We start from the raw sequence: 72,089 nt of genomic DNA on the forward strand, positions 1-72,089 counted from the left end.
GAAATGGCGCAGCAGACTCGATGGGCCAAATGGCCTAATTCTATTTCTTGTGGTCTTATGGGCTAGCAAAGCTTGCAGCAGGTTCTGGACCTTCTAGGAAAATGGTCTGAAAAGTGGCAGATGGAATTTAATACAAACAAGAGGTGTCGCACTTTAGGAGGAGAAACCACAGTAGGACATACACGGTGAACAGTAGGGTACTGATGAGTGCAGTAGGACGAAACGACCTGGGAATACAGATAAATAATTCCTTGAAATGGTGTCACAGGCAGATAGAGTTATAAAGAGAGCTTTAGGCATATTGCCCTTCATAAATCAGTGTACTGAGTACAGGAGTTAGGAAGTTATGCTGAAGTTGTATAAGACATTGAATGTCCAAATTTGTGGTGTTGTGTGCAGCTCCATTCACTTGCCCACAGGAAGGATATCAATATGATCGAAAGAGAAAATTTGCAAGGCTGTTGCCGGGACTTGAGAATCTGAGTTAAAATACATTAGGACCTTACTCGTTGGAATCTAGGAAAATGAGAGGAGATTTGATAGAGATATACAAATTTGAGTGGTATAGATCGGGTTTTTGTAAGCACACTTTTTCCAGAGGCTAGGTGTGACTAAAAATAGAGGTCATAGGTTAAGAGCGAAAAGTGAAATGTTTTAAAGGGAACCTGAGGGGAAATTCTTCCTTTAGAAAGTGCTGCAAGTAATGGATGTGAGTTCTATTGTAACATTTAAGAGAAGTTTGGATAAGTACATGGATGGGAGGGGTACGGAGGGCTATGATCCAGGTACAGGTCGATGAGACTAGGAAGAATAACAGATCGGCATGGACTAGGTGAACTGAGGGACCTGTTATTGTGTTGTGGCTTTTATGACTCTTGACTCTATGACCCCAGCTTTCAAACTTTTCCCCAAACTAAATTCAGTACATTTGCAGTGTTATTGTTGGAGGTGGTCCAATGTTTGTCAGCTGAATGCAGATACATTATAACAAGTGTCAGCCACCAAATGCAAAACTCTGTCAGAACATGTCACCTTAACTAAAACTTTCCATTTCTAATTCAAACCACACTAGAAAACACTATCCATTAGTGAACCTTATGATTAACACTCCCTCTGGTCCACTATTCCTCTCCTAAATAGCGACATCATTGTTCAGTGTCTGGTTTTCACTTACTATAATCCCTCTGGACAGTCTGCAGCACTCTTAAGTGTCCTTTTAGACACTGTTTCTCAATTACCATATGTGTGGTAAAATGCAACAATCCCACTCTTGTTAATGGAAATAATGAAATCCATATATAAAATCAATGTTTTGAAATCACCCTGCTGGATAAAGCGGTGGGTGTTTAACATATTCATCCAGACATTGTCTGTGCTTTTAAAGCAAATATTACCCAACTTGTCCTGAGTGGTTAAAATCTTTGCTAAAATATCAGTGGAAAGAATTTCAGATAAGCATATCAATAATTTATCATTTAGCAAAATTAATAGAACTAGAGACCTCCCCACACTCTCCAAATTAAATGCTACTAATGTTAATTGTAGGGCACTGCATAATATAGATCCTTTCTGAGACCCTGCTTTAATGTCACTGTGTTAAAAATACAATAGCATTGATAAATCTACAACTTATGAATTTTATTAAAATATATTTATTACTGCATCCTCCACCTAGGTAGCCAGCAATAAGTTATCTTACAATCTTAAACTGGCTATATAACTCAGGAGATAAGTTTAGCATTCTATTTGCCTCTTATGTTTTATGATGATCAATCTACACCCAGGAAAGATTTTAATAAATTATGATTAATATTTATTGACCTGGCTTAGTTTTTAGTACAATCAATTTGATAGCAAGAGCATATCGATATATTTGGACTGTTCTAGAATGTGGTTAAAATATATACAGAGCGGTCTAAAGAGATCTGGGAGCCGACTTTAATTAGGGAACAGAAGTAAATACAAAAGAAATAGATACAAAAAAGTGTTACTCATTTAATCTGATATAAAATAGTAAAAACCATTGAGAGGGTCACTAGGGTCTCTCTCCCTCCTATTTGTGAAATTTACAAGGAATATTGCAGACGAAGAGCCCAAAGCCCAAAGGATCCTTACCACCCATCCACAATCTCTTTGACCCACAACTGTCAGGAAGGAGGTATAGAAGCATTAGGACTAGGATTCCAGATTGGATAATAGCTTCTTCACTCAGGTCGTGAGACTAATGAAAGCTCTCCCACCACCAAGGTCTTGTCACTAGGACAGTGAACTACTTACTGATTACTGTCTCCTGTTTACTTGTGCAGCATGCTACGTGCATTTTGAATTATAGTTTATGAACTTATTTGTGGTAATATTTTGACTTATGTGTTGTGTGTAATCTATGGTTTATGGGTACACCATGGTCCGAAGAAACGTTGTTTCATTTGGTTGTATATATGTACAGTTAGATGTCAATAAACTTGAATTTTAACTTGAACCTGAACTTCTATACCTAATTGAAATTCTAACTTGAATCATTTTGCTGTGTTGTTCTCTAATTCTCTGTTTTTGAGACAAAAAAATAATTTATTACAAATAAATCAGCTAAGATTGCAAATTTAAAGTAATACTGAGGCACCGAGTGTTTAGATCAAATATACATCGGTGTTTATACATAGACAAACAATTATAAGTTCAAGGAAAGCTAAGGAATTTCTTCATTGGAGAAATTATTCAATTTAAAAATAAGTGGAGATCTGACTTTAGATGTGATCACTAACTACAACCTATATTAATTACTTGAGTATCTGTTCTCCACATTATACATTTACTTTAGTATAGCTAAAACTCATTGACTAGAAAGCAACCTCCTGATATTAATATGAACTGAACACAGGGATTAGTTCATTAAAAAAATAAACACCTGGTGGGTAATCAGGGTGCAATGTACCCAAATGCAATTGCATGTTTAGTTTTCAGATGGCAGGCTGTCTTAATTTTTAACTAGCAGCAGGATAATATGCCTGCCAATTTACATGATGCTGAAGATCTAAATTAATTAAATAAAAGAACAGGTCTGATAGTGCTATTTTCATCCTAAAATTGGAAAGCCAGAGGGCAGTTGAAAAATTTTAGATTTTATCTGTATTATGTCTCGACTTTAAAGGCACATCAAAAGCTGACCAAGAAATGGCAGTATATCCATTGTCATGTGACCTGTTCAATGTTTTCATAAACATTATAAATTATTATAAATTGCTATGATTGCAAATTGCACATTTAGATGGAGACATAACATAAAGATTTTTACTCCTCATGCATGTGAAGGATGTAAGAAATAAAGTCGATTCAATTCATGTCAGATGGTATTGGAAGCAGTATTGTCAGTGAGACTATTTCAACAACCTCACATATCATGCACCTTTTTTGAACTTGGGGTCAAAATCAGTTATTCTTTTTTCCAGAATTTGTAGCCTTTCCAAGTCTGGGGTCATTCATTTGCATGAAATGCCAGATTAAAAGCCTGTGTAAGTTAAACAAAGAAGTTTCATTTAAACCTTGCCTTTCTTCCTCGATTTTGTGAGAACCTATAACTCATATCCTCCCAAGCTTTGTGTTATCTATTCACGACAATGATTTCAGCTTGATTGTGACTTTATGGATCTGTGACACTTACAGCATATGGGGCAGCATGGTGGCACAATGATCAGTGTAACACTATTACAGTACAGTACCAGCACCTCGGGTTCAATTCCACCACTGTCTGTAAGGAGCTTGTACATTCTCCCCGTGACCAAGTGCGCTTCCAACGGTTGCTCTGGTTTCCTCCCACTTTTCAAAAGATATACAGTTTATAAGGTTAATTGGTTGTGTGGATTTAACGGGTGGTGCTGGTTCTTTGGACTGGAAGGGCCTGTTACCTTGAAATTCCATGTTGAAATTCTAAGGTGACATGAAACAAGTTTTTCGGATGGTCCACTATAGTTACAATTGAAGACACATTGACATCTCATGGCATTTTCTCACTGAGCAGAATAAGGAGCAGATACTAATATGAAGCACAGATCCCGAAATTCCTGAGTGACAGTGTGAGTGGAGCAGAACAGAAATCCTACCTACATAGACAGCAATCTGCTGCTGCTGCTGATCCCACCCCAAATCCTAACTACAGGGTCAATTGCCTTGCCAAGATCTGCTCAGTGAGATTTTAATTAATTATAAGAATTAACATTTATTGCTGGGTTTAGTTTATACTTCTGTGATTTTGATAGCAAGAGTTATCCATATTTGTGGACTGTGTGAGTATATCTGCTTAAAATATATATACAGTAGGAGGGTTTAAGAGATATGGAATGAGGTATTTGAAGTAAGTAAAAAGGAAATAGCTGTGGAAAATGTGCTACTCTGTCTTATGCATATCAGCTGATTGAAGTTCTAACTTTAATAATTTTGTTTGCATTTCCCTAATTCTCTGCTTATGAGAGAAAAAAGAAGTTTATTGTACAAATGACTCTGTTGTTCAGAGCCAAACCTCCTTCAATGCAACCAAAGTTATCCAAGTCATAGTTTGTTAAATTCCAAAAAGAAATAATGGCTGAGCTGCAGGCGGAACAGATGCAACTGCAGGAAAGTAACACTTCATTAAGTGTAGTAATTTGCAAAATTCAGTTGCTTTATTCATTTCTAAAGGCTGGTGGGGGTGCATATACATGGGAAAGAGCTTAAGCAACTCAAAAATGTCTTGTACATATAACATTTCAATCAAGATATCAATGAAATGTTCTACCTTTCATACAAAATTTTCAGTGACTTGGACATCAGGCAGTTGCTGGAAACCTGAAGTGAAAACAACTAAGTCTGGAAACACTCACCAGGTAAGGCAGCATTTTGTGAAAAAATGTATTGTTTTATATCAGAGATATACAATTTGAGTGTTTTCAATAAGAAGCTTCAATTCTTTTTCTTTTCTTCCCGCAGATTAGGCTTGGTCTTCTGAATACTTACAGCATTTTCTGTTTTAACCTAAGTTTACAGGTCTTCATTGTTCCAACCCATGGATGAATTTGATTTAGTTACCAGGACGTGCTGCAGAAATAGGTGAGTCTGGACTCTAGCGTTGAGCAGGCAGACAGAAAGCCCTGGGAATTGTCAACATGGAGATCAAAGACCCAGAGAGTAATCTCTGGCAAGGGAAGTGGTTGAGAGGGAGCTTACAGACTTAAGCATGCAGTCATCTGTTGGACAACGTGGTCTATTGTGGTAAAGATCTGACAGATTATCCACAATTTCCACAGTGTGATAATTTAGATAGGGCCTTAATGAATTGTAAAATTAGTAACCTTTTTAAGTCACTATTTTGCCTCCACTTGCTTTCAGAATTGTTAGAATTTTTGCACTTATGGTGTAAGGTGAATAGATTTCAAATGGATTTTGAACAATAAACATTTGGCAGGAAGAAGTCAGTCAGTTCATCTGTTGGGGCAAGGAGATTGTCAATGTTGCAGGATTAATGTTGGTTTTGATCCAGAACATTAACAATTCCTTCCACCTTCCCACACAACCCACAGGTGCTGCTCAAACTGATAAATTCCTCCAATAGATTGTTGCTTCAGATTCCAACATCTGCAGTCTCTTGCATCTTCAAAGTGATTTGCACTGATTAATTTGCTCTTGATTCTCTTTCTTAGCAAAACAAATAATCTAAAACACTACTCCAAGTCCTACTGAACATAATTTTATTATTTTCTTAAGCGGCTTAAAGAACAAGACCATGTGTTCCACACAGAAAATAAGCAATAGATAACTAGTTATATATTCTATGTTATCCAAATGTCTGTTACGTTGTTTGTTGTGCTGGGCAGAGTACTGTATTCCTCAGTAGCTGTGAATTAATAACTATGAATGTACACTGATCACATTGGATTCTGCATTGTATTTCATATTGAGGCATACACTGTTGAACTATGCCAAGAGTCTTGCATGCTTTGAGAGGGTCTTCCAGGTATGGAGCGAGAAACATATTGTTAACTTTCAGACTTGAAGTATCTTTAATTTACAATTTGGAGATTTAGTGTTTTATTTATTAATGCATTATTTTGTTCATTTAATTTACCTAGCAGATATTTTCAGACTTGTCCAAGATGAAATCCAATTCTTGTTCAGTAATTTTCTCAGGAAATGCTGAAAGATTGTAAAAACCTTCCCCAGCAGAGAAATAAACTGTTAAATAATACATGTATTTTTGAAGAAGAATATAAACAATGTACAAATCAAGAATTGTGAAATAAAAATTATATAAAAATCTGACAGTGGTGACAGCAATAGAGACAAAATAATGAAAAGGATAATTTAATTTAAATTTAAACAAACATTGTCTCATATTTTGCAATAAAATGCATGTACAAAGATGGGTCACAATAAATTACAGCTGCCATTGCAGAATGCCCTTGACATTTCCAATTTTACACCATCAGATTTATCATTCTTGCTGATTTAAGCAGAACCTAAAACAAATATGGATCCAAAGGCTCACATTCACAGGTAATGGCAAGTCTAATTCACTGTGCTGATCCGATTTGGAAATCTATAGGGACCTGTAATTGCTGCATAAAAGAAACAGCAAATAAAGTCCTTTTTCTTTAGTGTCAGCAGACTGTGATTATTGCATTTATTGGATTTTACTGAATGGGTTTCACATTTTGTCAAATGAGCAAGGGAAATATACCTGCCCTCTAAGGTCTGCATTAGCATTTCTGCACCATAACAGTAGATAAACCAAAGTAATTTTTCAATTCCAGGTTGAATGTAATGGGATGTCTGAAATCCCAAGCCATAGTTATTTTATGAAGTCTGACTCCTTTGATTTAAAAGTGCAGTGTTCTATTTTCTGAATCCACTTCTAAGTGTTTTGTTTTTCCACTGGTGGTACAGGGACTATTTATTTACAAATGCTTATCAAAAGATGGACATGAGCCATATGTTCCCTTCACAACCAGAATGGGCAAATTATACATGTAGAGAGACTTCAGATACAGTTCATCAGCTGTGGATTTTTGGACTAATTACGGTAACCTGATGTCATGGGAAATAGTTCAAGAGGGAGTTGAGATCTAGTGTTTCGTATAGAGAAATTGCATTTCCCTCATGCGAATATATGGACTCTGAACTCATATTCCAGAGTTATTCATTTTTAATAAAAATGAGTTATAGAATAAAAAATTTGATTCAAATAACTGACTGTAATTTTTTACTGTATTTGTTTCTTTTTTATTGGACAAATTGTAAATTACTTTCTGATTATGTGTCAGAGCTCAGTCATTTCTGGATACCAGGAACTTTTGTGCTTTAGGTTTTTCAGCATTTTCAAGAACATGAAAAAGAAAAATGCAAAATTTAAAAAACTGCAGGTTCAATTTTGTATCTTCTTTCCATGAATTATGCAAAGTCCATTTTACTCCGGGCTTCGCAACTCCCCATTCTGTTGAGGTAATGTTCTGCTAAATTCCCAAAAGCAAGTCCAGAAAATCAGTTGGTACCTTATTCTGTCTTATTCGCTTGTAACCATCGACAACTATTGTGTCTACATGTGCTTGGTTGGACCATTTGTTGCCATTCTTCAGAAGACAGAAAGCTGGTGCTCAGGCTGAATAATGAAGGGATGCCAAATTCTTAGACTACTTGTTTAAAACTGAATACATTCAGTACTAAAGAAAGCAGAGAGTCTTGTTCCTCAACATCCTGTAAAGTTGGATTTTATATTATTGGTTTTGGGACAAAATGGTCCCAATAATGGTCCCAATTGTCACACTTTGTCTACATAACAGTCACTGATCCCCAAAGAAACAAATTGCAAAATTTTCTGAAATGTATGGACTTGATAAAGAGTCATATAAATGCATGGAGCTTATTATTTTCACAGTCCTAGCAATCTCAGGATTAATTCAAGCCTTATGTAGAAAAATCCTATAATTTAAACACTGGCCCAGATAGACTGGAAAGGCAAGGTGTGAGGACAGGAGGCAAGGATCAGGCCGATTTCGCCCGCTCTCCCGTGATGTTCACTCCTCTCTCCACAGCACTGAGGCTGTGAGAATGCCCGGCTGCTGTGCCATGTGTCTGTGAACTTCGTGGTGATTTACCCTGCTAATATAATGAACTGAGACCGAGGCTTTAGGCCTACTCTAGCTACTCCAGGGATTCAGATGTATGGACTAAATTTTGTTCACAATGCTGTTGCTTGCTTCTATTGTTTGCAAGATTAGTGTTTTTTTTTTCTTTCTCTGTTCATTGGGAGTTGGTCCTTTTTTCGATTGGGTTCTTTTGGGTTTCTCGCTTTGTGGCTGTCTGTCAGCAGACAAATCTCAGGGTTGTATAATTTACACATACTTTGAATCTTTTGAACTTTGAATCCTTAATGCTTGGTCCTGTCCTCTCAGATGTTAATTTGGAAACTACTAAGAGATCATACAGCAAAGCTGCACAACTTTGTGTAAAAGAAAATCTTGATTTCAAATCTAGCTCAATTCTTTTTACTGTTATAAACTTAAAGATTAGCTTTATTTGAAACATTGAAACATACAATGAAGTGTGTTGTTTGTGTTGCAAGTGTCACCGTGCTTCTGGCACTGGCACAGCATGCCCACAGCTCACTAACCCTAATTGCATATCTTTAGAATAGGTGAGGAAACCCATGAAGTCACAGGGAGAATGTACAAACTCTTTACAGAGGGAAGTGAACCCCAATCAGTGATTGCTGGCACTAGAAAGTGACACGCTAACCGCTACACTGCCATACCGCCTCTTTTAGCCTTTTATGGTGCACTGATAATGAAAGTTATGTTACATTTTCTCAGTTTTTAAAAATAGTAAATTATTTGTCTTCTTAATCCATACATCCCTCTACAGAAGGAAGCAAGGACAATCCTTAGAACACTTTTTTGAGATTTTTCTACCTATATTATCTTTGGATATAGGATTAGGGTATACTAGATTAGCAGCTGCTGTCAAAAAAAATCAAGCATCTGTGAATAATTACAAGGATTAAAAGAAAATTGTTAGGGAGTAAGCAGAAAATGCTGGAAACACTCAAAACATCATACAGTATCTGTGGAAAGAAAAACTGATTTAACCTTTCAAGTTGAAGACCTTTTTATTTTTACTTCAGACTTCCAATATCTATAAATTTCTGATTTTCTTTTCAAGTTGTAAGAAAATGTTGTTAAGATGACAGAATGGCCAAGAAAGTGACATAAAATTTTCAGTGTAAGTATGAGGTATATATATTTCAACAAAAGATGAAAGGAGCTAAATCTATTTGAATCTGTAAAGGTGGAGGGTGTGGAAAAGCAGACAAACTTTAAGCTTTTGATATACGAAAGGGAAAATCCTCTTTATGGATTTTATGTCAAGAGATTTATAATGTAAAAATATAATGAAAACCAATATAATTTTTTTCTGAGTTCACATTTAAATAAATCTGTATTATCAATGAAATAGAGAAAGTACAACACAGATTCTGTAGGATGCTACCTAATATCAGCAATGATAGTAAAAGAACTTAAAGATTTGGAAATGTATTCATTAGAACAGTGGAAGATCATGAAGTGGTCTGAATAAAGGTTGTGAAGGAATTGGAGAGGTTAGGTGGAAGCAGGCTGTTTCTAGTGAATGTACAATCCAGGATAAGGGCACTTAGCGTACATACAGTTAATCGAAGCACATAAAAAGATAATAAATTGAAGTTGGAGCAGACCAAATGACATGGAGTGTAAGAACAACACCTTGATAGGCCAAATTGCCTGTTTTTATTTGGATTTCAATACAATTTCATGTCCTGTGCTATTTACACAATTAATTTAATCCAGATAATTGAACGGTACCCAGATTATGTACAGTACGTCATTGGATTTGCACACCTGTGATCCAAGCAGTCAAAAAGCACAAATTGTGTCAAAGAAAATAATCACCTCCAGATTATTGTGTGGAATGTTAATATCAAACTATTCATCGGACACCATGGCAGACGGACAATTTGATATTAACGTGCCACACAGCTATCTCTAATAACCTAATTTCAAGAATAAAACATAAACAGAGGTTCTAATGAATAACATTTCTGGTTATCTTCTTTAAAAATGCATCCTGTCTACTTCGTCTTTCAGATTAATTCAAAGTATATTTTTATAATTAATTTCTTGGTTATAGTGCCTCATTGTAAATTTGGATTCTGCAATTTATCACAGAAAACTCTCAGTCTGTTGTTTATATATCTAAAATTATAATCAATAATATGGAGAAATAATAAATTAAGATATTTATTATATATCTCGTTAAGGACTGATCATGCAAACTTTTGCTGAAGTTTGCATTGAGAATCCTTGAAGCTGAGGGAGTCTCAAACTTCCATCAATACACTGTGAAATCGGAAGTCTGGCAGTTACTGGTAGATTCAGAAGATGGAATCTGTCAGTATCCTCCAGGACAGAATGTGGGCCTGGTGGGATTGACCTGCAATATAGTGGTAAGCTACCTTTTGGATCATTTACAAGGGTCTGAGATCATATTGATTTCAACGGAATTTTTAGGTCAAAAGTGAAGGTACAGTATGTTAATTTTATAAAATTATTTTGCTTTGATTAATGTCTTAATGATTTGTAAGTAGAGTTTGAATTTTTCAGTTTTTATTTTTGGTTTACTTGTAAATGGGGATTTCAGTTTTATTAACTTTCAGCAAGTTTGGATATTTCAATCATTATAAAATACCATTCAACATGTCAAACTTTAGTGTCAATAAGCCATAATTAAATCAGAATTGGTAATAATATAATTCAAAATACTAAAAAAATTTGCCCAATTTCCATTCATTTTTTTTATTCTTCCAAAGTTCAAAGTAAATTTATTATCAAAGTACGTAGTACATTCAGCCAGAGACTCATTCCACCGAGATGCAATACAGAGCATCATAGGAAGTCATTCCTGCCTGTGGCCATCAAACTTTACAACTCCTCCCTTGGAGGGTCAGACACCCTGAGCCGATGGGCTGGTCCTGGACTTATTTCATAATTTACTGGCATAATTTACATATTACTATTTAACTATTTATGGTTCTATTTATTATATATGGTGCAACTGTAACGAAAAGCAATTTCCCCTGGGATCAATAAAGTATGACTACGACTATGACTATATGTTACCAAATACTACCCTGAGATTCATTTTCTTGCAGGGATTCACAGTACAACAAATAAGTACAATGGAACCAATGAAAGACTACACACAAACAAAGACTGACAAACAACCAATCTGCAAAAGAAGGTAAACCGACAAATACAAAAAGAAACCAATAATAATAATAATAATAAAACAAGTAAACGAATAATACTGAGAACATGAACTGTGGAGTCCTTAAAAGTGATTCAATAGGTTATGTTCAATGATCAGTTCAGTGTTGTGGTAAGTGAAGATGTTCACGCTGGTTTAGCAGCTTGATCATTGAAGGGTAATAGCTGTTCCTGAACCTGGTGGTATGGGATCTTGTAGGCTTTCCTGTTTTGGGGCATTGTTTTTTTTTCTATACTAGACCATGATGCAACCATTCTGGATACTCTCTACTGTGCATCTACAGAAGTTTGTCAAAGTTTTAGATGACAATAGACAATAGGTGCAGGAATAGGCCATTCGGCCCTTCAAGCCAGCACCACCATTCACAGTGATCATGGCTGATCATCAACAATCAGTACCCCATTCCTGCCTTCTCCTCATATCCCTTGACTCTGCTATCATTAAGAGCTCTATCTAACTCTTTCTTGAAGGCATCCAGAGAATTGGCCTCCACTGCCTTCTGAGGCAGAGCATTCCACAGATCCACAACTCTCTGGGTGAAAAAGTTTTTCCTCACTCTGTTCCAAATGGCCTACCCCTTATTCTCAAATTGTGGCCTCTGGTTCTGGACTGCCCCAACATTGGGAACATGTTTCCTGCCTCTAGCGTGTCCAATCCCTTAATAATATGTTTCAATCAGATCCCCTCTCATCCTTCTAAATTCCAGTGCATACAAGCCCAGTCGCTCCAATCTTTCAACATATGACAGTCCTGCCATCCCAGGAATTAACCCAGTGAACCTCCGCTGCACTCCCTCAATAGCAAGAATGTCCTTCCTCAAATTTGGAGACCAAAACTGTACACAATACACCAGGTGTGGTCTCACCAGGGCCCTGTACAACTGCAGAAGGACCTCTTTACTCCTATACTCAACTCCCCTTGTTATGAAGGCCAACATGCCATTAGCTTTCTTCACTGTCTGCTGTATCTGCATGCTTACTTTCAGTGACTGATGAACAAGGACACCAAGATCTCGTTGTACTTCCCCTTTTCCTAACTTGACACCATTCAAATAGTAATCTGCCTTCCTGTTCTTGCCACCAAAGTGGATAACCTCACATTTATCCACATTAAACTGCATCTGCCCACTCACCCAACCTGTCCAAGTCATCCTGCATTATCTCAACATCCTCCGCACATTTCACACTGCCACCCACCTTTGTGTCATCTGAAAATTTGCTGATGTTACTTTTAATCTCTTCATCTAAATCATTAATGTATATTGTAAGTAGCTGCGGTCCCAGCACCGAGCCTTGCAGTACCCCACTAGTCACTGCCTGCCATTCTGAAGGGGACCCGTTAATCCCTACTCTTTGTTTCCTGTCTGCCAACCAATTTACGATCCATGTCAGTACCCTACCCCCAATGCCATGTGCTCTAATTTTGCCCACGAATCTCCTATGTGGGACCTTATCAAAGGCTTTCTGAAAGGCTTTCATATCTGTGCAAACTTCTTTCTTTTTAAATCTTTTTATTGAGTAAGTATACAAAAAAGGTAAGCCATATAAACATTAATACAATGTTAAAGTATAATAAAATTCCAAAAGATAACAATACCAAAAAGAAAATACTACAAACAATGTAATTTAAGCATAAGAAACCAAGATAACATAATAGTATACTAGATTTTATATATATCAATGGAAAAAAAAAGAAAAAAAAAAACCCCAAAAAAAAACCCACCGTGCAACTAACTAAAAGCAAAGCAAAGCAATGGGCTAACTTGAAACCAAACAGAGTTAAACTTAAAATCACGTCCTCAATCCCGACCTCCATTAAAACAGTGAAGAAAAAACAAGAAGGGTAAATATATCTGTGCAAACTTCTAAGAAAGTAGAGGCACTGCCATGTTTTCTATAAAATTGCATTTATGTTCTGGTTGCAGGACAGATTCTTTGATATAACATCCAGGAATTTAAAGTTACTGACCCTCTCCACCTTCGATCCCCTAATTTGGGCACAGGAGTACATTCAGCCAGAGACTCATTCCACCGAGATGCAACACTGAGCGTCATAGGAAATCATTCCTGCCTGTGGCCATCAAACTTTACAACTCCTCCCTTGGAGGGTCAGACACCCTGAGCCAATAGGCTGGTCCTGGACTTACTTCCTGGCATAATTTACATATTACTATTTAACTATTTATGGTTTTATTACTATTTATTATTTATGGTGCAACTGTAATGAAAACCAGTTTCCCCCGGGATCAATAAAGTATGACTATGGCTATGACTATGACTATGATTTGCACTGGCTTATGGACCCACAAATTCTTCCTCCCGTAGTCAATAATCTGCTCTTTGGTTTAGCTGACAATCAATGAGAGGTTGTTGCTGTACCACCGCTCAACCAGATTTTCAATCTCCCTCCTATATCCAGTTGGTCACCATCTTTGATTCAGCCAACAACAGTGGTGTTAACAGCAAACTTAAATATGTCCATTTCTTTGCACCATACTCTTGTCATGACCATCTCATTCCATAAATAAATGCCATTTCTACCATCAGTTTGAAGTCTATATGCTACATTTTAAATTTTAATTCACCAATTCTACAAGTTGATAATTATTGTCACCAGAGTTTTATTAGAACAGTCAAATAAAAATCAATACCTCAAGTAGGCCTTTTAAGATTGATTTATGTATTTACTTAATATTTTTACCTTGTCTTTAATTACTTAGAATCATAGAATGATACACTACTGAAGCAGGCTGTTTGGCTATGTTGACTATCCAGTACCCATCTATACCAATCCTATTTATCAGTGTTTGGTCTGTAGCATATATGCCTGAGTGCTCTAATATTCCATGCTGTAGCTAGCACCTTGCCCCTGCTGCCACTTTCAGGGAATTTTGGACTTATACAGCAAGGTCCCTTTTTTATCGCAATACTTCTTAGGCCCCTACTATTCATTGTGCATTTCCTACGACGTGAGTGATCCCAAAATGTAATATCTCACAATTATCAGATTAAATTCCATTGCTATTGCTCTGCCCAATTTACCAGCTGGTCAATATCATGCTGTAGCCTGAGACTATCCTCTTCAATATCAATAATTTTTATGTCATCTGTAGTCTTACTAATCAAGCCTCATACATTAATATATAAGTTGCTAATGTATATAACAAACAGAATTCCAGTACCAATCCACAGGTATCTAGTCACCCTCTATCCCCTACCACCCGGCCAATTTTGTGTTGGATTCAATGGGCTCTAATACTTTGGGTCAATTGCTTCAATGACATTTGCTGCAATTGTAATTGTAATATCTAATACAATCAGCAATATCTTTAGCAGTGGCAAAACTCCAGCCCAGCTTTGCTGCCCACTAGCATGTTTCTAAAGAGGTGATTCTGCACTGTCCTCCTGAGGCTCAGACACTGTGCAGACTGCATCACTGAACTCCAGGAGGATCAACTAGGCAGGCATTCTGTAGTTTGCCCTGGTAAGTGGAAGAGTGATGATCCATCCTGCCCAGCGATTCTGGGCAAAAGACTGGATCACCTAGTACATATTGCAAAGAGATTTGATATAGCAGACATCCCACCTCTCCAGGAAGTTCCGGGAGTCTCCCGCATATTAATAGTGGCTCCTTGATGCCCGCAAATTATATACAATATCATGGAAATATATTTTTTTGAGAGAGAGAGAGAGAGAGAGAGAGAGAGAGAGAGAGAGAGCGTGAGCACACCATGGGAGAGTGTTCCAAAAAAAGAAAATATAAAACGTATGTCACCCCAGACTACACTAAAGTGTACCCCTGCCTAATAGGGGTCAAAAATAATGACTGTGTTTCTCGCTGCACTGTTTGCAACAATGACTTTTCTATTGCCCATGGTGGGTTAAGACTGTAAAAGACATGTTGAGGTGAGTTTAACAAGTGTCATTCGTTTATTAGCATAGCTAATGTTATTTAAGCTAGCAGGCTAGCTGCTAAGGAGCTGCTCTATTGCAGACATCCCACCTCTCTCAGAAGTTCCGGGAGTCTCCCGCAAATTGATGGTGCTACCTCCCTGAAATGAGTTTTTGCAGGGTGGGATGTCTGATATAGGACTGTCTAAATATCATTTTCAGAGCTTACCTGAACCTTAGGGGCCAAATCCTATCTTTATGCATCAGATCAGGATATGCACCACTTGCTGGGTGAATGTGTTCACCTGAAATTGATGTTCAGCCATTTCCATCAGTCAGCGCAAGGTATAAAATCAGATCTCTTTTACTTCTTTGGCCACAATGTCTGGCTTTCATCTGAAATCTGTATAAAGCAGCAAATGTATTAAAATAATTGATAAAAGAGAAAAAAAAACGTCCTGCAGAACTGCGAAGAACAGGAATGTGGATTCTTCTTCTTCTAAGGTTGTATTGTGGTTGGCAAACAGCCTTGAAGCGCATTACTGTCACCTTCTGAAATGGAGTGTGGGCCAGGATATCTAAATCCGATATATTTATATTTGTATCAAATTCTATGAAAAGACCAGTATACTTAAGGAACTACAGTATTTTTAAAGCAATAATCCTGTTATCCTTTCTGAAAAATACTGATGATGTTAAATTGTATTTTATTCAATGATAACTTTAAAATCAATCATCCCTTCTCTTGGTTATATCTTGAGCACCTCACCAGTAGATGTTCAACCGTCTCTTGTTAATTACAATACTCACACCTCCCATTATTGTGTTTCTTCATTAAAAACAATGTACTATTTAACCCTGTATGCCCAAACCTCAATCTCAAAATTATCACCTCCTCCCTCCTGCTCTCCCCTGCATTGCTCGACCATTACACTTCTTTCTGGGTATTATAAAGATGTCCTTTTGTCTGCTCTTCATCCCATTGTTTTCTTCTCATTTTTAAGTTTCACTTTTAATAATGCTTTTCATTTCTCCTTTATTGTAATTTATTTGAATAACCACTTCCGCTCGTCTACTTGCCTCCTTTGCTAATTTATCCGCTCTAATACCAACGTGCTGGAATCCACAGAAAACATGTAGAGTCCCATCATTTTAAGTCTAAATAAGGTTTGTATTATCTCACACATAATGTCCGGTCTTGCCTGTGAATGTAAGTGTAATGTGAATGTGAAGGTAAATGTTCAGAATCAGGTTTAATTTCACCGGCATACGTTGTGAAATTTGTTAACTTAGTGGCAGTAGTACAATGCAATACATGATAAATATAGGAGAAAAAAGCAAATAATTCAATTACAGTAAATATATATATACACACACTTAAATAGTTAAAATTTTTTAAATTTAAATAGTTAAATAGTTAAATTAAAAATAGTGCAAAAACAGAAAAAAAGGTGAGGTAGTGGTCATGGGTTCAATGTCCATTTAGAAATTGGATGGCAGAGGGGGAAAAGCTGTTCCTGAATCATTGAGTGTGTGTTTTCAGGCTTCTGTACCTCCTTCCTGACAGTAACAATGAGAAGAGGGCATGTCCTGGGTGCTCGATTCAGGCAATATTACAACTTTCATTGGTCTCACTTCCTCCACCCACTGCAAAGCTAATAGTATAGTTGTTATTTCACCTGTAATCACGGAGAAATCATCATTTATCCTCACCTGGTTTTTAATGATAAAATCAGGCACTACAAATCCTACCCCTAATCTACTATTACCATTTTTTAAGCTGGATGGAGAGCGAGGTGTCTCCCAGTGGAGGTTGGTTGTAGAGGATTCATAGCCCGTTCTTTAGTTAGAGCCTTCAGCATTTTGGGCATCGAGGGAGAGAGGAAGAGGAGAGCCATCCGCAGTACCACCGATGCAGCAGAGAGGGCCTCAAGATGGCTGTGGCTCAAAAGAGGGGAGCCATGGAGTCATAAGTAGCTAGCCATCTGGACACAAGCTGGGATCTGATCAGCCCCGGCTGGGTCACCTGGAGGAGGTTGTATGATGTTGAAAGACCCGAAACACCCGTTGATTCCAGGAACATCACTGAAGATGTGTCCAGAAGCATCAATAGATGTATGTACACAGTAAATATCCATAATATTATTATTTACATAAGATTCAATGATATTGTGATCTAAAATCACTTCTCTATTTTTCTGTCTTCTTTCAAATAGTTTAAGATCCACCTCCGGTGTTTCACACAGCCATGGAGGCACACCAGGAAAAGGCACTATAGCACTCATTGCCTTATTACTATTCCTGTCCTTTCTGTTTTTCCTTTAATAGTCCATGCAAAACTTCTGATGTTCTTTCTTTCCTTTTCTCAGCATGGATCTAAAAACTGTTTAGTTGGATGATTTTCTCCATGCTCTTGTAGGTTTACCCAATATATTAACACAATCTGTGTTTTTCTCAGTTCCAGAGGTGTCTATCCCAACTCCACCTGTATTGATGCCACTGGTGTTGTCCTTATGCCCCACTGATTAACTTTAATGCCTAACTTTGAATGATACCAAGTTTCTTGACCATACTGTGATGCTGATCCATGTTCCATACTTCCATAGTCCAATATTGACCTCATTAATTATCTGTGGTTTGCTTTGAAGGACTTCCTATCAGCTCCCCATTCCTTTCCTATTAAACACCTCATAACATTTTGCATTTTCTTACTTTTGGTTATTATTTCCTTGTGTTGACCATGTGAGTCTTTCATCAAACCAAATTCCTAAAAATTTAAAGGTATTCACACTTTCTAATTCTATAACAGTAAGTTTTAGTTTTAAGTAATACACATAAAATGCTGGAGGAACTCAGCAGGTCAGGCAACATCTATGTCTTGAATAAACAGTCAATGTTTTTTACACTATCATAACCATTAATCTAGTGTTGGGTTAAGCCATGTTTCTTGCACACATATCACATCCGGTTTCTCACCAAAATCCCTCACATAACTCTTAAATTCCTGTTCATTAGCCATTAAACTTCTAGTATTCCACTGAAGAAATTATGTCCTGCAAAAGGGTCTCGGCCTGAAACGTCGACTGTACTTTTTTTCATCGATGCTGCCTGACCCGTTGAGTTCCTCCAGCATATCTTGTGTGTGTTGCTTGGATTTCCAGCATCTGCAGATTTTCTCTTGTTTGTGAAGAATTAACATGATTAGTTTTAGTTATCTTTTAATAAACCTCAAGACTTGGATCATTCTAGCTGCACTTGCTCCCATGATAGCTCTCTCATATTCGAAAACCTCGCTGCTTTCTTCACTGCCATTTTTATCTTTTCTGTTCTAGTTTTTGCCTGCTCAAAACAATTAATAACATTTGCCACGAATGAAACTAATTTATCTGTACTAATTGCTAATGTTGAATTATTTGACTGACCTTGTCTTGTGTTTTCATTTGAACTATTTCCTTCCTTAACTCTTCTCTCATTGTTTCCTATCCTAACCGCTTCTGCATATGACATATAATGCTCATTTGTTGGACTTCCATTGCTAATTTCACATCCCCCCAGGCTATCATATGGACTCACCACAATTACTACATTTTACCAGTTCATCTTGTCTGCACTGCTCATCCATACATTCTCCTTCACATCCCTGGCTTTCTTTACACACCACCACTACATGCCAAAATTTCTGATATTATAACACCTAAGTGGTGGTGGAACATAGGCTCTTACACTAAAGCACATGAATCCAATCATTACTTTTTCTGGTAAGACTGAACCCTGAAATTTTAACATAACAGATGTGCGATCAACCTTTTCTCCAATCTTCACTGCTTTCAATTTTTTTTTATCTCAGTCACCGACCCTCCTTTAATATTTTTCTTTAGTACCTCTAAGCTTGCTCCAATCCCATTATCACCCCTTTAACACTGTTTTCCCCTAACACTCTCCTCTATAACCTCTCTTTTGCGAATATTTAATACCTTCATTGCTTTGTCCCTCTGCTCTGAATTTTTACAAACACCCAACAGTGCTCCACCATGCAGAATTTTTGCCATACTTTTGTCTCCTATTACCTTCTTCAGATTGTTAGTCAGTGCTATTGGACTCAATGCATTTACTTCACTTGCTTGCTCAAAACTCCTCTCTGTCCCTTCCTTCAAGTCAATCGTTGTTCTCTATCATCATTATCATTTCCTCAATTATTTCCATCTTTTCTACCTGTTTGTACTTTCTTACACTCCTCATAGTCCCTTACATCCTCCTTTTCCATTCCACCACAACTATCTGCCATCCTGACCCAGTCACAGTTCAGATTATGCCAAACCACCACGTCTGTCGGAAACTCGTCCACTCACCCGACAACCTTCTCATCCTAGTCAGCTCCTCATAGAATGTGGATTCTACCCCTTGGACATTCTTAAGATGGGCTGCCAATTAGCAGGAAAAACAGCCCCTCTATCAATGTGAATCCAATCACCATGGTAATTCTAGTTATAAAACATCAGGAAAATGACTTTAAAACTTTAAGCAAATTTAAAGGCCCAAGAGACCAGCTGGTGACAAGTAGGGTGGTATGAAAGCAGGAGGTTGTCAAGTTTATACCCCTTCCCAGAATCAGTAGTCAGCAGAAGTACAAAGCATCATATTTTTAACAAATGCAAACAACAATTCCAGCCTTTATTTATAAGCGATGACTTGTAAATATAAGATTTTTTTAAATGGATCTAATTAACTAGTGTTTACCAAATATCCCACCTTTACTCCAGGACAGATGACCTGAAATTGGAACCATCAGAAAGTAGGAACTGCCTCTGAAAGCAGTTATAAACATGCTAGTGAGATTACTAGCATGCCAAAGATCAGTTTCAGGCCTTCTGGATCAGAATGTGCATTATAAGACCATAAGATAAAGGAGCAGGATTAAGCCATTTGGTCCATTGAGTCTGCTCCACCATTTCAACATGGCTGATCCATTTTCCCTTTCAGCCCCAAGCTCCTGCTTTCTCCCCGTAACCCTTCATAACCTAAGTAAACAAGAATCTATCAACCTCTGTCTTAAATATACCCAATGGCATGGCACCTACAGCTGCCTGTGGCAATGAATTCCACAGATTCACCCCTCTCTGGCTAAAGAAATTCCTCATCTCCATTCTAAATGGACGTCCCACTATTCTGAGGCTATGACCTCTGGTCTTAGACTCTACCCTCATAGGAAACATCCTCTCCACATCCACTCTGTTGGGGCCTTTCAACATTTGATAGGTTTCACTGAAGTCACCTCTCATTCTCCTGAAATCCAGTGAATGCAGGCCCTGAGCCATCAAACACTCCCCATATGACAAGTTTTTCAAAACCAGAATCAGTTTTGAGAACTTCCTTTGAACCATCTTCAATGTCAGCATGTCCTTTCTTAGATAAGGGGCCAAAAACTGCTCGCAATACTCCAAGTGAGGCCTCATCAGTGCTTTATAAAGCATCAACATTACATCCTTGCTTTTATATTCTAGCCCTCTTGAAATGAATGCTAACATCACATTTGCCTTTCTCACCACCAACTCAACCTGCAAATTAACCTTTAGGGAATCCTGTACAAGGACTTCCAAGTCCCTTTGCACCTCAGATTTTTGTATTTTCTCTCCATTTAAGGAATAGTCTACCCTTTTATTTCTTCTACCAAAGTGCATGACCATACACTCCCCAACACTATTGCATCTGCACTTCTTTGCCCATTCTCCTCATCTGGCTAGGTCCTTCTGTAGCCTCTATACTTCCTCAAAACTACCTGCTGTTCCACCTGTCTCTGTATCATCTGCAAACTTTGCCATAAAGTCATTAATTCTATCATCCAGATAATTGATGTATAACGTAAAAAGAAGCAATCCCAATACCAACCCCTGTGGAACACCACTAGTTATTGGCAGCCAACCAGAAAAGGCTCCTTTTATTCCTCCTGTAAGTCAGCCACAGCTTTATCCGTGTTGGACTATTTCCTGTAATGCCATGTTAACTTGTTAAGCAGGCTCATATGTCCCACCTTGAAAAAGGCCTTCTGAAAATCCAAGTACACAACATGAACCGATCCTCCTTTTTCTATCCTGCTTGTTATCTCTTCAAAGAATTCCAACAGATTTGTCAGGCAAGATTTTCTCTGAAGGAAACTATGCTGACTACAGCCTATTTTATCATGTGCCTCCGAGTACTCAAAAACCACATCCTTATCAATCGACTCCAACATCTTCTCAACCACTGAGGTCAGTGGTTGAGAATGCCTCCACAACCTTTTCATCCACCTCTTTCAGAACACTGGGCTGTATAACATCTGGTCCAAGAGACTTACCTACCTTCAGACCTTTCAGTTTCCCAAGAACCTTCTCCCTAATAATGGCAACTTCACATACTTCATGACCCCTGACACTCAGAGAGAATGTGGATAGTGCACTCAAATTCACTACTAATCAGCGTTATTGCATGATAATCAAAGAGAAGCACATTACAAGTTGATATGGGGTTATTGTGCAAAAATAATTTTCAACGTTCCTAAATTGAAGGATACACCACAAATATGTTTGTTTGCTCAGAGTAATATAGCCATAAGAAATGAAGTTATTTTAACTACTCAGTGAATTCTATTTGGGGTATGCAAAATATATTACTGTATGGTTTTTCACTATTATGGATCTGTCTCAACCTTTGCATGGAAATTCCATGATCTAAATTTAATTTGTATGTAATTTTAAAATCATAATTTAAAAGGCATCCATTAGTCTTGCAAGACCATGGATCTGCGCCTGGAAAGTCTTCACTCTCCAGGGCGCAGGCCTGGGCAAGGTCGTATGGAAGATCAGCAGTTGCCCATGCTGCAAGTCTCCCCTCTCCACGACACCAATGTTGTCCAAGGGAAGGGCATTGGGACTCATACAACTTGGCACCAGTGTCGTCGCAGAGCAATGGGTGATTAAGTGCCTTGCTCAAGGACACAACACATTCCCTCGGCTGGGGCTCGAACTCACGACCTTCAGTTCGCTAGTCCAATGCCTTAACCACTTGGCCACGTGCCCACACAAAATCATAATTTATCTTATGCTATTTATCATGTATTTGATTATTTTTATTGTTTTCCAGAATAGGGCAGGTCTAGGTCTTTGGAATTGAAGTAACATAAAATAAAAATTAAATGTTTTTCCTTTTAGAAGGCTGATATGCATTTATAGGAACTTATGATAACTTGCAAGATTGCATAAGCAACCAGTGGTGATGTTTTGCACACAGCACACAAAACTACTAGTTATTCTAGTAGATGTACTTCTTCTTCTGAACTGTGATCACTGCCGTCTGCAACCTGTAATTTCCCTTTTAAAGATTTATTTCTGAACAGATAAATGACAGGGCATTTTGTGATCTCCTGGGATTCAGTGAACAAGACTCTCGAGAATGCAGATACGACCAGGGCAGCAGTCACTGGACATGCACACTTCATCATGGCCTGATGGTAGAAGACAAACCCATGGTCAGCTCCATTACTCTGTGCCGATAAAAGCGTCGATCAAGATTAAAATCATTGAGGATGAGAGCAGAAAATGAACAAGTGTTCAGGGCCGTCTGCCTGCATTTGAATGGTCTCCCTCTCTTCTCGCTAGTACCGTTGGGTGGGAGGTGTTGAAGTCTTGGGTCCTACACCACCAGGTCCAGGAGCAGTTGTTGCCCTCCAGCCATCGGGCTCCTGGACAGGCTTCTCTCACCTCGGCACTGAATGGGCTCTGCTGCTGTTGACTCACTTTCAGGGGCTCTGCAGTTCATGTTCCATGCATTTCTGGTTACTTTTTTTCTACTATTTGCATGATTTGAACCAGAGTTCAGCTCACTGCTCCGCTAGGTTTACTTGGTTCAGCGCTGAACTGACTCTGCAGCTGTGGCTGCAATGATCGGCATTCACCTCAGAGCTGAACTGGCTCCATGGCTACGGCCTGCAGCCGTTGGGTTCCTGGACCCGCTTCCCTTGCCTCAGAACTGAACTGTCTCCATGGCTATGGACTCATTCTCTGGGAGTCTGTGGTTTATGTTCTGTGTGTTACTTATTTACTTTTTATGTTTGCATAATTTATTCTTTTCTTTTTGCTCATTGGGTGGTTGGCAGTCTCTGTTGTGTGGGTTTTTTTTAATGGCTTCTGTTGTGTTTCTTTGTTTTCTGGCTGACTGCAAGAAAATGAATCTCAAGGTTGTATGCAGTATACATAATTTGATCATGTATTTTCAAACTTGAACTTTAAATGGCTTTTATTAATATTCTTACAATTGTTATTTTTTTTAAAAAGAGGTAGATTTGTTATACTTAGCTATTGTACATCTTGGCCTTCCATTGAAAGCTGTCTCTGCAAATTTCTCCATCTTGCTGACTTTTCACCAGTAATTAAATTTTGTCAAAAATATTTTACTTCTGTAATCCATTTTTCTGTTAAAGTTAACCATCTAATTCACTTTTCTGAAGTCCATGGGTTATGAAGAAGATCAAAATATTGGAACATTTTCTGTGTATGTATTTTTATTTAGGTTTTTGTTAGTACTGTCATAATGGGGGGTGTTGAGAGGGGACCCAAATGCACAACACAGACACTGAAGTACAAGGAACAGGACTAGGTTATGACAGGAAAGCAAGGGAAGTGGGGAAGATATGACGCTGGACAAGGCACAGGCCCTGGACGAGACTAGGACACAGGGCCTGGGCTAGGACTAGGCTAGGAAAGCGGGACCTGGACAACGAACAAGGAACTTGGAACCTGGACAAGGACTCTGAGCCAGAGACTGGACAGGAACCCGGAATCTGGGTCTTGACTCGGGCTTAGACCCCAGATCCAGGCGAGGCCATTACATGGCTACAGGACTGGATGTGGTACTTGGACGTGGCTTGGACTAGACGAGGTACTTGGACGTGGCTTGGACTAGACGAGATACTCCTGGGATGGGCAAGGCACAAGGACAGGACGAGACCCCAAAGCCTTGACTTGGTCTTGGGAGACAGGAACGCAGAACACAGAGCCTTGGTCTTGGGAGACAGGAACGCAGAACACAGAGCCAGGACCCCTCCTTGAGAACAGGACATGGGGCCAGGACTCATACACAGGAACACAGAGAGACAGTTCCCAACACAAGGTAGCAGCAATCGGCCAGACCTACCTAGTGAAGGCGTGGACACAGAGACAGTTCCAAACAACAATAGACAGTTCCTTATCCAGACACAGCAAGGCTCCAGTCTTGCTCCAGCGGTAGAACTTGACAGTGATACAGGCGAGGACGCAGGTGAGGTTGCAGACACAGGTTGCAGGTCAAGGCTGCAGAAGGAAGGGGAAGGGAAGGAAACAGTCCAGTCTAACAGCAAAGACAGCCTGGCTTACCCAACAGAGGCAAGGACAGGAAGGGACAGATCCAACTGCACTGTAACGGGAAAGACAGCCTGACTTACCCCCCCCACTGAGGCAAGGATGGGATACTGACAAGACGAACCAGCTACCACACCCGAACCCAGGGCCACTTATATTCCCAGCCCCAAGACGAGCATCAGGTGCCTATGTTTAACCCCAACTGAAACAAGGGACAGCCGGAAGACCACAGACTGGACCGTGAACCGGAACGCAGACTTCACGGACCGGACCATGACAAGTACATGATTGGTTGTTAGTTTGGATGTTATATGTTATGATTAACTTACTTGTATGTATATATATATATATATACTTGTTGTAATGGCTCCTTCAGTTTGTATTTTAATGATTAAAACTTTATAATCTTTTCTATTCCACCTTAGAGTAAAAATGATATGAAACCCATTTGCGAAATGAGTAGTTTTATTTAGCATTTTGTGATATGTTAGAGTCTAAGGGAAGGATTTTGGTTATTTATGTTAGTCAATGAGTTTTTGTTCTTTTATTGAGCAAATCATCATCATTCCTTGATGTAATAGTGGTGAGAAAACAAGTACATTTTAGTTTTGAAGTACAAGGCTAGGGAGCATAGATTTCAAGTGAGGGGGAAAGGTTTAAAAGTGATCTGAAGGACAGTGCAAAGGGTGGTGAGTGTATGGAACAAGGTGCCAGAAGAAGTGGTTGAAGCAGGTACAATATTATCACTTTAGAACCACTTGGAGGGGCAGGAATTAGAGGAGGGGTTCCCAACCTGGGGTCCATGGACACCTTGATTAAAGGTATTGGTCCATGGCATAAAAAACATAGGGTATCCCTGGCTTAGAGGGATATGGTCCAAACACAGGAAATTGGGACCAGCTGGGTGGGCACCATGGTCAACATGGACTCATTGGGCAGAAGGGCCTATATCCACGTTGTATTGCTCTTGACTCTTGACACATAAGCTCAGATACGTGTGATGCTAGGGATACACCTTAATGCCATTCATCATTTCAACATCTGATTCTCTGAAAACAGTTCTAGTCTTTCTTTATGTTTATTCAGCAAATGCCACCTCAAACAAAGGAAATAGAAATAATTATTACCTTTTTTATTATTGGCTGTAAAAGATATATTTTGATCAAAACAGTTGCAAGATGTTCAGAAATATTTTTTTCTTGTGCATTTAACAGAATGGAATTCTGTGATACAGAAGTGTGATACAGAAAAATAAAAACAGTTAATACATAGTAAAGATACTCAAGATTGTTTTACTACCCTGCTTTATTTTCGTAGCTATCAATCTCAATGAATTTTCCCTTCAAATCTTCTCCTCGATCTATCAGTGAGCTGACACAGGTTCTTTTATGAAAAAGCACTATTAAAACAATGACAACATTACACCAGGGTACATTTTAAAATTCAAAGTTCAAAGTGAATGTATTATCAATGTACATACATGTCTCCATATACAACCCTGAGATTCCTTTTCTTGTTGGCAATCACTGCAAGTACAAGAAACACAACAGAATCAATGAAAGACCACACCCAACAGGGTGAACAGCAACCGACGTGCAAAAAAATGAACTCTGCAAATACAAAAAAAAGAAAAAACATAATAAATACATAATAAATATCGAGAACATGACTTGAAAGTAAGTCCAGTTCAGTGAGGGGATGAGTGAAGTTATCCCGTCTAGATCAAGACCCTGATTGTTGATGAGTATCAACTGTTCTAGAACCTGGTGGTGTGGTTCCTGAGGCTCCTGTACATTCTTTCTGATGGCAGCTTTGAGAAGAGAGGATGGCATGGATTGTGGGGCTCCTTGATGATGGATGCCGCTTTCCTATGACTGTGCTCCATGTAGATGTGCTCAATGATGGTGAGGGATTTACCCATGATGGACTGGGCCATATCCACAACCTTTGGTGTTTGCATACCAGGCTGTGATGCAGCCAGTCAATATACTCTCTACCATACATCTATAAAAGTTTGTCAAAATTTTAGATGACTTGCCGAATCTACATACACTTCTAAGAAAGTAGAGACATTGCTGTGTGTTTTTCATAATGGCATTTACATGCTGGACCCAGGACAGATCCTCTGAAATAAAAAATAAACAAGAAATTTAAAGCTGCTGACCCCCTCCACTTCTGATCCCTCATGTGGACAGGTTCGTGGACCTCAGGTTTCCTCCTCCTAAAGTCAATAATCAGCTCCTTGGTCTTGCTGACTTGGAGTGAGAGATTTTAATATCCCTCCTACATGCAGATCACCACCCTTGATTCAGCCAACAACAATGGTGTCATCCACAAACTTAAGTAAAGCATTGGAGATGTACTTATCCTCACAGTCATTAGTATAAAGCCAGTAGTGCAGGAGGCTGAGCACAGAGCCTTGTAGTGCACCTGTGGTGAGGGAGATTGTGGAGGAGATGTTGTTGCCAATCCGAACTGCCTGAGGTCTGCAAATGAGGAAATCAAGGATCCAATTGCACAAGGAGATATTGAAGCCTAGTCTTGGAGCTTATTGATTAGTTTTGTGGGGATAATGGTATTGAATGCTGAGCTGGAGTCAATGAAGAGCATCCTGATGTAGGCATCTCTGCTGTCCAAATGCTCCAAGGTTGAGTGAAGATCCAATGAAATAGCATCTGTTGTTGACATGTTGTGACAGTAGGCAATTTGGAGTGGACATTGCTTGGTTTCACTTTGTAGGAGGTAATAGCATCCAAGCCTTGCCACAGCTGTTGAACATCCTTCAGTGATTCAAGTTTGGTTCGGAATTGTCACTTTGCACATGAGATGGCTTTTCGAAAATCGTACTTGGACCTCTTGTAGTTAACTTGCTCGCCAGACCTGAATGAAACTGATCTGGCCCTCAGCAGATTGTGGATCTCATGGTTTATCCAAAGCTTCTGGTTAGGGAAGACTGAATGATTTTGTGGGGACATACTTGCCTACAACTATTTTTATAAAGTCTGTGCAACTGGGGTGTATTTGTTCAGACCCTATGATGAGTCCTTGAACAGAGTCCAGTCAACTGACATGAAGCAATCCCATAGCCTCTCCTCAGCCTCCCAACACCAACTTCGTTGTCCTTTTCTCTGAAGACTTGCTCTTTAATCTCTGCTTGTATGCTGGCAGGAGGACAGCTATGTGATCAGATTTCCTAAAATGCGGTCTAGGCATGGAATGGTAGGTATGTAATTGTAGTGCAAGAGTGATCAAGTGTGTTGGGATCCCTGGTGCTGCAGGTGATATGTTGATGATAATTGAGCAATGCTTTCTTCAAACAAGTCTGATTGAAGTCCCCAACAATTATTTGAAAAGCATCAGGGTAGGATGTTTCTTGAAAACAGCCATTGTAGTGTGCAAATAACTTTTGCAGTGTCATGTTTAGAGTGAAAGCAGCTCTTTTATGCCATATCTTTTAGTTCAAAGCAACTTCTCAAGTTGCTGATTATTCTTGCTTTTAAATAAAAACTTTGATTTATCTCTCTGATGTTCCTAAAAGCACAAATGCATTTTCAAATCCCGAGAGACTAGAGGTAGCATTATATCTTCTTTTTCTGATTTGTTTCACTGGTAAATCTATTGCTAAAAGAGCAATATGTTACCACTGTGCTCAAGTTATAACAGAAATGTGCCAGAGGCTAGTTTTCCTCAGCATCACACAAATCTTTTATCAGTGTCAGAGACACTGCTTGAGATTTCCCCATGACATTATTAATGTCATGTACATTTTTCATGACATCATCAATACACTGATATGGCCCATATTGAAGATTCACCAAATAAAATAATAAAATCAAATGCCTATATCCACCCTAAGATAAATACTTAATGGGTACATACAGTACATGCCAATTCTCACAAATATGGCTTCTTGTACATGTTAGCAATAGAGGACCCATAGACCATAAGACATAGGAGCAGAAGTAGGCCATTCAGCCCATTGAGCCTGCTCCGCCATTCAATCATGGGCTGATCCAATTCTTCCAGTTATCCCCACTCCCCTGTCTTCTCCCCATACCCTTTGAGGCCCTGGCTAATCAAGAACTTATCTATCTCTGCCTTAAATGCACCCAATGACTTGGCCTCCATAGCTGCTCGTGGCAACAAATTCCACAGAATTACCACCCTCTGACTAAAGTAATTTCTCTGCATTTCTGTTCTAAGTGGACGTCCTTCAATCCTAAAATCGTACCCTCTTGTCCTAGACTCCCCTACCATGGAAAATAACTTTGCCATATCTAATTTGTTCAGGCCTTTTAACATTTGGAATGTTATTGTGAGATCCCCCCTCATTCTCCTGAACTCCAGGGAATACAGCCCAAGAGCTGCCGGACGTTCCTCATACAGTAACCCTTTCATTTCTGGAATCATTCTCGTGAATCTTCTCTGAGCCCTCTCCAATGTCAGTATATTCTTTCTAAACTAAAGAGCCCAAAACTTCACACAATACTCCAAGTGTGATCTCACGAGTGCCTTATTGAGCCTCAACATCACATCCCTGCTCTTATATCCTATACCTCTAGAAATGAATGAATGCCAACATTGCATTTGCCTTCTTCACCACCGACTCAACCTGGAGGTTAACCTTTAGGGTATCTTGCACAAAGACTCCCAAGTCCCTTTGCATCTCTGCATTCTGAATTCTCTCCTCATCTAAATAATAGTCTGCCTGTTTATTTCTTCCACCAAAGTACATGACCATACACTTTCCAACATTGTATTTCATTTGCCACTTCTTTGCCCATTCCCCTAAACTATCTAAGTCTCTCTGCAGGCTTTCTGTTTCTTCAACACTACCCACTCCTCCACCTATCTTTGTGTCAATGGCAAATTTAGCCACAAATCCATTAATCCCATAGTCCAAATCATTGACATACATCACAAAAAGCAGTTGTCCCAACACCGACCCCTGTGGAACTCCACTGGTAACCGGCAGCCAGCCAGAATAGGATCCCTTTATTCCCACTCTCTGTTTTCTGCCGATCACCCATGCTAGTAACTTCCCTGTGATTCCATGGGCTCTTATCTTGCTAAGCAGCCTCATGTGCGGCACCTTGTCAAAGGCCTTCTGAAAATTCAAGTACACCACATCTACTGCATCTCCTTTGTCGACCTTGCTTGTAATTTCCTCAAAACGTTACAGTAGGTTAGTCAGGCAGGATTTTCCTTTTAGGAAAACATGCTGGCTTTCGCCTATCTTGTCATGTGCCTCCAGGTATTCCATAATCTCATCCTAACAATCGATTCCAACAACTTCCCAACCACTGATGTCAGGCTAACAGGTCTATAGTTTCCTTTCTGCTGCCTCCCACCCTTCTTAAATAGTTGAGTAACATTTGCAATTTTCCGGTCATCCAGTACAATGCCAGAATCTATCGATTCTTGAAAGATCAATGTTAATACCTCCGCAATCTCTCCAGCTACTTCCTTCAGAGCCCGAGGGTGCAATCCATCAGGTCCAGGAGATTTATCCACCCTGAGACCATTAAGCTTCCTGAGCACCTTCACAGTCGTAATTTTCACTGCACATACTTCATTTCCCTGACACTCTTGAATGTCTGGTATACTGCAGGTGTCTTCCACTGTGAAGACTGATGCAAAATACGCATTCAGTTCCTCTGCCATCTCTGAGTCTCTCATTACAATATCTCCAGCATCATTTTCTATTGGTCCTATATCTACCCTCAACTCTCTTTTACCCTTTATATACTTAAAAAAAACTTTTAGTATCTTCTTTGATATTAGTCACCAGCTTTCTTTCATAATTCACCTTTTCCTTCCTAATGACCTTCTTAGTTTCCTTCTGCAAGTTTTTAAAAGCTTCCCAATCCTCTATCTTCCCACTAACTTTGACTTTCTTGTATAGCTGGGCAATAGAGAGGCTTCTTTTTTTCCTATCACAATCACGCCAGCTGTAGAATAAGGAATGATTAATAACATTTCAAATGCACTTGGACAGGTACAGGGATGGGAAAGGTTTTGCAGGATATGGGCCAAAAGCAGGCAAATGGAACAAGCTTCAATGGGAATCTTAATCAGCACAAAACATTTGGGCCAAAGGGCCTGTTTCTGTGCTATATAACTCTGATTTTATGACTCTAGGGGAACGTGGCAGCTCCAGATGAACCTCCTATATCTTCAAAAAAAAACCCCACTGACTAAGCAAGGTGACCATGTGGAAACAGAACAGCCCTTAACAGTAGGAGAGGAGTATTTCATTACATTACAGAAATGACTACATTCATGAAGAACTTCAACGGCAACATTAGAAATGGTTTAAGTTGCAAAAAGCCCTATACAAATGCAAAATTTTCACAACTGCAAATTCAGTTACAGCGGAAGGAAATGCAAATTAGCTCATATTTATTTTAATAGTTCTCTTCTGTATATGCATTCCACTTTGTCTTTACACTTACAGTCACTTGGTGTTTTTCCCAGAAGCTATTTTACCTAAGCAGGACAAGCACCTGGCAAGCCGCTCTTTATACTGCAACTAAAAGCTGATTGTTTATATATTAATCACATCAATGGACAGATGCTGAGACATTGTCATAAATGCAATAGACATTAAGATCTTGTTTTTTTATTAGTTCAGGCAGCATACCGTCTGGTGTCAATGACAGCTGAGTTGCAATCTGGTTCAGATGAATCCTCTTATCTTTTTGAGAATTTGATATTCTAGATCCAAGGCTGAAGAAGAACCCATAGTGAGGTCCTTATGACTCTTGTCATTCTTTCACTTTCTATCATACAAGCAATTAAAAGTACAATTCCAAATTACGTAGCTATCCCCAAATCAGAGAGATGCAGTTTACATTCAGGAATACTGAAAAAAAATACAGGGCAGCATTAATAAACTTGCAGACTGCTGATGTGATTGTCAAATCATTTTCAAGAACTGGCCATTGACTGCAAAAGACCACAAAAGATTAAGTGGTCTTTCTGGCACAGACTTCCATATTTCTGATAGATGCATCAGACATCACAATGGCTTCAAGCAGGCTGCTTCATTAATATTATTCTTACATAGTAATTCCATGTAACCTTTTAAACATTTTCCAGATAGGGACATATGAACATGAATGAGGTAAAAACTGAAATAACATGTTGTTAAATCTATTAAAGTACTTTCATAGTATTAGGGAATAAACTTCGTGTGCGAAAACATCTGCAGGATGAAATATGCCTTTTTGAAGAATTAATCCATGTAAAGAATGCTGATAAATGTTGGTTTGTACCTGTGTTCTCAATGAACAGCTTGCTTAATTTAATACATCAGGCACTGGCTGGTCTACTTCAAATATAGTCCTACATTGAGCCAAATGGTTGAAATATGTTTGCCAGCTTTTTTCCTCTAGGGGCTATGGCTGTTGTGTGTGCTGTTTGTCAATTTCCCATTGATGATGCTGAGTTCTCAACAGAGTTTGGAAGCTCGATCTACCAGCAGATTCTGCAACTACTGAAGACTACATGTGTACCAGTCTATTTGTATACCACTGAGGAGGCATATATTAGTATGCAGAGCGAGTGCTACAATGGCCTGTCAAGTACACTTTATCATACACTCTGGCATCCATCCACAATAGGATGTGCCACTGTAGTTGTATAAATGTGCCAGCTGCTTGACAATTGCTCAAAAAAATTAGTGATTCACTCATTAGTATTCAATCTAAGTTGCTTTACTATCATTCCCTTAAACTTTTTAATAATACTTTACAATGCAATTATATTTTTAAATGCTAAACTATAATGTAAAATGCAGTAAAAATGTCTTTACTCACCATGACATGAAGCGCCAAACTTTCATAGAAAATCTTGTTGCTAATCAGCCTCAACTTCACTACCTTGTAAAACTGTATTTTTTCATTTAGTTTGCATGCCAAACTTAAATCAACTTGAAATAACTTTATGAAATTACTTCATACTCTGAAACTTTTGCCTGTTAAATGAGAATTCTGGATGCACAAATACCAAATAAACAAGTTTATTGTATCAACTGCATGGTGTATTGGCAAAACCTAAAATAGATTATGGGATAAAAGTTAAATGCACTCCAATAAACAGGATTAAAAATTGGAATTTTGTTCAGTAGCAATAAATTGAGTTAATAAAGGAAATCAGTTCATAAAACATGGCCTGATGCTGAAGAATATGGATGAGGCATCAGTATTGTGGTTAAGGGAAACATTAGCTAGGACAATTCCTTATAATTCTCCTGGGTAAACTGTAAAGTGAAGCTCAAAATTCAAACAGGGTATTTTTCATTTATTGTAACTACTGTGTATGATTGCTAATCTGAAAACTTTTGTCAGGATGGCAAAAATTATGGCTGCTCTAAAACACCTTGAGTATCTACACCTACATTTATTATGATCATATGGTGGGCTCAGTCAAGAAGAGGCAAATTGACCGATTGCTAATATACCAGTGTAACAAAGGTCCCCTTTTTCATGAGATCCTTTGCACTCAAGCACCTTTGCTCTGTCCACTAGAACAGCCGAGATCTCCCACTGTCCAACCATTTTAATTCCACCTCCTATTCCCAAGGAGTCCACAGCCTCCTTCACTGCCAAACTGAGGCTAGACCCAGATGAGGAACAGCACCTTATAATCTACCTTAGTTATCTCCAACCTGATAGCATTCACATGGAGTTCCCTAAATCCCAGTAACTACCATCCTCTGCCCCACCACCACCTTTTTTTCCCAATCCTACTGGCCCCAATCACCCTTCCCCTCCCCCACACTCTCCATCTGCCCATCACCCACACATTCCTCCCACTGTGGCCATTCACCCACCCTTTCTCTATTCCATGGTCCACTGTCCTCCATCAGATTCCTTCAGTCCTATGTCATTTCTACCTATCAATTCCATCTTCTTACCTCGTTCCCACTTCACCATTCCTCCACTGCCTACTATCACTTCACCTGGATCTACCTAATACGTCCCAGCTTTTTACACACCCCAACATTTTTTTAACAATAGCTACCTCCCCTCTTTTCCAGTCATGATGAATGGTCTCAACCCGAAACATTGATTATTCATTTCCCTCCACAGATGCATGTTAACTTAGAGCAGACTTTGTGAGGCAAAGGTCACAAGCCTAGGGAGCACCTCGCTTGCCAGAGGTTTGATGAGATTGTGGTGGTTGTTCCAAGATAAGCAGAGTACTGAAATTGCATGAGAGTAGATCTGAGTGACTTAGGCCATGGAAAAATTCATACCGTCAATGTCAACAGTTAATGATTAATTGACCCAGGGGGAAAAAGGCCAAAAGAGAGTCCAGCTGGATCAGCAATCTTCAAAGGAGTATTCCCAGCAATTTTTCCCCCCATTTATTTCAGGTATCTAGCCATTTTTTGGGGGGTTTTATATTGAAACTGAGAATATACCAGTGAAACTGTTTGTATTGTTGCACAATAAATATTTGTATTGAATGGAAGGATATTTTAATTTGCAGTAAGACAGATTGTCAGTTCAGTTTGGCATAAAAACCTGCGGCCTGAACAAAATAGGGCAGGAAAAATAAATGCTAGATATGGCAACCGAAAGCTGTGAAGTGAACTGGAAGACAACAATGACTGATTTGTTGAAATAGGCAACCACTTCAATGTTATGCTTTATTAGGTACAGGAACTTCAGTCAATAAAATTCCCTACAATACACATTACAGCTGGGTTGACAGAACAGAAATCTAAACACCAACACTACTTAACAGCATCATAGTCAGTCCTGCATTGGTTGTAATGAGAAACCGGTTACATAAATATTTGGTTTACTACGTACGAAATTTTATACATACATCTTAAAAAAGTTTATTTTTTTATATATTTCCTAGCTAATTTAGCTTGTATTTCATTATTGTGAACTTCTTGCACCAATAGATTCTGATGGAAAGGATTAAAGTTTGCCACTAGAATGCACAAGTTCAGTGCAAATTGCTGGTAAAAGTTACATGCATTAAATATTCACCATTTAAATATTATCAACTTGCTATAAAGTCAACCTTTTTAATGTGAGATAATGTGAAACACATTTTAGGTGTTCTTTTCAAGATTGGAAGTGCTCAAATTCCAGTGAGCATTAAACTTCTTTTTCTGCCAAGACCACAGAACAATGTAAAGTTCATGTTATTAATATTTACCTCCATTTAACTGTAATCTGATTAATTTGTGCTACCTCAAAAATCATTCTGTTAAGGCTATTCATTGGGTATTCTGATCAATTGAGAAACAGACATTTAAGAGAGCAAATGGGCAACCAATGGCTCTTTATTGGTGCTTGATTTAACACAACACTTCAGGATGCAGTGTTTGATGTGTAATTCAGCTACTCAATGAATTGGACACCCTAACTCTATATATATATATATATATATATATATATATATATATACTTATGTACAATTTCTTGGGTATAGACAACAAAATCTAAGATCATGAACATCCAAATAATTACACCACCAAGACCAATTACTTTTAGTGCTATTTTTCCATTTTCCCAATATTGACTAAAAGTAAATCTTGATTTCACCATCATTAAATCAGTTGAAATTAAAACCCACACTAATATCTTAGTTTCTCCACACCTTAACCAACCATTTCAACTAAGTAATTCAACGAAAAACTGAAATTCAGTTTAACAAATTTTGTTTCAAAGGTACAATCTGATATGAAAGGGATTCTAAAAAACAAGCATTTTGAGTATGTCTAGGCTGACAGCCAGTAACATTAATCAGTTGCTCAGCATATTTATTTATTTTTATAGAAGATGTGTGGTTTTCATTTCAATTTGTGGTGGGAGCCAATCGACTTACTAAAGAAATACAGTTAAGACACATGTTTCGCAAAAATCCAGGACAGGCGGGTTTCATGATTAAATGTTCCAACAGCAATTTCAGTTCTGAAAAGAGAGCTCTGCATACAAAACAGAAATAAGACTGTTAACAACATTTCAGAAGAGATTATTCTTAAATTATACAATCATCAAAAGATGGCACACTAAAAAAATGTAAGATAACTTATTTTAATTACCAGAATTACCCCTGCCCCCCCCGCCCCAAGTTATTTGGAAATGACAAGGTGAAATTAAATATTCTACATTATTCATTTACAGGAAATGAGCATAATGGTGTGGCAGCACTACTACAATCTTTTCAAAGGCACTCAAGGTGGGAAATGAGATACTACCTTGAAGCACTGCAGTCTATGGTATTGTAGGGAACTTCAGGATTTAGATTCAACAAAGATGAAGGACCAGTGACACATCTCTAAATCAGAATGGCATATGATTTGGAATGATGCACGTGGGTGGTGATATCCCATGCATCTATTGCCCTTCTAAGTTGTAGGGACTATAGGTTTAAGTCATTCTCCATCCTTGACACGTTATTGCAATAAATGTAGATAATGCACAAAACAGCCTTTGACACAATATTCCAAGCAGTGAGTAAACAGGGTGGTGGATGAGTATATTTATAAGTGCTGAGTTTGTCAACTGTTGGAATTGCACATGTCCTTGAGATAATGGAATGGTCGCACATGACCATAGCCACCTTTTATACAAGGTGTGTTTGTAGCAGAGGAGGCTTTTCCACACTAGTTTCACTAGCAGTCTTTGCTGCCACATTGTTAAACTACAGCTGTGATCTCATGGACAGCCATTCACACCACCTTTGAAAATCAGTTTTCCCCATCCTTGGTGGAAGGCTGTAATGAAATCAGCTATCAATTCAATTCGCCCAAGCTCAAACTGAAAATCAGTTTGCATCTTATTTTTGAATAAATACTGTTTCTGTAACATGCACAATGGTCCCTTTGCTAATGACTAAATGTGTTATTTAATGGGGTTTAAACTGATTAGAATTGTCAAGCACAGGATTTTTTGGGCAGGTGTGAGTTTTCTACCTTTAGTAAATAAATATCCTGGTATACAGAAGGATAATTTAAAGGAGTTCTATTTCAATTTTAAAAATAAAGAGATTATTAAAAATGCCTTAATGCATCAAGCAACTGATGAATTTAGATAAAAAAGAATCAAAGTCACTAATCTGAGATATTATAGAATGCCTCGGTAATAAAAAATACTTCCATCTTTTCATGATCTGAACTCTTTCCAGCCAAGTACTGGTGCTCTGTCATTTGTGCACAGCTAACTGACAACAAACTGCAAAAGGACAATGACCATATAATCCGTATTGTGATGCTCATTATGGACAAATACCGTCTAGGAAATGGGGTTAGTGACAATGCTCTTTTGAAATAAAAGTACGTGCTAGCTAGAAATGAAGAGAGATGATGCAGTGATAATAATGGAGACATTACTTTTAAAAAGCTGGAAGTGGACATTAAATATTGCTAGTTATAAGGCATTTGGAAAAGATGGAAGGAAAAATGGATGGCACTACCAATTAAGGAACAGATTATGCTGCTGGAGAAGGAGGGAGGTCCCTGCAGGTCAAGTACTCCATCTGGTTCAAGTTAAAAAACAATAAGAGCATCATTACCCTGATTTTTCTACAGGCTTCAAATATTGCAACGGAGATGAGGGAGAAAATCTGCAGGGAAATTACAGGGAGACACAAGAACTCTAAAGTGAGAGATATCAACTATCACAACGTTGTTCAGAAAATGTTAAAAGAGCAAAAGGCAGTGAAGGAGATATTTCTGAACTACTTTGTGTGAGCATTCATGATCAATATATTGCTGCAGCAATAAAATATTCCTGGTTCAAATTCCGGTGAATTGAGTGGTTAAGTTGACCAAATATCTATAGGGAAGCACTTTGAAACAAAGACTACATTTTCAGAAGACTTACATTAGTAATAGGTAAGGGCAAGAGGCAATGTAGAGGAGAATTTGTCAACTGAATGGAGTGCACACTTTAGCTGGATGAGAAGATGCATCCTGGGTCAACTAATACTGCCTGACAAAACTGATAAAGAACTGGATGACCTGTAATGAGATTGATTTGGCTAGCTGAGGTATATTGCAAAAAAAAGATCAAAGTTGGAGCACATTAAAAGCTTCTTAAGCAGTCCTTCAAGAATAATGATGACTTGCTACCAATTTGGTCTGTGAATCCTGAGGTGACCAACAAAGCCAAAGTAGAAATAGTAGGCTCATCCAGATATGATAGTTTGTGAGCTGATACATTCTTCTGCTATTTACACTGTGCTTCTGTGTGCTGAGAGACGGGAGAGAGATATGGAGGGGAGTGGGAGGGCAAACAGAGAGACAGAGCAGGAGCTATTAAAGGCAACAAGTCTTACTGGAAGAGAGTTTTAACTGAGCCAGTAAAAGAAGAGATTTAAGCAAAGTGCCCGTGGTTGGAGTGGGCAGTACTAGAATGGAGAACCAAGGCTTTGGCTCAAGGGGGAAAGTTGCTTGGACACTGTTTCAAGAGGCATTCACACCCATTGGATTACATACTTCAAATTCAGTCTGTGGCCATGGACAAGTGGGTGTGACTTCAAGTGAGGCAGGTAGGTGGATCCCAGAGGTAGTGCTGGAAGAGCCTCAATCCTTGAGCTTGTCAATAGATTGTTGCTCCCTGCAAGAATGAGAGTGGATCAACTGTGGATGGATGAGCAACCAGCTGTGGCACTATGGTTCAGGGAACCATTCAAGAGGGGCAGAGAAGAGAAATGTAGCTGTAATGGGATGGTATAGTCAAAGGAACAGACACAATACTCTGTCTTAAGGATCAAGAGTCCCAAAGGCTGTGCTGTCTGGAGTTTGGGCTCAGGATATCTCATCTGATCTGCAGAGGAATTTGGAGTGGGAGGCAAAGATCCAGTTTTTCAGTCCATGTGAGTACTAATGTAGGAAAAACAAGGAAAAAGATTCTGCTGAGGGAATTGAGTAGCTAGGAGCCAAATTAAAACGAAGAACCAAAAGATAATAATCTCTGGATTGTTGACTGAGCCACGTGCAAATTAACAAAGCGTTAACAGGATCAGTGAGCTCAATGTGTGGCGCAAAGACTGATGTGAGAAAAATGGATTTGAATTCGCAAGACAATGGTACCAGTATCGGGGAAGGAGGAGCAGCAGCCCTAGAGCTTGCCTAACAGGTCTGAGATTGTTGTTCCCTCTGAGAAGGAGTAGTTGCTGTAGGAAGGATGAACTATTCTAAAGAGATGGGCTCCAGCTGACCACACTGAGTCCAGAGTCCTGGTGAATTGTAAACGAGAGCCGTGGATAGGGCTTTAAAACTAAATAGTTGGTTGGGGGGGGGGGGGGGTTGTTTCAACAGTTTGGAAAAAAGTGAGGATAAAGTAAAAGTGACGGAAAATGCATCAAGGGATTAAGAGACAAGGGTTTCCAGAATAAAGAAAAGGGCAAAAAGTTTTGAAAGGGATAAGAATTTAACTTCAGGTAACAAGGAGGCAAAATTGAAAAGGATAACGAATACAGGACTGAATGTGTTATATTTGAATGCATGCAGTCTACAGAGTAAGGTAGCTGATCTTGTAATGCAGTCAGAAATTGGCAGGCATGACCTTGCAGGCATCACTGAATCAGGGCTGAAAGGAGATCACAGTTGGGAGCTTAATATACAAGGATACACATTGCATCAGAAGGCAGGCAGGTGGGCAGAGAGAGTAGGGTGGCTCTGTTGGTAAAAATGAAATAAAATCTTTAGAAAGAAGGGACATGGATTGGAAGATGTAGAATCCTTGTGGGTAGAGTTAGAAATTGCAAGGATTGGTGCTGTGACAGTATCTTTTCACGTTATATGTCCATTATTTCAGTGATAGAAATGACGGCTTTGTGGCCAAGTTTGCAGATAATACAAGGATAGGTGGACAGCATATAGTGCTGAGGAAGCAAGGAGTCTGCAGAAGTACTTCAACAGATTAGAAGAATGGGGACAGAAGTGGCAGATGGATTACAGTGTAGGAAAGTGCATGGTCATGCATTTTGGTAGAAGGAATAAGAAGTGGATGTGGAGAGAATGTTTCCTATATTGGGTCAGTCTAGGACTAGTGGGCATAGCCTCAGAATATAAGGATATCCCATTAGAGATGAGGTGGAATTTATTTAGCCAGAGGGTGTTGAATCTGTGGAATTCATTGCCACGGACAGCTGTGGAGGCCAAGTCATTAGGTATATTTAAAGTGGAGGTTGATAGGATCTTGATTAGTAAGGTTATCAAAAGTATTGGGGAGAAAGCAGGAAAATGGAGTTGAGGGGGATAATATAATCAACCATGATTCAATAGTGGAGCAGATTTGAGGGGATGAATGGCCTAATTCTGTCTTCTGGAAAATCACTGGCTGTTTTCGTTTGAGTAAAAAAGGTTGAAATGAGGCTTGATAAGTGTACAAAACCATGCAAATTTCAGTGGTAAATAAAAATAATTAATACAAGAGATCCTGCAGGTGCTGGAAATCCAAAGCAACATACACAAAATGCTGGAAGAACTCAGCAGGTCAGGCAGCATCCATGTAAATGAAAAAGCCATGACCCTTCTTCAGGACTATTTCCTTTAGCAAAGGGGCTATGGACTGGAGAAGAAAGATTGGAAGTGATTTGCAAATAAATTCAACATAATGTATGATCAGGACTGCAGGAATAGATGATACTCAACCATTGATAATGGCCATAGTGCGAGAAAATCATGCTAATATGATGTCTTCAGGGATAAGAATCAGCACAGTGAAAATAAATTATTTCCAACACAAAATGAACTGAACAAATGTTGTTCTCTTCAAAGCAACAGTTTTAGAATACTAGCACCAGTTCAGAACAACCTATCTAATATGCATTCAATGAGATTAAGATTGTAGGAATGTAGTAAAACACTAGGTTTATTCTAAGTTAGATAAAGATTACTAAACAACGCACCAGCAAAACACTGAAAATACATACCGGCAGTAGGGGTTTCTGTGAGAGGAGTATCGGAGTGCAAGAAATCGGTAGTAAATGAAAGGCTGCAACAAACTTCCATGACCACTAATAAAAAGTGCAAAAAGTGCAAAATAATTGCAATGCTTCCATATTATTACTTTCATGTATGCAAATAACTAGATTGCTTAATTAAAACTTAACATACCATTTATTAAGGACAATCCCATTTATGACATATTACCTTAGCAACATGAAGACTGTAGCCGGCATCAGAAAAATTTCGTTGCAAGCAATAAACTTCAAAATATTCTGTTGATTAGCTGAAATTTTATCTAAGATGGCCCTTAAAAAAGCCAAACTGCCTGGACCCAGGATCTGAAAGAAACAGGAACAGTTACTAGTTGCTGCGGCCCTTTTTAAACTTCTCTGTCTTAGACCGGTGGTGGCAAACTTTTTTGAGTGTATGTGCCTGAATTAGCAATAATCCTCTAAAAAAAATTTCTATTGCATGCCATGATAATTTTTAGCAGAGATTATCATTGATTAATGAATTAGTAGTAACTCTGGCCTTTAACGGAAAAAAGTTGAGTCATGTTTCTTATTTACTTCCATTCATTGCTTTACTATTAATAAAATTATAACAGAGTGATTGAAATAAATGAAGCATTTTAGAAAACGTTCAAAATTATTTATCTTTTAAAAGACAAATGAAAAATAACTTCATTTCTAAAAGTATTGTTATTGTATTTCATATGCGTTTTAATGTGAAATTATTGGCTTGGTACATATAAAAGATCAAGGAAAATAAAACACTTTACTCTCAACATTCCTGCACTAAATTACTATTGTTTTAATATCCAGCTTCTCTTTGACTACATGAATATTCAGAGACCAACATACAGTAATTACCATTATTATCACTCACTGAATATCCAATGTTCACTCGCAAATGAAAGAAGAAAAAAGTATAAGCAGAGCAAAGCCAATGTTAACTGGCCCAAATGGCCTCCAGTAAGGTGGTGACACTCTCAGACACAGTGGGCTCTCTGGACCTTTATCTCATTTTTTGCAAATGCAAGTCACTGTTGGTTATCATGAACATCACGAACTGCAGGTCTACCCCACTAGTGACTTGCTGGATAGCGATAGAGCTGGACTTGTTGCGCATCATGTTGCAGCCTGCTTCAGCCACCAAGGGAAGAAGGCATCAGCAGTGTACGGATGCACTGTGCAACTTAATGGCCAGAATGATTGCCTTGGACATTTTTGTGATGATCACAAGACCCCATAAGACACTGGTAATGTAGAATACTGCATGTCTAATTCATTGGTCCATTGGTGAGACCGACAGCAGGTAGCTGAATTGTTTCGGTTGTGGCACGGACCGGGCCTCATTCATGCATCAGGGCCACCTGTTGTGACTGCTGGGGAAGGAGGCACCAGAGCTGGCTGTGTGTCATTGGATTGGAGGCTGGCCACTCCTAACCTTTTTACTCTCCAGTGTTCGTTCAATGGCTGCACTGCACAATATGAGGAACTGCTGCGAGCTCTCCTTGAAGAAACATGGCTCCAGGTTAACATCCACACACCGTGAATCTACAGGACATGACATTCAGGGACTTGGGTGATATTATTATTTTTAAAATATACTTTGTAACTGCATGCTTTTTTCTGCTATCATGATTATGTGTGAACTATGTGCTGAGTGTGACTGGTTGTACTCTGCACTTTGGCCCCAGAGGAATGCTGTTCCATTTAGCTGCATGCATGTGTATGGTTGAATGACAATTGAACTTGTTTACTATTTAAATACTGATGTGTACACCAGGTCGGTGAGGATTTCAAAATGAATCAACCAACATCACACGTCCTCATAATCATCTAGCTGGTGCCAAGCAGGTACAAAATGTTTCCTGTGACAACATCTCACCACTCAAGGGTTGTAAAAAAATCATTCACTGCTTCATTTGGCAGTAAAGATAATCATTATGTATCTTTTTATTATGGGTGAGGTTTAAACAATCTATGTATGGTATCAAAGACATAGGAGCAGAATTAGGACATTCAGCCCATCAAGTCTGCTCCTCCATTCCATCATGGCTGATCCCAGATCCCACTCAACCCCATACACCTGCCTTCTCGCCATATCCTTTGATGCCCTGACCAATCAGGAAATGATCAACTTCCGCCTTTAACACACACATGGACTTGGCCTCCACTGCAGTCAGTGGTAGAACATTCCACAGATTTTACTACTCTCTGGCTACAAAAATTTCTCCTTACCTCTGTTCTAAACAGTCGCCCCTCAATTTTGAGGCTGTATCCTCTGGCTCTGGATACCCCCCATAGGAAACATCCTCTCCACATCCACCCTATCTAGTCCTTTCAATAAGATCTCTCCACATTCTTCTAAATTCCAGTGACATGATACTGCATGCCACGTACCAACAAAGTGTTGTGCTCATCATCGTGTGTTGTGCTGGAGGTTCACCACACCTGTAGTCTATAAAACCCCAAGCTGGCATAATTAAAATAAAAGCTTGTCTTTAGCTGCTACATCTTAGAAATGATCAACTCAGGTCAGTTAGATTAGAGACTGGTGTCAAAGTTATCTCAAGGTCAGAAAGCTTTTTATCTTACTCTGGAAAAAGGAAAACTATTTAAACAATTTTTGAAATTTGTAATATAAAAGAAACAGAAAAACATGTTTCACATTAACAAAGTGTGTATACTCTTCATCGGAGGTGTTCTCTTAAAACAGCAATACTTACATCTAAAATTTTCTTTGTATACGCTGTAGCATGTAACAGAGAAAATAGAAAAACTGGAAAAATACTCACTGAAGGAAATAGTTAAGGAAGAAATTATTCACTATATTCAGAAAGTAAATTTTATACTATATGGACCTACATAATTAAAATTACTGGCACTGCTGATATGACATACCCAGAAACTCCACTGCAAGAATAACTTAAAGAAATTTTAAATCATCTTTCATCTCTTGGGAATTGCAAAGCATTACAGAATCAAAGATCACCTGTTCTGTTGTTGCAGAACCATTTTACACACATTGCCCTATGAAAAAAAAATTAAATAAACAAGTGCCTGGATAATCCATAGCAGACTGCTGAATTTTCCAGTGTGTAGTCAAATGCATCAATTGAAGCTGAACATGTAGAAATATTTTTCAATTTCATAACAATTTGACTCCCCCCCCTCCCAAATCATTCAACCCTCAAATTACCCACTTCACAATCTCCCAAAAATTTCCAAAATAAACTGGAGAGGATAAATTGTCAATGTTTTGTTGTTTCAGACATATCTGGTCTTTATTTAAATTTATAATTAATAGCTGACTTGTGTATAGAAATACCAAAAGCACTATTTATTTAGCTGATAGGTGGTAAAGTAATACTATTTAGAAAACGGAGTGCTTATTATTAAACTTTCAGTGGGAGTGAAACTCACCGAGATGGACGAAAAGGCCTGTGCTTATGATCCTTAACTGATTTTATTTTAAAGCCAAAAATGCACCAGAAAATTATTTGGAATTTCTAAGAATACTGCTCCAGAAATGTAGGAGGAAGAACCTAGGATCTTGACATTGAGGAAAGAAGTTTTAGAACGAAGTTTTGGAAAAGATTTTTTTTTTAAAAGTGCAATCACTACGGTGGGAGTTCAAATAGGAAAAAAAAAGCAACCTACAATACTGTCAACTCCTGGTCCTCATAACAGTTCTACCTTGGTCCTCAATGCTCACTCCTCCGAAACATTCGGTACTGGAATCCCCCATTTCAATGCACACAAACTTAATCCAGGGATCTTGCAACTTACAACAGCAGATAACAAATGAACTTCTTGGAGATTCATTTTTAAGTATGAAAGCATAATCCACTGGAAACTTAAACTTCACTGACAGATAGAAAGGCCAGTTAAACATACTTAAGTATTTTTTTATGACAGTGCTTTAACTCCACTTTAATGCAACCAATATTTAAAGGATACTAGTAACTGGATGTGAGTTGACAAAGATTAATGAGAAAAGGAGATAGTGGCAGCTGTCCTCTAGCAGGGCCTGACTCAGAAAAACACGGCTCAGTTGGAAGTGAGGTAAACGTTGATGTAACCGAAGTGCACTGGTAAGCGCATTTGCCAGCAAAGCACGTTGGTAAAAGCTAGTAGCCTCATATAATCTGTAAAATAAAACCATAAATATATTTTAGCATATCAACAATTTAAGCAAGCTTCACAAATTATGTACTACTGTGAAAAAGAAAACTTTAGAATTTTTGGTCCTATGCTCAAGACAACATCAATTTGATATAGGTATAGCGTTACAGGCAGTTATCAATATCACAGATTGCTCCTTGAACCGTGACAGTCTTCATACCTTGCATTACTTCAAGCTGGCCTGACCATAGTGATGGTGCCCACCATTCTATATATACATACACACACACACAAATTCACACTCCAAGAATTATTGAACAGAACTCAGGACTGCCAAAGCCTTTTCTTCATTCAGATGTGGTGCCCATCATTAATCGGCAAAAATTTAACTTTCTTGCTATAAATTAGTGAATCAGGAACCCAATGTTTTGCAGTTCAAAACACAAGCATTATAATAATAACATTGGCAATTCCTTCATTATCAAAACTGAGAGTGACACTATAGTTCTACAATCCAACGAGGCAGTGATCCCTATCATCAAAAGATATTTAAGAGTGGAAGCCTTGTAAAACAAAAGCAACTTACCATGCTGTTGGAGAGACTTGGAGCAGTAAAGCCACAAAGTAATTTTAAAATTCACCTTTTAAAATTAAGTCACGGCAGACTGAGCCAAGTTAGATCAATCACCACAGGGATAATAGAGGTATGTGACTTAATAAACTAAGATTTGCACAGCAGAATTTTGGATGAGTTCAAAATTAGAGTGTACAAGGTATAAGGTAAGGGGAACACTAAAATAGGCATATTTGGAAGTGACAAAAACATTGATGAAGAATTAAACAGGCAAGCTAAACCAAGGACAGGTGAGGGTACTTGCCTTGATAAAGCAAGGGGGTCACATAATTATAACTAATATCTGTAAAACAAAGTACCATGAATCTTTCAGGTCGTAAATACAAAGTGGAAAGAATCAGGATTGATCACACTCTTAGCAGGGAAAAAGGCAATAACTTGGGTCTTCCTGATATATCACTCCATTAGATCCCTAGAGGCATTTCACAGATGCACTATCAAATAAAAAACTAGCATCTATGTTAGAACAGGGAATAAAAAGGATGAAAAAGTATAAAGTAGGGGCACCTTTCAAATATATGCGTATCCACAAAGCTGCAAGTATGAACTAATTATTGGTTTCTACAACTTTGAATTAACTTCATTATTTCCCTATGTACCTAGTCATCTTGTGTCAAAATGGTTGTTGTGATGCGTTCAGTGTGGTAGTGTAGTGGGTAGTGCTCATCACTCTCACTTTCAGCTTCCACTGCTGCTAACAGTCTTGCGAAAAGGAGAGCTGACTGTGCAAGTCTCTCCCTGCCAGTACATAGCCTCTCCAACAGCAAGCCTCATGTGGTGCCTCCTCGCTGGCAACACACAGAAAATAAACTCCTTTTGGACTCAGGGTGAACTACAGAGGACAGACAGGAGGTCTAGCCCCTGCACATGTAGCATGCAGGTCCACCGGTGTGTGGACACGCCCTGATGCTCGTGAACCAGACCCCAGCTATGGCTAAATAAGCCCACTGCCTTGCGTGCAGCCTTGGAAGAGATGAAGGCTATAGAGTAAACACAGACAGCAAATCTGGAGTGGAGCCCCTAAGGCTGCTGGATGTCATTGAACATCCTTCCGGCAGCTCTGGCAGCCAAGCTGGTGCCAAAAGTATTAGTTCACAAGCTTTCTTTTGGATTACACAGTTGAGGTTGAGAGGAGGATCTTGATGACTGGGCATCTCATGATCTCATTATCTTCCGCCCAGGTTTGTGATGACAATTATCATCACTAATTGTCCTTTGAGACAGACAAATGCCAACCACCACCACCTAGTCATCTATTAACAAATAATATCCTGTAAGTAACTAAATGTGTATGATTCTATTTTTTCTATTATCCTATAAATAACTATTTGATATAGCACAGCAAATGATTCCACAAAACACTAAGCTAACATTCTATAGTGTATGGTGTCATTTATCAAAATGCATTAATATTTTAAAAATAAAAGCATGATTAGTATTTAACTCATTCTTCAATATCAATACAACTTGATGCTAATTCTATTAATGTAATAAATGACACTTACCCCATAAAGGGAAATATAAACATGATAGAGCAGTATATTGTGAAAAGTCGAGAAAGCCACATGGCAGCCTCCAGTTTGTTAGCCATCATGAATTGCTGAAAATGTGAGGAGAGTGTTGTAATTTAATCATGAAGTACTAACAAATACAAATACGCTAAAATTCTAGTAATAAGTGTACCCTTGTACAGTAATAAAGAATGACATACAAGCTAATTTCTAACAAAAATAGTTCTTGCATGTGATGAGTGGCTAACATGATTAGCTAAAGCACCAATACACTCATATTACAAAAAATTAATTTCTTCAATATTTACAGTTCAGTTTGGAATATAGTACTATGCGATGGAGCCTAAAACTTAAACCCAGACCCTTTAGGAATGAATGAAGTCAGCAAGTAGCAACTATTTGAAAATACAATCTCTCAAATAGCGAAAATATCATGGGTGTGTTAATAAACAGAAAATCAATAACAAATGGAAGAGATTAAATAATTTGGATTACCATTAAATAGATCAATCCAAATAAAGCATTTATTTGCATTGCCTCTTGCACTCAAAATATTTTTGATCGCACAGAATGAACAAAACTGATTTGATATGGGTACTTGATTGCACAAGCATAAGCATCAACATCAACATATTTTCAACAATAGTTTTGTTATCTACCAAGTTTTAGAGCAAATGCATATTCCTTCTGTTAATTTGACAGTAGGCATTACTGAACTATTTAAGTATGGGAATCCACAAGGTATCTCATAAGGATTTTAATCCTAAAGTATAATTGTCATCTATTGATTCAGGAATATAGAGTAGTGACTAATCAATTTATTTTATTTATTATCAGTTTGGAAGAAGGAACCATGAACCAATTAGGGGCAACTTGGCTGGAATCTAATGCAGTAATAACCTCAGTGCTTCAAGAACTCATCTTCATCCATTGAGTAAAAAGTAAAATTAAAATAACTTTACTCCCACTTATAAGCTACATTCTTATTTTATCTACCTTTTTAAAAATCAACCTGCTAAATCTAAACAGATGATCATTACCACAGGTTACTTATCCCACTGATTCTTCGATACACTGCTTCAGTTAACTAGTTCCAGTTTGTTCATTAACTAGGTTACTTGTAACTACTGCCAATGTTTACAGAACTACACTAAATAAATATATTTAAAAATCACCTCCCTACTCAACAAAGGAAACACACCATAGGCAGCACAGCTGTGTTTTAGCTGAACCCACAGATTTTAGTACCAAAGTTCCTAACGTGAATTTCTCAAACTTCAACAGTCCTGTATCTCTTTCACCTATCAACTTCCCAGCTCTTTACTTCACCCCTCCCCCATGCCAGTTTCATCTATCACCTTGTGTTTCTTCCTCGCCTCCCCTCCCCGACCTTCTTACTCCTCATCTTTTTTTCTGCAGTCCTGATGAAGGGCCTCAGCCCGAAACATTGATTGTACTCTTTTCCATAGATGCTGCCTAGCCGACTGATTTCCTCCAGCAGTTTGTATGTGTAGCTTAAACTACCAGTGGACATGCTTAGGTGATCAGTTTTAAACTTTGACAGATAAGAGCATACAACAGCAAAACACAATACAGACCATTTAGCCCATGATCCTGTGCGACCTTAATCCTACTCCAAGGTCAGTCTAACCCTCTTTTCCTAAATAGTCCTCCATTTTTCTTTCATCCATATGCCCAAGTCTCTCAAATGACCCCAACATTCCCATCTGTTCTGCAGCACTGCTAAGAATCCTGCCATTAACCTTGCACTCTGCCTTCAAATTCAACCTTTCAAAGTGTACCACTTCAGTTTTCTGGATTGAGCTCCATCTTCCACTTCTCAAACTAGCCGTGCATCCTTTGTAACCTAAAACAACCCTCTCTACACTATCCACAACTTACTAACCCATCTTTCCACTTCCTCATGCAAGTCATTTATAAAAATCACCAAGAGCAAGGGACCCAGGCAGAGCCCCGCAGAACATCAATAGTCACAGACCTCCAAGCATAATACATTCATCTACTACCAGCCTTTGCCTCTGTTGGATAAAGCCAATTCTGAACCCACACAACCAAATTTCTCTGGATCACATGCATCCTGCTCTCTGAATGGCTTACCAATGGGGAACCTTGTCAAATACCTTACTAAAATCCATAAACACCACATCCACCGCTCTACCTTCAATTTGTTTTGTCTCTTCCTTAAAGAATAAAATCAGGCCCGTGAAGCACGACCTGCCCCTCACAAAGCAATGTTGACTACTCTTTTAATTCCTATCTCTAAGAATCCTCTCCAACAGTTTGCCCACCACTGATGTAAGACTCACTGTCTATAATTCCTAGGATTATCCTTATTACCTTTCTTGAACAAAGGAATAATATTTGCCATGCTGTAATCTTCTGGTATTATTCCCGTTGCCAGAGAGGATGCAAAGATCATCACCGAAGGCACTACGATCTTTTCCCTCACTTTCCATAGTAACCTAGGACATAGCCCATCCTGCCCCAGGGACTCACTTATCCTAATGTTTTTCCAAAAGTCCCAAAACATCCATGTTATTAATATCAACTTGCTCTAGCATATTAGCTTGTCCTCACATATGTCAAAGTCCCTCTCACGGAATATAAACCAAGTACTGTATTATACATTATTGTTTTACTTCAAAGAGTCAAATATAGGAGGCAAAGCACTTATGAAAAATAAAAATAAAGTCAAAACAAAACTGGTTACTCAGTCGTATCAGAAATCGCTCATTGACCAATGCATTTTACTGTACTCACCAAGACACCACCCTGGGGGCCATTTCTAGTTGAGTCTGCCATATCAGAATAGTACTGGAAAAGAAACAAAGTCTTAATTAATCAACCATATTTAAAAAAATACAGCCTGACCGCCCAATCTTCTGCTGTCTTGGGATGTTGTCAACACTACGTGGCTAGCATATTTCTCTACTTAACAGCCACAGTAGACATTTAAAGGTAAAGACCACACATATAATTAATGCACTAAACATCATAACATGAATAGTTTGAACTTTTCTATTATTTTAAATTAAATGACATAGGTAGGAAAAGGGATGAGGTCCTGAAAGGAGAATATAGGGAGCTAGGTAGGGAGTTGAGAAAAAGGACCACAAAGGTAGTAATCTCTGGATTACTGCCTGTGCCATGCGACAGTGAGAGTAGGAATGCAATGAGGTGGAGGATAAATGCGTGGCTGAGGGATTGGAGCAGGGGGCAGGGATTCAAGTTTTTGGATCATTGGGACCTCTTTTGGCGCAGGCGTGACCTGTACAAAAAGGACGGGTTACACTTGAATCCTAGGGGGACCAATATCCTGGCAGGGAGATTAGCAGGGGCTACTGAGGTGACTTTAAACAAGAACGGTTGGGGGGTGGGAATCAAATTAAAGAGGCTAGGCGTGAGGAGGTTAGTTCACAACAGGGGGATGGGAACCAGTGCAGAGAGACAGAGGGGTGTAAAGTGAGGGTAGAAGCAAAAAGTACAAAGGAAAAAAGTAAAAGTGGCAGGCCGACAAATCCAGGGCGAGCATTAAAAAGGGCCACTTTTCAACATAATTGTATAAGGGCTAAGAGAGTTGTAAAAGAGCGCCTGAAGGCTTTGTGTGTCAATGCAAGGAGCATTCGTAATAAGGTGGATGAATTGAAAGTGCAGATTGTTATTAATGATTATGATATAGTTGGGATCACAGAGACATGGCTCCAGGGTGACCAGGGATGGGAGCTCAACGTTCAGGGATATTCAATATTCAGGAGGGATAGACATGAAGGAAGGGCAGGTGGGGTGGTGTTGCTGGTTAAAGGAGAGATTAACGCAATAGAAAGGAAGGACATAAGCCGGGAAGATGTGGAATCGATATGGGTAGAGCTGCGTAACACTAAGGGGCAGAAAACGCTGGTGGGAGTTGTGTACAGGCCACCTAACAGTAGTAGTGAGGTTGGAGATGGTATTAAACAGGAAATTAGAAATGTGTGCAATAAAGGAACAGCAGTTATAATGGGTGACTTCAATCTACATGTAGATTGGGTGAACCAAATTGGTAAAGGTGCTGAGGAAGAGGATTTCTTGGAATGTATGCGGGATGGTTTTTTGAACCAACATGTCGAGGAACCAACTAGAGAGCAGGCTATTCTGGACTGGGTTTTGAGCAATGAGGAAGGGTTAATTAGCAATCTTGTCGTGAGAGGCCCTTTGGGTAAGAGTGACCATAATATGGTGGAATTCTTCATTAAGATGGAGAGTGACATAGTTAATTCAGAAACAAAGGTTCTGAACTTAAAGAGGGGTAACTTTGAAGGTATGAGACGTGAATTAGCTAAGATAGACTGGCAAATGACACTTAAAGGATTGACGGCGGATATGCAATGGCAAGCATTTAAAGGTTGCATGGATGAACTACAACAATTGTTCATCCCAGTTTGGCAAAAGAATAAATCAAGGAAGGTAGTGCACCCGTGGCTGACAAGAGAAATTACGGATAGTATCAATTCCAAAGAAGAAGCATACAAATTAGCCAGAGAAAGTGGCTCACCTGAGGACTGGGAGAAATTCAGAGTTCAGCAGAGGAGGACAAAGGGCTTAATTAGGAAGGGGAAAAAAGATGATGAGAGAAAACTGGCAGGGAACATAAAAACGGACTGTAAAAGCTTTTATAGATATGTAAAAAGGAAAAGACTGGTAAAGACAAATGTAGGTCCCCTGCAGACAGAAACAGGTGAATTGATTATGGGGAGCAAGGACATGGCAGACCAATTGAATAATTACTTTGGTTCTGTCTTCACTAAGGAGGACATAAATAATCTTCCAGAAATAGTAGGGGACAGAGGGTCCAGTGAGATGGAGGAACTGAGCGAAATACATGTTAGTAGGGAAGTGGTGTTAGGTAAATTGAAGGGATTGAAGGCAGATAAATCCCCAGGGCCAGATGGTCTGCATCCTAGAGTGCTTAAGGAAGTAGCCCAAGAAATAGTGGATGCATTAGTGATAATTTTTCAAAAATCGTTAGATTCTGGACTAGTTCCTGAGGATTGGAGGGTGGCTAATGTAACTCCACTTTTTAAAAAAGGAGGGAGAGAGAAACCGGGGAATTATAGACCGGTTAGCCTAACGTCGGTGGTGGGGAAACTGCTGGAGTCAGTTATCAAGGATGTGATAACAGCACATTTGGAAAGCGGTGAAATGATCGGACAAAGTCAGCATGGATTTGTGAAAGGAAAATCATGTCTGACGAATCTCATAGAATTTTCTGAGGATGTAACTAGTAGAGTGGATAGGGGAGAACCAGTGGATGTGGTATATTTGGATTTTCAAAAGGCTTTTGACAAGGTCCCACACAGGAGATTAGTGTGCAAACTTAAGGCACACGGTATTGGGGGTAAGGTATTGGTGTGGGTGGAGAATTGGTTAGCAGACAGGAAGCAAAGAGTGGGAATAAACGGGACCTTTTCAGAATGGCAGGCGGTGACGAGTGGGGTACCGCAAGGCTCAGTGCTGGGACCCCAGTTGTTTACAATATATATTAATGACTTGGATGAGGGAATTAAATGCAGCATCTCCAAGTTTGCGGATGACACGAAGCTGGGTGGCAGTGTTAGCAGTGAGGAGGATGCTAAGAGGATGCAGGGTGACTTGGATAGGTTGGGTGAGTGGGAAAATTCATGGCAGATGCAATTTAATGTGGATAAATGTGAAGTTATCCACTTTGGTGGCAAAAGTAGGAAAACAGATTATTATCTGAATGGTGGCCGATTAGGAAAAGGGGAGGTGCAACGAGACCTGGGTGTCATTATACACCAGTCATTGAAAGTGGGCATGCAGGTACAGCAGGCGGTGAAAAAGGCGAATGGTATGCTGGCATTTATAGCGAGAGGATTCGAGTACAGGAGCAGGGAGGTACTACTGCAGTTGTACAAGGCCTTGGTGAGACCACACCTGGAGTATTGTGTGCAGTTTTGGTCCCCTAATTTGAGGAAAGACATCCTTGCCATAGAGGGAGTACAAAGAAGGTTCACCAGATTGATTCCTGGGATGGCAGGACTTTCATATGAAGAAAGACTGGATGAACTGGGCTTGTACTCGTTGGAATTTAGAAGATTGAGGGGAGATCTCATTGAAACGTATAAGATCCTAAAGGGATTGGACAGGCTAGATGCAGGAAGGTTGTTCCCGATGTTGGGGAAGTCCAGAACGAGGGGCCACAGTTTGAGGATAGAGGGGAAGCCTTTTAGGACCGAGATTAGGAAAAACTTCTTCACACAGAGAGTGGTGAATCTGTGGAATTCTCTGCCACAGGAAACAGTTGAGGCCAGTTCATTAGCTACATTTAAGAGGGAGTTAGATATGGCCCTTGTGGCTACGGGGGTCAGGGGGTATGGAGGGAAGGCTGGGGCGGGGTTCTGAGTTGGATGATCAGCCATTATCATAATAAATGGCGGTGCAGGTTCAAAGGGCCGAATGGCCTACTCCTGCACCTTTTTTCTATGTTTCTATGTAAACAAATGATAGTTTCAAAGAACTAATTTTGAATTTACTGTACATTCCATTGTCATTACAAATGCAGACGCCCCACCATTCGCTCAGTTGTAAAACCAGATTTTCATAGCTACTGATTCATGTTATACCAGCAAGTTCTTTGTGGAGGTTACTATACAATATTTGTGTATTACAAAATACCGCCCTTCACGAAGAATATTTTATTCCCTGTCATTTTAAAATTCTACTTGTTCTTGTTCCAAGATATAAAACAACTCTGTATAGCAGGGATAAATTCAAAGTGCTAAAAACACAAAGGTCAGATAGGAACAGTTAACATTTGGCCCAATGTCTTCAATTGAGTTCTGAGAAAACTTAAGACATTAAATGTTCTCAGCTGCAGAGGTGTGGAGAGGATGTCTTGTACAGTAAGGGAGTCCAAGACCAGGGGACACAGCCTCAGAATAGAGGAATGTCCATTTAGAATGGAGATGAGTAGGAATTTCTTTTGCCAGAGTGGTGAATCTGTGGAATTCATTGCCACAGGTGGCTGTGGAGGGCAAGTCATTAGGTATTTTGGGTTATTGATAGATTCTTGATTCAGGGCAGGAAGGGATATGGGGAGAAGGTAGGAGATTGGGACTGAGAGGAAATTGGATCAGCCATGATGAAATGACAGAGCAGACTCAATGGGCCAAATAGCCTAATTCTGCTTCTGTATCTTCTGGTCCTATAAAATAACCAGAAAAACACGGATGGAAATGGGTTAAGAATAAGATAGGCTGAATAATACAAGTGATGAAAATGCACTAATCACAGATGATAATGGAACTGTTAATCATAGCATCAGCTGCTTGGGTTCAATACTAACTTCAAAGAGAAAGCCACAGTTGAAAAAATCTCACATAAAATCGTGCCTAGAGTTTGCCAGAAGGCATGTGGAAGGCTCTGAAGTCAGCTGGAAGAAGGTTCTATGGTCTGACGAAACCAAAATTGTGCTTTCTGGCCATTAGACCAAACACTGCACATCATCAAAAACACACCAACCCTACCGTGAATTATGGTGGTGACCGCATCATGCTGTGGGGATGCTTCACGGCAGCAGGCCCTGGAAAGCTTGTGAAGGTAAATGAATGATGCAAAATACAGGGAAATCTTGGAGAAAAACCTGATGCAGTCTGTAAGGGAACTATGACTTGGGAGAAGATCTGCTTTCCAGCAAGACAATGACCCCAAGCTTAATGCCAAAGCTACACAGGAATGGCTTAAAAACAACAAAGTTAATGTTCTGGAGTGGCCAAGTTAGAGTCCAGATTGCAATCCAACTGAGAATTTGTGGCTGAACTTGAAAAGGGCAATTCATTCACAATCCCCATGCAATCTGACAGAGCCTGAGCAGTCTTGTAAAGAAGAACGGGGAAAGATTGCACTGTCCAGATGTGCAAAGCTGATATAGAGACCTATCCCGACAGACTCAAGGCTATAATTGCTGCCAAAGGTGCACTGACTTTAAGGGGAGGAATACTCATGCAATCAATTATTTTGTGTTTCATTTGTAATTAGTTTAGATAATTTTCTAGAGACCTGTTTGCACTTTGACACGAAAAAGTCTCTTTTTGTTGATCAGTGTCAAAAAAGCCAAATCAAGACTGTGGAAATGACAGTGGACTTCAGGAGGAGCCCCCCAATACTCCCCCCACTCACTATACTCAACAGTATTGTGTCTGCTGTGGAGACCTTCAGGTTTGTGGGTGTCACAATCTCTCAGGACCTGAAGTGGACACCCAACGCGGACACTCTTATCAATAAGGCTCTGCAGAGGTTGTATTTCCTATGTCAACTCAGGAAGTACAACCTGCCTCAGGAGCTGCTGATTCAATTCTATTCAAGAATAATCCAGTCTGTTCTCTGTTCGTCCATCACTGTCTGGTTTGGATCAGCTACCAAACAAGACAAGAATAGACTCCAAAGAACCGTCAGGGCTGTGGGAAGGATTATTGGTGTGAAGCTGCCCTCGATCCAGGACTTATATGCATCTAGAGTCAGGAAGCAAGCAAGCAGCATCATTGCAGACCCATCACACCCTGGACATCACCTGTTCCAACTCCTTCCTTCTGGTAGGCGCTTTAGATCACTACGCCAGGACAAATAGGTACAAGAACAGTTTCTTTCCATTTGCCATAAGTCTTAAGAACACTTGAATTTTAGTCTATTATAAAACAAGTCCACCTGTATATACACAGGTATACTTCGTTGTATATAGTTCACGATTATTTGCACTATTGTTTTGTTTGCTTTTTGATTCTGTACAGCGAAAGCTCAGGAAAACCGGCATCAAATTCCCTGTATGTGTCCACATACTTGGCGATAATAAAGGATTCTGATTAAATCCACTGTGATTCAATGCTGCAAAACATTAAAACTTCCAAGGGAGTGAATACTTTTTGTGGGGGGGGGGGGTGTATCTGCAGTACTCCACCAGTTACTTACTGCCAATCCTAAATCTATACCATTTTACACCTTAACCCATGAACTCTCATCTTGCACAGTAACTTTTAAAGAATCGTCGTACTCCATGCTTCTGGAAACCCAAAAGCACTACACCTATCAATTCTCCTTTATCTACCTCATTTGTTATACCCTCAAAGAAATCTAGTAAATTTGTTAAACCGGTTTCTTTCAGAATACCAATTTAACTATGGTTATCTTATGCATTTCAAAACGCCCTGCAATTAATTCTTCAATAATGGTTCTCGGCACTCTTAATGACAAATGTTTTTGGTTTCCTGCCGTCCGTCTCCCATTTTTGAATATCGGGGTCGCAGTTGCAGTTGTCCAATCCTCTGGGACATCTCCTGAATCGAGGGAATACTGTAAATAACAACCAACAGCTCCTCGATCTGTACAGTCACTTCCTTTAAGGCAATCTCTCCAGCCGCCATTCCCAGCACAGGAGCGTGGGCCTGAACTTGCATACATCTCCCTACCTCGATCGGTGCTCCCTACCAATCTGAGACTGACGAGGCCCACGAGGCCTTCGCCAACATGAAGGGTGCCGTGCACGGTAAGGGCGACGACTCTCGGCCTACCTCCTCGAACTTTCCAGTGACAAGGGGCTGAAAGGGAACTACCACTGGCTTCAGCCTTCACCGTAAGGGATTGTGACTCAAACCTGCCGGAGAGCCGATCTAGAAAGTTCCATCCCTTGACGCAGCGTTACCCCGGCAACCCGGTCTCAGGGGCCTTACCTGCAGCTCGCGCCGAGCGGAGCGGAGTGGACTATATGCGATAGATAGAGAGAGGAGCGAACACGCGCCGCGCTTCCGTTCCCGTTCCGGTTCCGGTGCGGACCCTACCGCTCCCGCCCCGAGCTCGCAGCAGCTCAAGCCCGTACCCGCTACTCGGGAACGGAGTTTCGTCTGCGCAGGCGCGCGGTCGCCAAACAACCCTGCCAGCCCTGCGGCGTGTCGGTGCCGACATTTCCCCCATTCCGGTGGGCTACACCGGTCTCGCGTGGGCGGCCTGACCGCCCGACACCTAGACCGGTTTCCCGGCTCGTGGCGACCGCGTCTGGCGCCGAGCTTCGATCTCTATAAAACTGGAGCTCTCCGCTGTTGAATGAGTGGGCCACTCGGCCTAGTCATTTCTGCCAGGCTTTAACTCCCATGTCAGTTATCTGCATCTCTCAAATCCTTAATATTTTAAAAAAAAGTTCTACCTCTTTAAATATCTCAGGCGATCTATCCTGTACACATCTCCTGGGTGGAGAATTACAAAGATCCTCCAACTTCATTCAGCCCAGTCAGCCCCATTCAAATGAAGTTGCCAATTCATTTAATGTCAAAAGTAAATCATGAAAGGATTTTTGCATTTTCCCCAGGTCTGCCACACAAAACTGCTTTTGAATTCCTAAATTCAAGAACAATTATGTTAGAACATCAAACACGAGAGGCTGGAAATGTGCAAATGCTGGAAACCCAAGGCAAAACACAGAAAATGCTGGAGAAACTCAGTAGGTCAGGCAGCATCTCTGGACGATGCTTCGGACTGGGACGCTTCAGCAGAAGTTAGATTAGAATATGTCAGAGTATCCTCATTCTTGGCACAAGATTTAGGAAACAAAACGTTCTTTAAGCTTAACTTGATTTTAGCTCATTTTCCAATTTTTTACAGCAAAATCTTTGTATTTTCCTAAATCTTTACAAAATGATACAGCAGAGGACAAGAGGATCTTAGCCCAATGTGGCAACTTTACTCTGTGAAGAACATAAAGAATAAGTTGCATCAACAATTGAAAGGCTTCAGTGACTGTACTTTTTGCAATGTGTTGTCATCTAATTATGATTTAATTAATTATTCAATTTGTATTATTAAAATATTAGTCCCCTTTTAATGTCAGAAACTGACATTTCAATAATTCTAAAGCAGTTTGAAAGAAAAGATTTTACCGTAACAAATACTGCACATTTCTGATTTTAGTTGCTCCACCATTGGGGCTCAAACTTCAACTCAAGACATTGTTCTGGAATTTCCTTTCTAAAATGTTCCACCTACCTCCGTTGTAACCTCTTCACTAAACCTTTTTCTTTCACTAAGTCTTTTATATCCCAGTGCCAGTGTTTGTTTGATATAATTTCTATGCTATGGATTGACTTAGGACATTTTGCTCCATTAAATAAACTGCACAGAAACAAGTTGTTAATCATAACTCTGGTTTGGTCCTGACATTTTACTTCATAATATGAGGACAGATTCAAACATTTTAACATGTTTGTGAGTTGATGTCCAGTCATTCTGTGGGGATTTGAAGTTTTTAGGCTTTTTCAAAAGATTTATGAACTAATTCCAAGAGTTGTCAAAAATTTGCGTTGGGTAAGGATTGTCATTGATTTGAATGCAACCTTTACCGAAAGATTTCTGTAGAAATACACTTGATAAGATCATTAGAAATTGTGGGGGGTTGGGGGCGGTTGATAAGGATTGGTTAGACTAAATTCCATCTTCTTTCTTCTGTGAATTTCCCTGCAAATTGTTCTTGGTACTTCACATTTGTGAAACATAAAAGGAACACAAGGGCCCTGTTTTTGTAGTTAGTGACAAAACAACAACAATTATTGGAATTGGCTTATTATTTCAGTGTAAAGCTTGTCTTGCATGTGATTTATACAGATCAGATCATTACACAGTACATTAAGGCAGAACAGGGTAAAACAATAACAATGCAGAATAAGGTGCAACATCTACAGAGAAAGTGCAGTGCAGATAAACAAGGTGCAAGATCATAACAAGGTAGATTGTGAAGTCAAGAGTTCAATTTATTCTACTAGTGACCTTCTGTATTTAATAGTCAGATAACAGTGGGGTAGACCTTAAAGAAAGCTACCCATAAAGATTTCGACATCTTAGTGGCAAGTACATCCTTTAAGCAGTATCCACTATAATCATGTCTTGGGATCACTAACATCTTGCAACTGGGATGCCATTAAGCTGACTGAGTAGCCAATCACATTAAATAAGTATCACAAGGAGCATTCCAGCAAAATGAAAAGCACATTTTTTATTAAATAAAGATCACTACATATTCATGTGATTAAGGTGGAAGCGGACATAACCTAAACATCAAAAAGAGAACAACCTTGTTTTGAAATATCCATCTCCTTTGAGGAAGGGTTACTGATTTGAAACATAGACTGTTTTCTTTCCCATACATGTTGCTTTATAGACTGAATTTTTTCAGCATTTCTGTTTTTGTTTCATTTTTTTTTGCATAAGGGGAAAATTAATTTCCAAGTACATAAAAGATGGTGAGCTGAATCATTAACAGTTACTTTGTGAACTTCATGTCAAGTAAACATAGAAACCTGGAATTTGCTCTCATTTTCCCAAATCATTTCATCAGCATGACTAATGCAAAATCTCAACCAATACCAACTCACTTTGCACCTAAATACCACCTGGTGGTCAGAACATGCAACTGCAATTGGATCCATCCCACTATAATGTTAATATCTTAATTAAAATTAACAAAGCTAGCCTATCAATAATATAAATTTATAGTTAGAAACTCAATTGCATTGCAGACTACTATCACATTCTGTAAGAAGTATTCAAAAACTGATTTTTAATGGATTTTTTTCACACACATAATTTAACATGAATGTTCTTTTAAAAATTTATTTATAATTGTATTTTTGCAGGCCTGAAGTTCAATTTAATAGACAGATTATAAAATAGGAATAGCTTTGGATAAAAAAAATATTTTTTCAGCCTCTATGACTTAATGGGCCTGATTTCATTCTTTATATGGCAGAACTAAATTTATTGTTAAACAGTGACATATCCTCTGAGTTACCATGAAGACTACCAAAGAAGATTCAGTGGTGTTATTAAAATATTCACCATGTTGCCTGGAGACCAACTTCAAGTCTTTTTTCCCCCTCTCTGTTCCTGGCTGGTGCCTCAGACGTCATGGAACATTCATATTTCTTTGTTATCAGGAAAGGTAATGAACCCATTGGAATACTGAACCAGTTAGTAAACATAAAAATTCCACAATCCACCTTTAGATCGAAATGGATTGAAATTTTGGAATTTGCAGTTTATAAGGAGAAAACTACTTGTCACTTTTCCACTGATTGTGAAGATGATCCTACAATTTTTGAAAGAAACCACCTGTACCAGATGTGGAATAATAGTGAATAAATGAAATGAGGGAGGTGACTTTAAACTCTACTATACCTCTCAGACTGATTATTAGATCTATGCCTGCAAAGACTATTTTTCTTTTTTTTATTCCTTCACAATATTTACACTTATTGTGCCAGAATTATTCAAATAGACAACTACAAAAGAAACAGCACAATTCCATTGTAATAGCCTTGTTCGCTACAGTCTTCTGATATGACAAAAAAATCTTGATCGGTATTTGTTTTCCATGTATGGGAGATGGCATAGTGCACACAATTTCAATACCTTTGAAGATATTGTAACATTCATTTACTGGGTGTTACAGACTAGGATTATAAACACATCCTTTCATCTTCCCCAGCCTCTGTTATGGATTCCAAAAACCAATTGAAGCATTTTGTGAATATTCCTTATAATGCCACGAAAGGCAGAACGCTGCAATATACAATGCAGTATGCAATAAATATATTTTTCTCTTCACTGATAGGGCTGGTTTTAAAAACTCAAGAGTATGATACTTCACTCTCAAGCCTAAAGCATGACTTAATTACATGATCACATTATTGCATGGAGAGAGCTGTTGATAAGGATTCTAATAGTCACATACAATCATCAAGGGCTTACATGCAATTGGAATGAATGATGGTGCAATTTATTAGAAAATATACACACTTTACCCTTTGACTATCCTTCTCATAACTGTGTATCTTCCTGAAACTGGGAAGAACTCAGCTGTCTTGACAACTGATGTAGCAAGCATGGGTTTGTATATATTGGCATTTCAAAGTTAAAATTTCAAATCAAATTTATTATCAAAGTACATATATGTTATCATATACTACCTTGAGATTTATTTTCTTGCTGATATATACAGGTAAAAAAGGAATAACAGAATTTATGAAAAATTATACATAAACTGGCAAAGACTAACAAGCAACCAATGTGCAGGAGGAGACAAACTGTGCAAATAAAGTATAATACTCAGAACACGAGTTGTAGAGAATCCTTGAAAGTAAGTCTGTAGGTCGTAGAATCAGTTCAGAGTAGCAGTAATTGAAGTTATCCACTTCAGTTCAGGAACCTGATGGTTGAAGTGCATACACCAAGAATAGGTAACCAAATCTTCTGTCTTGATGGCAAGCAACACCCAATTAATGGTGGTAGTAGTAGATATAACCATATATCAAAGGTCTTATCACAGGGTACACAACCTTTAAAGGATACCTACAACTGATACACCGCTTTTCTTCTTTTAAAGTAAAAAATCCATAACAATTACTGCATCTATAATATTAATGAACTTCTATTTATTTACAAATATACAGTCAGCTATTAAAATTTAGGTAAACATAAATACATTTGCTTTCTGATCCTCTCAATTACAATACTACATTATAATACTACATTACTTCCATCCGCCATCAGGAATGGATGTCCAGCCCCTATATACTTCTATTCCCCATCAGGAAGGTCTCAAAGCTCTACGCTTCTTTTTGGATTCCAGACATAATCAGTTCCCCTCTACCACCACTCTGCTCCGTCTAGCGGAATTAGTCCTCACTCTTAATAATTTCTCCTTTGGCTCCTCCCACTTGCCCCAAACTAAAGGTGTAGCTATGGGCACCCGTATGGGTCCTAGCTATGCCTGCCTTTTTGTTGGCTTTGTGGAACAATCCATGTTCTGTGCCTATTCTGGTATCTGTCCCCCACTTTTCCTTCGCTACATTGATGACTGCATTGGCGCTGCTTCCTGCACGCATGCTGAGCTCATTGACTTTATTAACTTTGCCTCCAACTTTCACCCTGTCCTCAAGTTTACCTGGTCCATTTCCGACACCTCCCTCCCCTTTCTAGATCTTTCTGTCTCTGTCTCTGGAGACAGCTTATCCGCTGATGTTTACTATAAGCCTACTGACTCTCACAGCTATCTGGACTATTCCTCTTCTCACCCTGTCTCTTGCAAAAACGCCATCCCCTTCTCGCAATTCCTCTGTCTCCGCTGCATCTGCTCTCAGGATGAGGCTTTTCATTCTAGGACGAGGGAGATGTCCTCCTTTTTTAAAGAAAGGGGCTTCTCTTCCTCCACTATCAACTCTGCTCTTAAACGCATCTCCCCTATTTAACATACATCTGCTCTCACTCCATCCTCCCGCCACCCCACTAGGAATAGGGTACCCCTGGTCCTCACCTACCACCCCACCAGCCTCCGGGTCCAACATATTATTCTCTGTAACTTCCGCCACCTCCAACAGGATCCCACCACTAAGCACATCTTTCCCTCCCCGCCTCTCTCTGCTTTCTGCAGGGATCACTCCCAACGCGACACCCTTGTCCATTCGTCCCCCCCATCCCTCCCCACTGATCTGCCTCCTGGCACTTATCCTTGTAAGCGGAACAAGTGCTACACATACCCTTACACTTCCTCCCTTACCGCCATTCAGGGCCCCAAACAGTCCTTCCAGGTGAGGCAACACTTCACCTGTGAGTCGGCTGGGGTGATATACTGCGTCCGGTGCTCCCGATGTGGCCTTTTATATATTGGCGAGACCCGGCACAGACTGGAAGACCGCTTTGCTGAACACCTACGCTCTATCCGCCAGAGAAAGCAGGATCTCCCAGTGGCCACACATTTTAATTCCACATCCCAGTCCCATTCTGACATGTCTATCCACGGCCTCCTCTACTGTAAAGATGAAGCCACACTCAGGTTGGAGGAACAACACCTTATATTCCGTCTGGGTAGCCTCCAGCCTGATGGCACGAACATCGACTTCTCTAACTTCCGCTAATGCCCCACCTCCCCCTAGTACCCCATCTGTTATTTATTTTTATACACACATTCTTTCTCTCATTCTCCTTTTTCTCCCTCTGTCCCTCTGAATATACCCCTTGTCCATCCTCTTGGTTCCCCCCCCTTGTCTTTCTTCCCAGACCTCCTGTCCCATGATCCTCTCATACCTCCTTTGCCAATCACCTGTCCAGCTCTTGGCTCTATCCCACCCCCTCTTGTCTTCTCCTATCATTTTGGATCTCCCCCTCCCCCTCCAACTTTCAAATCTCTTACTCACCCTTCCTTCAGTTAGTCCTGATGAAGGGTCTTGGCCTGAAGCATTGACTGTACCTCTTCCTAGAGATGCTGCCTGGCCTGCTGCATTCACCAGCAACTTTGATGTGTGTTGACTACATTATAAACTATGTGGCATAGCATGATGCACCTAATAAGTGCCTTCTGTAGTAGATTTCACGTATGGCAAATCTCACAACCTACACTTAAATGCTACTTTAACTATATAGAACCATGAAAAAGGTACTTCAAATATGTTTCTAAAAATCATGCATAAACCACAAAATTAGCATAAATCACTTGTTTAATATTAAAGTTATTTCAACAATGAATTGTTTCTGTAATATTTACAAGTATCAAAATTCTATTGAAAACAACGTATAATTTGGACTTTTCAGAATGCGTCTCATGAACATACGCATTGACTTTGAAAAGAAGACAAACTGTGCAAATAAAATATAATACTACGGAAGTATAATAGAGGGTAGCACGGTAGCATAGTGGTTAGCACAACGTTTTACAGTACCAGTGACCTGGACTCAATTCCTGCTGCTCTCTGTAAGGAGTTTGTATGTTTCCCATGTGACCATGTGGGTTTCCTCCAGGTGCTTCAGTTTCTTCTCATGGCCCAAATACATACCAGCTGGAGGGTTAATATGTCATTGTAAATTTTCCTCATTAGGCTACGGTTACATAGGTGGGTTGCTCGGTGGCGTGATTTGAAAGGCCGGAAGGGTTTATTTTGCGCTATTTGCGTAAAAGAAGATGGTGGTGAGGTACATTCTTGAACCGCTGCATTTTTTTCTGGTGAGGGTACATAGAACATAGAATGTAGAATAGTACAGCACAATACAGGCCCTTCGGCCCACAATGTTATGCCAACCCTCAAACCCTGCCTCCCTTATAACCCCCCACTTTAAATTCCTCCATATACCTGTCTAGTATTCTCTTAAACTTCACGAGTGTATCTGCCTCCACCACTGACTCAGGCAGTGCATTCCACGCACCAACCACTCTCTGAGTAAAAAACCTTCCTCTAATATCCCCTTGAAATTCCCACCCCTTATCTTAAAGACATGTCCTCTTGTATTGAGCAGTGGTGCCCTGGGGAACAGGCGGTGGCTATCCACTCTATCTATTCCTCTTATTATCTTGTACACCTCTATCATGTCTCCTCTCATCCTCCTTCTCTCCAAAGAGTAAAGCCCTAGCTCCCTTAATCTCTGATTATAATGCACACTCTCTAAACCAGGCAGCATCCTGGTAAATCTCCTCTGTACCCTTTCCAATGCTTCCACATCCTTCCTATAGTGAGGTGACCAGAACTGGACACAGTACTCCAAGTGTGGCCTAACCAGAGTTTTATAGAGCTGCATCATTACATCGCGACTCTTAAACTCTGTCCCTCAATTTATGAAAGCTAACACCCCATAAGCTTTTTTAACTACCCTATCTACCTGTGAGGCAACTTTCAGGGATCTGTGGACAGGCACCCCCAGATCCCTCTGCTCCTCCACACTACCAAGTATCCTGCCATTTACTTTGTACTCTGCCTTGAAGTTTGTCCTTCCAAAGTGTACCACCTCACACTTCTCTGGGTTGAACTCCATCTGCCACTTCTCAGCCCACTTCTGCATCCTATCAATGTCTCTCTGCAATCTTCGACAATCCTCTACACTATCTACAACACCACCAACCTTTGTGTCATCTGCAAACTTGCCAACCCACCCCTCTACCCCCACATCCAGGTTGTTAATAAAAATCACAAAAAGTAGAGGTTCCAGAACAGATCCTTGTGGGACACCACTGGTCACAATCCTCCAATCTGAATGTACTCCCTCCACCACGACCCTCTGCCTTCTGCAGCCAAGCCAATTCTGAATCCACCTGGCCAAACTTCCCTGGATCCCATGCCTTCTGACTTTCTGAATAAGCCTACCGTGTGGAACCTTGTCAAATGCCTTACTAAAATCCATATAGATCACATCCACTGCACTACCCTCATCTATATGCCTGGTCACCTCCTCAAAGAACTCTATCAGGCTTGTTAGACACTATCTGCCCTTCACAAAGCCATGCTGACTGTCCCTGATCAGACCATGATTCTCTAAATGCCCATAGATCCTATCTCTAAGAATCTCTTCTAACAGCTTTCCCACCACAGACGTAAGGCTCACTGGTCTATAATTACCTGGACTATCCCTACTACCTTTTTTGAACAAGGGGACAACATTCGCCTCCCTCCAATCCTCCAGTACCATTCCCGTGGACAATGAGGACATAAAGATCCTAGCCAGAGGCTCAGCAATCTCTTCCTTCACCTCATGGAGCAGCCTGGGGAATATTCTGTCAGGGCCCGGGGACTTATCCGTACTAATGTATTTTAACAACTCCAACACCTCCTCTCCCTTAATATCAACATGCTCCAGAACATCAACCTCACTCATATTGTCCTCACCATCATCAAGTTCCCTCTCATTGGTGAATACCGAAGAGAAGTATTCATTGAGGACCTCGCTCACTTCCACAGCCTCCAGGCACATCTTCCCACCTTTATCTCTAATTGGTCCTACCTTCACTTCTGTCATCCTTTTGTACTTCACATAATTGAAGAATGCCTTGGGGTTTTCCTTAATGCTACTTGCCAAGGCCTTCTCAAGCCTCCATCTTGCTCTTCTCAGCCCCTTCTTAAGCTCCTTTCTTGCTGCCCTATATTCCTCAATAGACCCATCTGATCCTTGCTTCCTGAACCTCATGTATGCTGCCTTCTTCCACCTGACTAGATTTTCCACCTGACTCGTCACCCATGGTTCCTTCACCCTACCATTCTTTATCTTCCGCACCGGGACAAATTATCCCTAACATCCTGCAAGAGATCTCTAAACATTGACCACATGTCCATAGTACAATTCCCTGCAAAAACATCATCCCAATTCACACCCGCAAGTTCTAGCCTTATAGCCTCATAATTTGCCCTTCCCCAATTAAAAATTTTCCTGTCATCTCTGATTCTATACTTTCCCATGATAATGCTAAATGCCAGGGAGCCGTTGTCACTGTCCCCCAGATGCTCACCCACTGAGAGATCTGTGAGCTGTCCTGGTTCATTACCTAGTACTAGATCTAGTATGGCATTTCCCCCAGTCGGCCTGTCCACATACTGTGACAGGAATCCGTCCTGGACACACTTAACAAACTCTGCTCCATCTAAACCCTTGGAACTAATCAGGTGCCAATCAATATTGGGGAAGTTAAAGTCACCCATGATAACAACCCTGTTATTTTTGCACCTTTCCAAAATCTGCCTCCCAATCTGCTCCTCTGTATCTCTGCTGCTACCAGGGGGCCTATAGAATACCCCCAATAGAGTAACTGCTCCCTTCCTGTTCCTGACTTCCACCCGTACTGACTCAAAAGAGGATCCTGCTACATTACCCACCCTTTCTGTAGCTGTAATAGTATCCCTGACCAGTAATGCCTCCCCTCCTCCCCTTTTTCCACCCTCTCTATCCCTTTTAAAGCACTGAAATCCAGGAATATCGAGAATCCATTCCTGCCCTGGTGCCAGCCAAGTCTCTGTAATGGTACCTTCAAAAACTTCTGGGCAAATACTTCCATGATCTAAACCCAATAATGATAAGGGACCGGCAATATATTTCTAAGTAAGGATTATGTGCAACTTGAGGGAGAATCTGGAAGTGTCGGTGTCCCAGTATGCCTCCTGCCCTTGAACTCTTGGGTAATAGAGGCCATAGATCTGGGAGGTTTCATTGGAGTAGTCTAGGTCAGTACATAGAACATAAAACATAGCAAGTACAGCACGGGAACTTTCCCCACCATGCCTGCACTGACCATGATGCCAAATTAAACTAATCCCATCTACTTGTGCATGGCCGGTATCACTTTATTCCCTGTTTGTTCGTGTCGGTCCACATGCCTTTTAACCACTACTATCATATCCAATTCCACCACTCTATCCTGGCAGCATATTCCAGGCACTTTTTGAATTGGCCAAAGTCAAACACTCTGCCTATCCTTTCTATCCCTTTCATAATTTTATATATTTCTGTCTTGTTTCCCTTTAGCTTCCGATGCTTCAGAGGAAACAATCCAACTTTGTCCAAACAACACACATCAAAGTTGCTGGTGAACGCAGCAGGCCAGGCAGCATCTCTAGGAAGAGGTGCAGTTGACGTTTCAGGCCGAGACCCTTCGTCAGGACTAATTTCGACAGTTAGTCCTGACGAAGGGTCTCGGCCTGAAACGTCGACTGCACCTCTTCCTAGAGATGCTGCCTGGCCTGCTGCGTTCACCAGCAACTTTGATGTGTGTTGCTTGAATTTCCAGCATCTGCAGAATTCCTGTTGTTTGCAACTTTGTCCAAACTCTCCTTACAGTTAATACACTCCAATTCAAGCAAACATCCTTGTGAACGTCTCCAAAGCCTCCATATCCTTCCTGTAGTGTGATGACAGAGCTCCACACAATATTTCAAGTGTGGCCTTACTGAAGTTTACCAAGGAGTAATTGCAACACATTTTGTAGATGGTATTCATGGTGTGCAAGGGATAGAGGAAGGAATATTTAGGTTTGTCATTGAGATGAAACGCAAGCATTTTTTTTCTGTTTTGGATGGTGTCAAGAGAACTCTCATCAAAGAAATTACTGAGCAAATTTGGTGCCTGTAATGCCACTGAATGACAAGAATAGATGATTAAACTCACTGTTGTTGAAAATTGACATTCCCTGGCACTTCTGTGGCACTGATGTCACTTACCACTTTTAACCCATGTCTGTGCTTTATCTAGAACTTGCCCCACACAGGCAAATTTTGGAGTCCATATCAGTTTTGGATGTCTTTTTGAATTTGTGTTTAACTTGAAAATAACATTTTGATGGACAGAGAATGCAGGTGTAAATAAAATATTTGCCCTTAATTATTGTTATAGATCACCGCAAAAATTGAACTTATTAAGTTTCATTCTTGGGGAAAAGAATACAGAAGGATGCTAAGTTCAGAACTATGATTTTTAAGACAATGGATTTATTACGTATACTTGATTTACTCCAATTTTCCCGATGCCACAGTCTACTTGATCTCTTCTAGCTTTTCACCTACAGCCTGATCTTTCTGACTCTTTTTCTTAAATCTGCAGTCCCTCCAGCTACAATCTGTATTGATGTGCCCCTGGATTTAGAACTAGAGATTGCCAATATTCCTCTCAACTATATTCCCTGACACAATTAGCATTCCAGTGAAATAATACTTTCACATACTTCCCCTATTTAATTAAACAATTAAAAAATGAGACTTCAAACAATGACACAATCAATAACACATATGCTTTAAGTACACAGTTCTGGTGAAAATCAAACAATTAAGAGATTTTGAGTACAAAGCCAATAGTGAAAGATTTCTAAATTTTAAGAATCATAAGAATGTGGAGAACTGACTTGCATTGAATACAACCAACCAACTATCAGAGCAGAAGAGAATATTTCAAATAAATTGGCATGAAGATCCAGGGAAAGTAATTATAATGTAACAAAGAACATGATCTGTAATATTTTCAATTGAATATTTTATATTTAAAATGAGTTACATCGCCAAATATCAGCTAATGTAATTAGCAGGTATAATAAATTTCTATTATTATGTGTCTTAATTGCAGATTCAATGGTGTTTTGTCCTGGAAAAAGAAATATTGTCTCCTGGGAAATGAAATGGCAGACACAATATCTTCTAAAATTGGTATCATGCTTGGTGTAATAACAATAGAGATGCTATGAGTACCAAGTTTCAAACAGTTTGTCTATATATTTCAGGATATTGAATCAGGTTTTTGGAAATAGCCATGAAGCTTGGGGAGCAGGGGAAGATGAGAAGCTGTTTGATATTGGATGTTCCATTGCAATAGCCCAGTAAATACATTTTCCAGAATAAATCTATTGCTTTGGAAAGTGAAAATGTACAGAAAAAGTAATTACGTATCTTATTTGTCATGCTATATAATGTTATACATCAAACTAAACAAGTTCATAATTTGAATTGAAAATTTTCCTGACCACAATATTACTGAATTTAATAAGGATATACAAAAATAGGAGGGGCATTGGCTTTTCAGCCCTTCAATCATTCTCTGTTATTCAGAAAATTTCCCTCACCTCTCCTTCCTGAACTCCATTATTCAAGTACATTTATTATCAAATAATATATAAATTATACAACCTTGAGATTTGCTTACTCACAGGTAGCCACAAAGCAAGAAACCTGAATTAACCCAATTTAAAGAAAGAAAAGAATAAAAGTAAAAATAAAAGACCAACACTCTATGTGCAAGAGAAAGAAAAAAAATAAGCCATGCAAACCATTGAAGCGATCTTCTATTTCCCAAGGATCCTCTTAAAATCCTTCACCTTTCTAATCACCAAGGCCTGAGGAAACATTCTTACAGCTTCTCAGGCCCTTTACAGATTTCAGTAAGATCACTTCCCATTCTTATAAACTCTGTGCAACAAAGATCTGGTCTCCTTCCTCTCTCCTCCCCAACCTTCATCCCAGAAAAGATCTTAGACCTTAGTGAATCTTTGATACATTTCCTCTTGGTCAAATGTACTGATCTGTAAATATTGTGTGCAGTACTATGTTTGTGACATTTATTAGGTCCATTATAATTACAGTAAGATATTTGAGTCATGTTTTTCAATCCCACTTTAATAAAGGCATTCCTATTTGGTTGCTATAGTCAAGCTAGATTCAAGTGATCCTTGTACAAGAATACCTAGCTTGTCTGGATACCAATGTTTTCTCGTCTTTCAATATAACAAATAATTTCTTATTTTAACTCCAATGTGAACGATCGGAGGTTTAACCACACTATATTCCATCCACTCTGCCCTTGTCCACTTAATCTCTCAATGTCCTTTTATAGCCTCTTTCGAGTCTTTCTCCAAACCTATCTTCCCACCTTGCAATGATCTTGTACTACTCCGTTGTTGGCCTGCTAGAAAATGAACAGATTATTCCCGTTCGATTGTATGTCTATTAACAAATCTTCTAACCATGCTAATATAATCCCATCAGCACTAATTTTATGTAATAACCTCTTGTGTCACATTTCATCAAATACTTCCTGGAAGTCTAAGTACTTTGAACATTATTTACCCTGCTAGCTATAATCTCGAACAGATTTGCTAAATGCGATTTCTTTTTTCATAAATCGCGTTGACTCTCCGTCATTTCTTCCAAGATGAATTCCCATTGAAACTGCTTTGCATTGGTGACGAAGTGCCAGGCGCTGTTTAAAGAAAACCTAAGAATCACAAACATAGACAATGAAAGTTTAATTTATAAATGAAATGAACACTGCGGCTAATTACTGAAAAACAACCGCTGCTATATAAGATCGTGTAAAATTTCAAATCAAGAATAGGTTTAATATGTAACCTGCCACTGAGAAGGACCAATATATAAAAATAAATATCACGTACTAAACATGCATCCCGTGCGTTACATCGCTCCTGCAGAGTGAACAATTTCAGCCTGTCTCCGGGAGCGGTCAGCAGTGTACGATCGCCGTGCCCCTCCCTGCAATTACACGCAGTGACAACCTGCCTCCGAAGCCTGCTCCTCACCCGCTATGACTGCGAAGCACGGAACCTTCCCACCAAAAGATTCAGGCCCGCTTGAATTTAAACCAAGCCCCAGGCTGTTAAAAGGCCCGCAAAGGTTAAAAACATTTATGATTTTCACTAACAATAGGGGAGCAAGTATTAAATTATTAAATCATTATTTTGAGAATTGTGAAGAACAAGATGACAGTGCATTTAAAACAATTAATTATTCTAATACATTAAATTAACTTAATTAATCCAATTACCTGAACAGCCCCCCCCCCGTGACCTGACGTAAATACAGTGTCCAGATTTACCAGTGGGGAAGAGCAGGAAGTTGCCTCTGCGAGAGGAATTCTCTCGGAGCGCGGAGAACATCAGAGAGTCCGAATTCATGTTCTTGCATGTGAGCCCTTTAGAACTGGTTATTCACATTCACAGGATCAAGTGGAGGGGGCATAATTGAGAAGTTTTTTTTTCCTTGAAGAAAAGTTGTTCCTCATTTGAGGCTGATGTTATAAACACTGAATCGCGAATTCTGACCAGGGGTTTAAACATTGACGCTTTTCCTCTTTCCACAGATGCTGCCTGACCTGCTAAGTGTTTCTGGTATATGCTGTTTTTAATTCCGCTCTGTTCAATTCAAACCCTTCTTTGTTCCATTCAAACAGCAGTGGTTTTATTTGAACATATGAAATTCATGTTAAGCGTAAATCATGTAGTGGAGGTTGCTGAGTTACTCTATAAGGCGGTGACCCGACACTCGACCTGAGAGATTAAGAATAAAACACGTCGAGCAGTTTCGGCCTCCTATATTGCTTTTATCGCGGCGTTAATGAAGATGTTTGGGCTAGGGTTCGTAGTTCCCTTGGGCAACAGGACGAAACCACCGCGAAAGTTCTGTCGAGAGACATGCTGAGCCCTGCCGCCGAAAATTACCCGGGGCCCGCAGTTCTGCCTCAGCAGTTCGCTCCATTTGGTGTGAGGTAGGTTTAAGATTGAGGTCAGGTCAGAATGAATGCTGAGCTGTCCAGAGGGAGCCTCCGGTCCGCCGCCCCCAGAATATCTTTCCTTCGGCTGACGTATCACCAAGGTAGAAGCTAGTTAAACTCTCTTAGGTTTTGACTTTTTCTTTTTATTGGGGGAAAACATTTAAAATATATCGAAATATATCCGATATTTAGGAACCTTAAGCAAATGTCAATAATACTATTGAATATCGCCTACTCAACCTCTACCGTGTGGGAGTTCTGCACTATCGAACTGGAAATTTAAATAAGTCCCGAGATACAATTAATAATTGTAAACTGCAGACCGAAAGAAGCTGCAGAGGGTCGTAAATTTAGTCGGCTTCATCTTGGGTACCAGCCTACAAAGTACCCAGGGCATCTTCAAGGAGCAGTGTCTCAGAAAGGCAGCGTCTGTTATTAAAGACCTCCAGCGCCC

The 72,089-nt window shown here is 39.5% G+C and overlaps 1 protein-coding gene across 2 annotated transcripts; it reads right to left on the reverse strand.

The window, feature by feature from the left end:
• Nucleotides 1-34,998: 34,998 nt before the first annotated feature.
• tmem33 (transmembrane protein 33) lies at nt 34,999-56,771 on the reverse strand. Of its 2 annotated transcripts, none has more exons than XM_063042140.1 (8): nt 56,527-56,771; nt 49,568-49,621; nt 46,781-46,875; nt 44,477-44,664; nt 43,243-43,310; nt 40,713-40,846; nt 40,493-40,576; nt 34,999-35,534 (listed from the first exon to the last, which is right to left on the reverse strand). In XM_063042140.1, the coding sequence occupies exons 2-8, from the start codon at nt 49,607-49,609 to the stop codon at nt 35,405-35,407; spliced, it is 741 nt and encodes a 246-aa protein (XP_062898210.1). In that variant the 5' UTR covers nt 49,610-49,621; nt 56,527-56,771; the 3' UTR covers nt 34,999-35,404. The 2 variants fall into 2 exon arrangements, with proteins under 2 accessions (XP_062898210.1, XP_062898211.1); XM_063042141.1 differs by lacking the exon at nt 56,527-56,771 and adding an exon at nt 56,368-56,467.
• Nucleotides 56,772-72,089: the final 15,318 nt, after the last annotated feature.

Source organism: Mobula hypostoma, chromosome 3 (assembly GCF_963921235.1).
Source record: "Mobula hypostoma chromosome 3, sMobHyp1.1, whole genome shotgun sequence".
NCBI classification, from domain to species: domain Eukaryota; kingdom Metazoa; phylum Chordata; class Chondrichthyes; order Myliobatiformes; family Myliobatidae; genus Mobula; species Mobula hypostoma.

Excerpts from the sequence above, each read along its gene's own strand:
- tmem33 (XM_063042140.1), bottom strand. The coding sequence starts at position 49,609 with ATGGCAGACTCAACTAGAAATGGCCCCCAGGGTGGTGTCTTG. Across the intron at positions 44,665-46,780 it reads TTTATATTTCCCTTTATGGG|ATTATATGAGGCTACTAGCT; the intron begins GTAAGTGTCATT and ends TTTATTTTACAG. Across the intron at positions 35,535-40,492 it reads CACAGAAACCCCTACTGCCG|AGCTCTCTTTTCAGAACTGA; the intron begins GTATGTATTTTC and ends TTTTGTATGCAG.